This window comes from Aegilops tauschii, chromosome 2 (assembly GCF_002575655.3).
Source record: "Aegilops tauschii subsp. strangulata cultivar AL8/78 chromosome 2, Aet v6.0, whole genome shotgun sequence".
NCBI classification, from domain to species: Eukaryota; Viridiplantae; Streptophyta; class Magnoliopsida; order Poales; family Poaceae; genus Aegilops; species Aegilops tauschii.
The window spans coordinates 185,629,572-185,701,660 of record NC_053036.3 but is presented as its reverse complement, the minus strand read 5'-3'; positions in this window follow the sequence as shown (position 1 = coordinate 185,701,660).

The window sequence follows — 72,089 nt, the reverse complement described above, 5'->3', positions numbered from 1 at the left end:
GGAGTTACGGATCTCCCGGAATATAAGAAATGTTTTTCGACCAGATCTGGGGGACGCGAAACAAAAGAGAACAGAGAGGGAGATCCAATCTCGGAGGGGCTCCCGCCCCTCCGCTTCCATGGAGACCAAGGACCAGAGGGGGAACCCCCCTCCCATCTAGGGGGGAGGCCAAGGAAGAAGAAGAAGGAGGGAGGCTCTCTCGCACTCTCTTCTGGTCGCGCCAGAGTGCCGCCGGGGCAAGGATCGTGATGGCGATCTACATCAACAATCTTGCTACCATCAACACCAACTTTCTCCCCCTCTATGCAGCGGTGTAACACCTCTTCCCCCCGCTGTAATCTCTACTTTAATATGGTGCTCAGCTTCATATATTATTTCCCAATGATCTATGGTTATCCTATGATGTTTGAGTTGATCCGTTTTGTCCTGTGGGTTAATCGTGATCTTGGTTGGTATGATTGTATATTTTATTTATGGTGATGTCCTACGGTGCCCTCCGTCTCGCGCAAACATGAGGGGCCCTCGCTGTAGGGTGTTGCAATATGTTCATGGTTCTCTTACGGTGGGTTGCGAGAGTGACAGAAACTTAAACCCGAGTAACTGGGGTATGACGTATGGGAGTAAAGAGGACTTGATACTTAATGCTATGGTTGGGTTTCATGACCTTAATGATCTTTAGTAGTTGCGGATGCTTGCTAGGGGTCCAATCATAAGTGCATATGATCCAAGTAGAGAAAGTATGTTAGCTCATGCCTCTCCCTCATATAAAATTACAAGAATGATTACCGGTACTTGTTATCGATTGCCTAGGGACAAATAACTTTCTTGTTGACAAAAGCTCTCTACTAAAACTAACTTAGTTGTGTCTTTATCTAAACAGCCCCTAGATTTTATTTACGTGCTCTTTATTATCTTGCAAACCTATCCTATCACACCTACAAAGTACTCCTAGTTTCATACTTGTTCTAGGTAAGTGAACGTCAAGCGTGCGTAGAGTTGTATCGGTGGTCGATAGAACTTGAGGGAATATTTGTTCTACCTTTAGCTCCTCGTTGGGTTCGACACTCTTACTTATTGAAAGAGGCTACAATTGACCCCCTGTACTTGTGGGTTATCAAGGTCAGTAATGCAGTCATTGAACATCTGCATCCGCGGGAAGTTCACTAGATCGTTGTTCTTGTCCTCCGCAAACCGGAGGAGGTTGAAGTCGCCACCCACAACGACCGGGAGGCGGGCAGCCGACACCTTATTCTTGAGCTCCTTAAGAAAGGCCACTGAACGACGGTGGTCGGCAGGGCCATAGACTATGACGATCTCCCACTTGAAGTTCAGCGCCCTCTCGTAAATCTCCATGCTCACAAAGAACTCACCCCAGTCCATACCACCAACCTCAAAGGTGGCATTAGAGCAAAATTGCCTAGCTCAAAAGATATAAGTGAAGCACATAGAGTATTCTAATAAATCACAATTCATGCGTGTGCCTCTCAAAAGGTGTGTACAACAAGGATGATTGTGGCAAACTAAAAAGTAAACACTCAAATCATACAAGACGCTCCAAGCAAAACGCATATCATGTGGTGAATAAAAATATAGCCTCAAGTAAAGTTACCGATAGACGAAGACGAAAGAGGGGATGCCTTCCGGGGCATCCCCAAGCTTAGGCTCTTGGTTGTCCTTGAATATTACCTTGGGGTGCCTTGGGCATCCCCAAGCTTAGGCTCTTGCCACTCCTTATTCCATAGTCCATCAAATCCTTACCCAAAACTTGAAAACTTCACAACACAAAACTCAACAGAAAATCTCATAAGCTCCGTTAGTATAAGAAAATAAATCACCACTTTTGGTACTGTTGTGAACTCATTATTTATTTATATTGGTGTAATATCTACTGTATTCCAACTTTTCCATGGTTCATACCCCCCGATACTATCCATAGAATCATCGAAATAAGCAAACAACACATAGAAAACAGAATCTGTCAAAAACAGAACAGTCTGTAGTAATCTGTAACTCTCGAATACTTCTGTAACTCCAAAACTTCTGAAAATTAGGACGACCTAAGCAATTTTTTACTAATCTTCTGCAAAAAGAATCAAATCAAAAGCACGCTTCTGTTAAAAATTACAATTGTTTTCCTGAGCGCAAAAGTTTCTATTTTTTAGCAAGATCAAATCAGCTATCACCGTAAGCTATCCCAAAGGTCTTACTTAGAACGAACACTAATTAAAACACAAAACCACATCTAACCAGAGTCTAGATGAATTATTTATTGCAAAACAGAATCTAAAAAGCAAAAACAAAAATAAAATTGGGTCGCCTCCCAACAAGCGCTATTGTTTAACGCCCTTAGCTAGGCATAAAACACGAATAGATCTAGGTATTGTCATCTTTGGTATGCAATTCTTCAATTACACACTTATAATCCTTAGGAAATTCTTTGGTTTTATCAATGATCATACCCTTTGGCAAGAAATCAAGAAATTCATCTGTGGCAATTGGTTCCTTAATAATATCGAAAAAATTGGGGTGAACACTTATTGATTTGAGATCTTCATTTTCTTTAGTAGAAGATTCACCCTTATTCTTAGGAACGTAAGTAAACTTGGCAATCTTAGTAGGAGGAAGATTTTGAGTAGTTTTAACGGAGGAAAAAGCGGAACCCAAGTTGGTAATAATATCTTCTAGTTTGCTAATTCTAGTAGAATCTTGTTCTATCTTTTCATTAACTATAGGTTCCTTTTCCCTAAGATTCTTTAAAGTAACTCCTACTTTAGATCCACATTGAGTAATCTGATTATGAATCTTTTTATCCAAATTTTCAATCAACTCTACAGTAGCAATTTTATTCTCAATAATATCAAGTCTTTGCATCACATGTTCCAAGGTTAAAACAGTTCCATTGATCAAAAGAGGTGGGGGGCCTAGCAAATCTATCATGGCATTGTAAGAATCAGAAGTATGGCTCCCCAAGAAATTTCCCCCGGTAATGGTATCTAGAACATATCTATTCCAAGGAGTAATGCCCACATAAAAATTGCGAAGAAGAATGACAGTAGATTGCTTTCGAGTAGATCTATTTTGAGCATTGCAAATACTATATCAAGCATCTTTTAAATTTTCTCCTTTCCTTTGTTTAAAATTGAGGACTTCATTATCAGGAGTACTCACAATAATTGAAGGGCTAGCCATGAGAGCGAAACAAGCGATCAAACACGCGAGCACAAAGGGAGCAAAAGAAGAAGATGAACGGAAGAGGGGCGAAGAAAAGACAAATCTTTTCAAAAATCGTTTTAGAAGTGGGGGAGAGGAAAACGAGAGGCGAATGTCGAATAATGTAATGCAAGAGATGAGAGTTTATGATGGGTACTTGGTATGTCTTGACTTGGCGTAGATCTCTCCGGCAACGGCGCCAAAAATTCTTCCTGTCACTTCTTGAGCTTGCTTTGGTTTTTCCCTTGAAGAGGAAAGGGTGATGCAGCAAAGTAGAGATAAGTATTTCCCTCAATTTGAGAACCAAGGTATCAATCCAGTAGGAGACAACGCACAAATCACCGAATACCTGCACAAACAATCAAACAACTTGCACCCAACGCAATAAAGGGGTTGTCAATCCCTTCACGGTTACTTGCAAAAGTGAGATCTGATACAGATAGATAAACGATAAAGTAAATATTTTTGGTATTTTTGTTTATAGATCGGAAAGTAAAAGATTGCAAAAGAGTAGACCGAAAACTTATATGATGGAAAATAGAAACTTATATGATGGAAAATAGACCCGGGGGCCATAGGTTTCACTAGAGGCTTCTCTCAAGATAGCAAATAATGCAGTGGGTGAACAAATTACTGCCGAGCAATTGATAGAAAAACGCAAAGTTATGACGATATCTAAGGCAATGATCATGAACACATGCATCACGTCCGAGTCAAGTAGACCGAAACGATTATGCATCTACTACTATTACTCCACACATCGACCGCTATCCAGCATGCATCTAGAGTATTAAGTTCATAAAGAACGGAGTAACGCATTAAGTAAGATGACATGATGTAGAGGAATTAACTCAAGCAATATGATGAAGAGGTAATATCATCAGAAGTCATAGAACTTACGCTTGATGTTCAGTTTGGTGCTAGAACTTTAAAAATACAGATTTATGGTCATCTAACTGGACATCACGTGCAAATACGGTCACAAAATACGCATGCAGACATATCAGGGTGTATGGGCCTACCTGCCAGTGAGTGATGGTGTTCGGCCGACTGATTTTTGCACAAAACAACCTTACTATTTTTTATTTAAGGGAAAGGCCAACCACTGTGCAGCAGCATATTGGTACGAAAATTAACAGAAAAGGCCGACCGCTGTACAGCATATAGGTACGATAATTAACTAAAATATCAGTGAGGCGGGACTCGAACACATGACCCAAATTAAGGACACAAGCCACTCTAGCCAACCAACGAACCCTTCACGTTCATATTTCAAGTATGGATAACAAACTGAGATATATTGAACGTGGAGCTTAAATGACATTTATTTTTTCTACCTATGAGCAGTGGGTCCTGCCTGTCATTACACATTGAAAATTAACAGAAAAAGTGTGACCGCCAGCTCTCGAACAAACAATCAAAGGGTAGCACACAGGACGTTTCTAGCCACTGCAACCTACACGTATACACGTCTACGGTGAATAACTAGTCTTAATATACTGGAAATATGTAAATATTATGTAAACTATAATTACAATAATAAAAATAATGTCTAGATATGTGTTATAACTATTGTACATACAAATGATATAACCTACTTTTAAATTTGTTCATGTATTATTTTAAAAATATTCATATATTTAAATAAAATTTATGAATTATAATTTTGTGTATCATTTAAAATAAATATTTCCAAAATTAAATTACAAATATTATTTTAACTTTACAAACATTTAGATAATTGTTCTCGCATTTATAGAGTTCAACTTTTGTATAATTTAAAATGTAAACATTGATATGAATATTCAATCATGTCTAATATTTAAATTATATAATTTTTTGAATATAAGTCTTGAGTAAAAATTATACACAAGTGAATAATTTTGAATATTTTGTAAATGTTTGAACCCATCATTTTGCATAATTTAAATATAAGCCTCGAGTGTGTTATTTTTCTTGGATTCATTAAACATATTTATTTAGTAAACAGTATCAATGTCGGTTTAACTAAATATTTTTTATATAAATACTCATGTGTATATTTAAATGTTTTTTTACTAATAATGATCACTTGTATGTATAATATTCTTTGAACATAAATATGAGAATGACGTGTACAAATATCTTTAAAAAAGTAGCAAGTGCAAAATGGGCCGCAGTATCCGCAGAAATAAGCCGGCAATGGCAACCCCCTTCCGAGAGACACGCATGTACTGTCAAACAGCCAGCCAGAGTGACAGAGGGAGCAAAAACACAGCTTGATTGTTGAAATATCAGTCTGTTTTACAGCTCTGTCAAACCATCTTGATGTGCAATTAGCAAATTAGTATCACTCCCATTGTTTTACTGCTCCACTTGTAAGTACTATGTTAATGGCATTATATTTTATCTTAATGTCTCAACCTACCTAATATGACTTCTGGTCGTGCTTAACAGAATCAACTGTAGCAGTACGTGGCTCTACATATTTGAGGTAAAAAAAGGACCAGTAAAATAGTTTAAATGGGCTGCAGATGTACACCAATTCCTCATAGATGCAGAAAAAATGTCATTTAAGTTCCACGTACAATAAATCTAAGTTTGCTGTCCATACATGAGAAGAAATGTGAGGGTGTTTTGGCTGGAGTGGCTTGTGTCGTAAACATTGGCCACGGGTTAAGTCTCTGCTCACCCATTTTTTGTGTTAATTTTTGTACCTATATGCAGCATAACAGTCGGCTTTTTTCGTAAATAAAAAAACGTGAGGGTGTTTTGTGCAAAAGTTAGTCAGCCGAGCAACATCACTCATTGACAGATGGGGTCATACACCCTGATACGTCTGCATGCGTATTTTGTGACCATATTTGCACGCGTTGTCAAGTTAGGTGACAAAAAATAAGTATTTTTAAAGTTCTAGCACCAAACTGAACATCGAGTGCAAGTTCTATGACTTCCGGTGATATTACCTCTATGATGAAAACCCCATCTTTTTATCCTCGATGGCAACAATACAATACGTGCCTTGCTGCCCTACTGTCACTGGGAAAGGACACCGCAAGATTGAACCCAAAGCTAAGCATTTCTCCCATTGCAAGAAAAACCAATCTAGTTGTCCAAACCAAACCGATAGTTCGAAGAGAATTACAAAGATATCAAATTATGCATAAAAGAATTCAAAGAAGATTCAAATAATATTCATAGATAAGCTGATCATAAATTCACAATTCATCGGATCTCGACAAACACACCGCAAAAAGTATTACATCGAAAGATCTCCAAGAACATCGAGGAGAACATGGTATTGAGAATCAAAGAGAGAGAAGAAGCCATCTAGCTAGCTATGGACCCGTAGGTCTGTGGTAAACTACTCACGCTTCATCGGGAGGGCAATAGAGTTGATGTAGAAGCCCTCCGTGATCGAATTCCCCTTCGGCAGGGTGCCGGAAAAGGTCCCTAGATGGGATCTCACGGGTACAGAAGGTTGCGGCTGTGGAAAAGTGTTTTCGTCGATGCCTCTGGTGGTTTGGGGATGTTTGAGAATATATAGGGGGAAATAATTAGGTCAGTAGGTGCACGGGGGGCCACAAGGATGGGGGGCGCTCCCTCCGGTCTTGCAGCCGCCTCGTGGGTCCTCCGACTTCATCTCCAAATCTCCTGCTTGTCTTCTGGTCCAAGAAAAATCATCGCGAAGGTTTTATCCCGCTTGGACTTCATTTGGTATTCCTTTTCTGCGAAACTCAAAAACAGGGGGAAAAAAAGAACTGGCACTGGGCTCTAGGTTAATAGGATAGTCCCGAAAATAATATAAAATAATATATTAATGTATATAAAATATCTAAAACAGATAATATAATAGCATGGAACAATAAAAAATTATAGATACGTTGGAGACATATCAGTGCCCCACCACAGGTGGTGGTCGTCACTGTTGTTGTGCCCCTTACCAGTGGTGCGTTGTTGGTGGAGGCTAGCCGCTCCGCCTGCCGGCGTTCGAAGTACGTCGCCCACGCCTCGTGGTTGCCAGCGTCGTACTCCGGGAGGGCACACTCCTCCTCAGACAGAGACGCCCGCACACGGTTGATCTCGGCCTGGAAGTAGTGGGGTTGCTCGACGACGGGCAGCGGGGGGATGGGGACATCCCTGGCGCTGAGCCTCCACCGCCCCGGCGCGTGCATGTCGGGAGGCGCCGGGTAGTTTGCTTCGTAGAGGAGATGGGCTTCCCACTCGTGCAGAGAGCGGCGGCCGAAGCCATTGGTCGCCGCCCCGTCGCCGGGGAACCTCTCGCCCATCGTCTGTGCGTGCGCGGGGAGAGAGGGAAAGAGAGTTCGGCGGCGGCTATGCGTGCACGGGGAGAGAGGGGGGACTGCGGGCGGGGTGCGTTCACCAGTGAGGCAGGGGCGGCTTATATAGCGGCCGGGGGAGGGGGGCATCGTGTGTATGTGTGGCGGGAGGGGGCGCATCGCCTCACCGCGCCGCCCGTAAGGAATCAATGAAAGACTGACCAGCGGCAGCCTTGGCATTGATTCCCCGCGGAAACCGAGGCGATGAGGACGACGAGGCGCGAGGGTCGCTGACTCGGCGGGCCCGCCGTTCTTTCGCGCCAAAAAACAATTGCCCGGCGCTCCAAGCGCATCGGGTTCGGCCTGGGTCCGCCGGCACCAGTTTCTGTTCTAACCGGTGAAAATTGGGCTTCTGGGACACGACTGGACCGATTTTTGAGCGTCGGCACTAAAAAATGATCTTGGAGGGCCTATTAAAGACGCGGTTGCAGATGCCCTAAGTTTACTTACTTATCATGTGCAAGTTTACTCAGCTCGTTCTGCTCGCCTGCTCCCTCTGATGTTCTTGCGTTCCGTTTGCATGCGTGTGTGTAAGAAGAGAGAATACAAGCTTGACCGTAACACTAGTTCACTGTACAGTGAGACAGTGACTACGCAGTCCACGGATGTGTTCGCATGTTCGTCCACTCGTCGAAGATGGTTTTTCTGCAAGGGCATGGAAATCCGAAGATGGATGCGTCTCTGTTTTCTCACGCTGTGGCGACCCGACATGCCTTCGAGGCTGCTAGCGAGGCCTGCCAGTTTTTTTAATACAATACAGACACAGTTGCTCACATATATACATAAACTCACAGTTGCTCACATATATACATAAACTCACTCGTACGAGCACGCGCGCGCACATACTAATTTCTATGAGTACATTCGAGATACTCAGCCGGATTGACAACGTCATCATATACGCCTCGTAGTTAGAATGAATATAGCTGGAAAGTATGAAATTAATTCAGGAAAATGTGAGCATCAACCAACTCTAGGACGCGAACTCCGATAGACTGGTTACATCACAAGAAATCTAAACATCAAAGTTATGCTCAATTCGCGACCTGCCATCTTCTATGTTGACCAAATAAGACTTTGAGAGCCTCTTTTATTCGTACAGTTCTAAACACACAAGAATAGGAAACACATATGAATACAATGTTCCCTTCTGAATAGTACATGACTTTCATTTGCTTCATGGCTTTCGTAGGAGAATGTAGCGACCCGACCTCAGACGGTCAAGCCTCTGTGTATCTGTGCCATCTCTGGATCGATATGCTGGCACACACAGTACATCAATGTATATATCAAAGGGCAATCACATGTATAAATAACGTAAAACTGATATATACCTCATAAGTCTCAGCGGAAACAAACAATCGGGTGCTGAGTCCCATCAACGCCATCGGCAGGTTGAGTGTAGACCGTAACCCTGTACCGTACTCTTACTCGTCGGAAGAAACATATCTGCAATATGAGTCATTGCAGCCGTGTAGGTCAGTACATTGAATGTACCGGCAAGATCATTGTAAGAAAAACAGATGATAAACTATACTATATGCAATACGGCTTTGTGGCACTGTATCTGAGTTTTGTTTGCGGAAAAGCTGGTTTTATTTTCCCTACATCAAAGGAATTAACCGGAGTCTGTACTACGGAGTTTTCTATCTTGACATGGTTCCGCCAACCGATGTCTCATAGCCCAAATCATCATAAATTGCCCACAATTATGTTATCACCGGTGTTGAGAGTTCCGAGATAGATCCAAGTCCAGAGGCTCAAATTGTCCGTAACCGGGGACACGGCTAATCGATTAGGTTTTAACCCTCTGCAGAGGTTTGTACACTTTACCCACAAGATTCGATCCCTTTTTTTACGTTCTCGCACTTCAGGGTGTTTGAGAACAAGATGACCGAAACATGGTCTTCTGAAGAGTTCCTCTGACCACTGTCCGGTGCTCATCCAATCCTATCGTGGTTCTACATCTGCTAGCACCGTCCCAGCCAGAGTCACAACTAAGGTCAACCAAGCCAGAGCCCGTAGTGACTTGCGGTTGCACAGGTAAGCTTCCGGGCATGAAGTATTCTTCCGTCTCTTTGAGTCTGGGTGAAGCTTTCCGCAAGATGTCATGGCGCTTCTCCATGCATCCCGGCCATCCACTGGTTGCTCCAGGGTGCCCATCAACCGTCCTTCACCCAGTAGTGTGTATTGAATTCTTGTCTCGAGTCTCGAAATCTTGAAGTCTTGAAAGTCTTGAAGATGCAGTCCTTGCCGATGCCATCATGAATTTTTCATCATTGACGTAGAGTCCTCCATTCTCACACCACTCCCGAAAACTCATACCAACCCCGTCTACTATAGCGTAGCATTGAAACTAAACAACGTCCCGGGCGGTAACAGGGAGATGGGTTCCTACCTCATGCATTCTACTCAACTACAAGATTCAATAACACTACTGGAGGGATTGTTAAAAGGGTGCTACTACATGCAAATAAAACATAGGTATGAAAAACATGGTCAAAGTGAACTTGCCTGGTGTTACTTGGTGAAGATATCAGCGCTCTCGAAAATAACTTATACTATCCGTCACTTCGTTGTAAATCTATAATCAAACATAGCATTCATATAAGCAAACATACTAGCAAGCAATTCTAACACTTACAATAAAATCAACAAATAAAAATGCAAATCATCAAGGGACACCAAATAAAAACCAAAGAAAAACTACACCACAAAACTACTAAAGAAAACTCGAAGACATAACACAAAACAGTTTTGTCCTAAGTAAAAACTTAACAACAATTAAAACACTAAACTAATAAATTAACAGAAAAATAAAATTTAAATCAACTAAGTTAACAGAAAGTATTTTTCATAAAGTTTTACTAGCAAATGGAAACACATAAAAAGCTAAATTAAAACTCTAATTATGCTTAAAACAAAACTAGTAAGAAAAAGAAATAAAACATTTTATTATTCTGTAAATAAAAGTTCACCCTCTGTAACTACAGAAACAAATCTGAAATAAAATATAACAGAGGTGAAAATAAATATTAAAATAATTAAAACAACAGAAAACAGCAGCAAGTTAAAAATAACTAGCGCAGTGTTGTTTTTGTGAAAAGCTAATTTTAATAAAATCTATAAATACCCAAATTAATCCTACTGCTAGGCAAGGTCAAAACAAATCAGTGGCAAAAAGAATCGCCAAGAAAAATTAATTCTAGCTCATATTATAGCAGAAATACTAATCTGACTAAAACCCATATAAAACAATTTTTAAAAACTAAAACATGGCCGAAACCATTTTATACAGAAACCTTAGGTAATTTGGAAACTAGAGCAAAAAGAATCAATCAAAAACTCTAAATAGCCTAAGAGATATAGAATTTACGAAACTGAAACTTTTCTGTTTTAAAAATAGAAACGAAAATACAGAAAAAAAACGGGCGCTATTGGGCCTACGGGGGTGCGATCTGTAGCTACCAAACGCTCGGGCGTTAACTAACAAACCGCGTACACTATATAACTAACAGAAACCGGTGAACCGGTTTAGATCTAAACCGAAAAAACCATACACTAAAACCGATCTAACGAAAATAAACGATCTACTAAACTATTTATTTTAGTGAACGAACATGTGCCTGGGACTTACAGAGAGATCGTGCGTTGGGGTGGCGCTTGGGCTCCGGTGGGGCGGTGGCTCCAGCGGTCGTGGGTGGCGGCGGAGGTGTCGGGGAGATGCGGCGGGGTGTGGCTCGTCCGGTGGTGGAGCCGGAGGTGGTCGGTGACGAGGAATGGCGACAGAACGAAGGGGCGAAGCTTAGAGCTCCGAGTGCTCCGGTGAAGACAACAATGTTGGTACGGCCGCTGTAGATGGAGAAGGAAAGCAAGACTTTGTCAAAACGGTTGTATGGATCGAGAGAAGTCGATACACAAAAGGACAAGCCTTGGGGTGGCTCACCGGCGTCGAAATCCGGCGATGAACTACAGCTTCTGCGGTCAGATTGGAACGACGAGTACGTGTTGTAGAGGTGGACTTGGCGAGAGATTTCATGGGGAATCGGAAGAGGAGGGTCGGGGCTATTTATAGGACATGATGCTTGGACGAGGGGTTGACTCGGGATAAGATTTCCATAAAGATCGGACGCGGAGGTGGCGTCAAGAGCGTGTACGTACCGGACTCTGTTTATGTACGTGAAGAAGAAGGAAAAAGAGGTGGGGTCCAGTGATCAGAGAAAGAAAGAAGGAAAGAGAAAAAAAGAAAAAAAAAGAAAAAGGGGATAGGGCTACGTGGGCATAGGCGCGGCGGCTGTAGCGCTAGGGTTTGGCACGCGGGCGCTGGCCTCGCTGCTTGCTGGCTGCGGCGTTGGCTGCTGGGCCGGTTGGCCTGGCCGGCTCGCTACGTATTTTTTTTGAAATAAGACAGAAAAATAAATATAGAGAAAATATAATATAAATTTATATAGGACATATATATATATCGAAATTCTCAGAAAAATAAATCCTACACTGTGTACATTTTTCCAGAGGCAAAATCCAAACTAAAAAAAAGCATTTTTTTTATAAATTCCAAATAAACTCCAATTTGAATTCAAAAACTTTTGGCATTAATTTCTCCTGACTTTTTGGAGTGTCATGTTAGCTCCTCTCATACTTTTAAACAAGTATTTGTCACGGGTATTTGAAATAAATTTCGAATGCCAAGTTGAATCCAAATTCAAATAAAATTCAAATGCCTCTGAAATTTCCAAATGCCACGACACAATCAGTCACACAACAATCAAACAACCAATCATAAATATTTATTTAATATAACATTCCAAAATTTAGAATTTTGGGATGTTACAAACCTACCACACTTAAAATGAATCTCGTCCTCGAGATTCGATGAGGCTAGCAAGAAAAGGTTAGGGTTTGGAGGTCTTCCAGCAAATCCATCGACCAGAGAGGTCTGGGGTGCTACCAGACTTAAAAGCAAGGCTATGGTTCTGACAAAATTCATGTACTCCATCCTTTGGGTTGATGGTGTCGGTCTTCCCATATTCTTCGGGATAACTCTTTCAGTGGTGCTCTTCCGGTCGGGGCATGACTTTTCTCAAAATCTCGTGTCCTCTCAATCCTGATGAGGTTCTTCCGAAGAGTGGATCTTCATATCTGACATGTCTGTCGTCAATACTAAGAAACTATCGGAACCTACTGGCGGTCAACAATTTATGGCTTCTCCTGCAGGAAAATGGCCGGGGTTGAATCTCACCGTATATCCTACGATTGACAACGGTTGCCTGTAAAGGGTTCTATCGTCCTACCATTCTATGGTTTTATGGCTTATCGCGCCAACACTCTTCTAAGGTTTTCATGGCTCTTTGATTCTCCATCAACATATGATAGTTCATGATAGGAGTCTCCGGTATGGAGGCCAATCCATCCCTTACTTGAACCATTACTACATATGCAGACATTGAATCACGTATTCTATCACTTGGGCATACTCACAAGCATTGCAGAACTTCTCTCTCCACGATCTGCGTGCGGGTAAATCCGTATGTCTTGCAAGCCAAACAAAACCTCTATCGTTTCTTCACAACTCTCGAGTTTACGTAACCTCCTATGGAACGTCCGCTGATGAAATCACAACTTCTTCCATAATTTCTTCCTACAACAAGGTTGTGCTTGTTGCTTTTAAATCCTGGGTCCTGTGGGTTATGGCCCACTTCAATACTTGTATATCTTTAACTCATCTTTGGAGTTACTATTGTTCCATATTCCAAAATTACATCTCCTTTAAATCCAATAGTACTTCATTCCTTCATACTCTTGGTGTAACCATCATAACCAAAAAAACTCCAACTCATTTTGTCCAAACTCCACCCTGTGGAATACATTTTCCTTTCCATTGGCCAGGTGTCCTCACAGGGTATTACCACAAAAATAAATTGTACTGGTGCATCCATAATTCATACTCTCTTCATGTCAAATCCTGTATTACATCCTTAATCACTACTCAAAATTCAAATACCAAAAGTACTTTATTACAAATGTTGCCATCCACATAGTTTGGTATGGTCAAGCATTACTTCCATCTTTATTCATTTGCCCTACTTGAAGATGCTTCAATCCCACTGGAATTGTTCGAGGTGATCCTTGAAATCATCGATCTTCTGCTTCATCATGGTGGCCATCAGCTTCATCTCCATCATCTCTGCATGTACCTCTCTCAGGTATTCCTGAGTGTGACGGAGTCTTGCTTCAAGTATTTCTCCAATCTGATGTATGGCTTCCAAAGCAGCTTCACGAACAGAGTCGAAGAATGTTGCTCGTGGTACTCGAGAAATGAAAAGGTATTGACCCATAGTCTTTGGGCAAACTCCCTTCACACGATGGAGGTGTAACTCCACTTACCAAAGCTCAAGTCCATTCTCCATGAAAGGATAACCCTTGTAGACTGCATCTCCTTCAAGATGAATATGCTTCATCATGTCCTTCAGGATCTTTGGGTAATCCTGATCACTAGTCAGGGTCATGATCGTTTCTGGGCCCTTGAGAAAAGACTCGTAAAGGCTTGTCATCTGCAGGTATAAGATATAAGGGGTACTCAGGGTAATGTATGTATTTCCTTGGGTGAAATGTGCTTTTTTTGGGAAAGGTTTGGGATCAGCTTGTCCAGGGGTTCAAGGTTTAAGTCTGGGTGAGATAATGAGAGAGGCACTCACAATCAACAACAACTCATAACATTCCACATGAGATTCCAACCACATCAACTTTTATTGCTTCATGAGCTATTACAATTTCCATTTCATAACTCAACTCAACACCCCCAAAAATAAAAGTGTATTCCACATTCATTACATGCTTTATTCCAATATCTAGATCTCAACTACTCTGCTCAAGCTTTCCTCGGTCTGAACATTCTTTGGGAAAATGTCCTACTCCTTTGCAGCATAAACAAAAGACTTCAGACAAATCCAGGGGCTTCCTGGTGGTTATCTTGGCTCCTTGGGTTGTTGGCTTCCTTGCTGGGCATTTGCTACCATAATGACCTAAAAATCCTTGCATCTGTAACAAGTGATATGACTCAGGTCCTTCTCTACAAAAATTGGGTTGTTCTGAGGATGCCTTCGTTTTCTCTTCCTGGATTTCTCCGTAATGATAAGAGCTTCTATTTCTTGAGGGTCAAAGTTCATTTATGCTGTCGGGAAGTCTCCGAGATACTCTTGGCTTTCCTTCGTGCAATACTCTGAAAAATGTCCTTCTTCTCCACATGAGTAGCAGGCTTGGGCGAAAAATCTGTTTAGGCCTTCACCATCAGGATCTTCAATAACTTCCTCCATCACGGGTTCTTCTAAACTTTCCTTGAGGGCTTCTTTCATGGCTTCCTTACGCTGCTTGGTAATTTCTTGTACCTTGGGGTAAATCTGACATTGAGCAGGGTAGTGCGTAGTTCCTTCACACAGGAAACAAGTAACCTGCCCAGTTAGGCATTCTTCAGCTCGGTGATTTCCGTCACAATGAGGGCATCCATCCTTGTGTTCTTCATTGGTGTGTCCTATTTCTTCGCAAATCTTGCAGGCACAAGGTTTCTTCATCGGGTTAGCCCAGTGCTTCCGGATGAGACGGGATCTTAACAGAGTCTTCTTGAATTCCTCCCAAGTTCTTGCTCCGTTGCATCCTTGTATGGCTTGATGCATTTTCCACCAGGTTGCAGCACTTTTTGTAAAGTACCGAAGAGCGTATTGAAACTCATACTTGCTTCCAATCAAGTTGTTCCTGAAGTGATCCTCCATATTCTGAATCCATAGTTCTACCTCCCGTTGAGTCATCGGTCCAGAGAATACTAGTCCTTCTTCATTCACCATCTATTGGATCCAAAGGTTTTGGGATGAGATATGGGAGGTAGAGAGAGATACACACAATACAAACAATAATTTTGAAAATGGGTTTTATTTGTGGTTGTCGATAAACATCACACAAATGAAAGCTCACAAATTGTCGCATCTAACGTAAGTATATAATAGGGGTTTGGTCTTCTAAAGGTCAATTAATTCTTCAGATTCTCCAAATTCTTCAAGTCTTCACAGTCTTCAACTGGTGTAGCTTCTTTCTTCGAAATGTATCATGAAATCTTCTTTACTCTGAAGAGGTCATCGGTTGTCCGATATCTTGTCCTTCTTGGAGCGGCTTTAGTTGATCCTCCGTGTGGTCAAAAGGGAAAGGGTATATTCTAACTATTTGAGGTAAGAGAGGATATTTGATAAAATCAGAAAAGATGAGAAGTAATGGATTCTTTTGAAAATAAAGTTTTAGCGATTTCCTATCCTAGGGGCTTTCCGATTTTTAGGGTCACGTCCTACAGTCAACATGTGCTCTGATACCATATCTGAAGCGACCCAACCTCAGACAGTCAAGCCTCTGTGTATCTGTGCCATCCCTGGATCGGTATGCTGGCACACACAGTACATCAATGTATATATCAAAGTGCAATCACATGTATAAATAACGTGAAACTGATATATACCTCATAAGTCTCAGCGAAAACAAACAATCGGGTGCGGAGTCCCATCAACGCCATCGGCAGGTTGAGTGTAGACCGTAACCCTGTACCGTACTCTTACTCGTCGGAAGAAGCATATCTGCAACATGAGACATTGCAGCCGTGTAGGTCAGTACATTGAATGTACAGGCAAGATCACTGTAAGAAAAAAAGATGATAAACTATACTATATGCAATATGGCTTTGTGGCACTGTATCTGAGTTTTGTTTGCGTAAAAGCTGGTTTTATTTTCCCTACATCAAAGGAATTAACCGGAGTCTGTACTACGGAGTTTTCTATCATGACATGGTTCCGCCAACCGATGTCTCATAGCCCAAATCATCATAAGTTGCCCACAATTATGTTATCACTGGTGTTGAGAGTTCCGAGATAGATCCAAGTCCAGAGGCTCAAATTGTCCGTAACCGGGGACACGGCTAATCGATTAGGTTTTAACCCTCTGCAGAGGTTTGTACACTTTACCCACAAGATTCGATCCCTCTTTTTACGTTCTCGCACTTCAGGGTGTTTGAGAACAAGATGACCGAAATATGGTCTTCCGAAGAGTTCCTCTGACCACTGTCCGGTGCTCATCCAATCCTATCGTGGTTCTACATCTGCTAGCACCGTCCCAGCCAGAGTCACAACTAAGGTCAACCAAGCCAGAGCCCATAGTGACTTGCGGTTGCACAGGTAAGCTTCCGGGCATGAAGTATTCTTCCGTCTCTTTGAGTCTGGGTGAAGCTTTTCGCAAGATGTCATGGCGCTTCTCCATGCATCCCGGCCATCCACTGGTTGCTCCAGGGTGCCCGTCAACCGTCCTTCACCCAGTAGTGTGTATTGAATTCTTGTCTCGAGTCTCGAAATCTTGAAGTCTTGAAAGTCTTGAAGATGCAGTCCTTGCCGATGTCATCATGAATTTGTCATCATTGACGTAGAGTCCTCCATTCTCACACCACTCCCGAAAACTCATACCAACCCCGTCTACTATAGCGTAGCATTGAAACTAAACAACGTCCCGGGCGGTAACAGGGAGATGGGTTCCTACCTCATGCATTCTACTCAACTACAAGATTCAATAACACTACTGGAGGGATTGTTAAAAGGGTGCTACTACATGCAAATAAAACATAGGTATGAAAAACATGGTCAAAGTGAACTTGCCTGGTGTTACTTGGTGAAGATATCAGCGCTCTCGAAAATAACTTATACTATCCGTCACTTCGTTGTAAATCTATAATCAAACATAGCATTCATATAAGCAAACATACTAGCAAGCAATTCTAACACTTACAATAAAATCAACAAATAAAACTGCAAATCATCAAGGGACACCAAATAAAAACCAAGGAAAAACTACACCACAAAACTACTAAAGAAAACTCGAAGACATAACACAAAACAGTTTTGTCCTAAGTAAAAACTTAACAACAATTAAAACACTAAACTAATAAATTAACAGAAAAATAAAATTTAAATCAACGAAGTTAACAGAAAATATTTTTCATAAAGTTTTACTAGCAAAAGGAAACACATAAAAAGCTAAATTAAAACTCTAATTATGCTTAAAACAAAACTAGTAAGAAAAAAGAAATAAATCATTTTATTATTCTGTAAATAAAAGTTCACCCTCTGTAACTACAGAAACAAATCTGAAATAAAATATAACAGAGGTGAAAATGAATATTAAAATAATTAAGACAACAGAAAACATCAGCAAGTTAAAAATAAATAGCGCAGTGTTGTTTTCGTGAAAAGCTAATTTTAATAAAATCTATAAATACCCAAATTAATCCTACTGCTAGGCAAGGTCAAAACAAATCAGTGGCAAAAAGAATCGCCAAGGAAAATTAATTCTAGCTCATATTATAGCAGAAATACTAATCTGACTAAAACCCATATAAAACAATTTTTAAAAACTAAAACATGGCCGAAACCATTTGATACAGAAACTTTAGGTAATTTGGAAACTAGAGCAAAAAGAATCAATCAAAAACTCTAAATAGCCTAAGAGATATAGAATTTACGAAACTGAAACTTTTCTGTTTTAAAAATAGAAACGAAAATACAAAAAAACGGGCGCTATTGGGCCTACGGGGGTGCGATCTGTAGCTACCAAACACTCGGGCATTAACTAACAAACCGCGTACACTATATAACTAACAGAAACCGGTGTACCGGTTTAGATCTAAACCGAAAAAACCATACACTAAAACCGATCTAACGAAAATAAACGATCTACTAAACTATTTTTTTACTGAACGAACAGGTGCCTGGGACTTACAGAGAGATCGTGCGTTGGGGTGGCGCTTAGGCTCCGGTGGGGCGGTGGCTCCGGCGGTCGTGGGTGGCGGCGGAGGTGTCAGGGAGATGCGGCGGGGTGTGGCTCGTCCGGTGGTGGAGCCGGAGGTGGTCGGTGACGAGGAATGGCGACAGAACGAAGGGGCGAAGCTTAGAGCTCCGAGTGCTCCGGTGAAGACAACAATGTTGGTACGGCCGCTGTAGATGGAGAAGGAAAGCAAGACTTTGACAAAACGGTTGTATGGATCGAGAGAAGTCGATACACAAAAGGACAAGCCTTGGGGTGGCTCACCGGCGTCGAAATCCGGCGATGAACTACAGCTTCTGCGGTCAGATTGGAACGACGAGTACGTGTTGTAGAGGTGGACTTGGCGAGAGATTTCAAGGGGAATCGGAAGAGGAGGGTCGGGGCTATTTATAGGACATGATGCTTGGACGAGGGGTTGACTCGGGATAAGATTTCCATAAAGATCGGACGCGGAGGTGGCGTCAAGAGCGTGTACGTACCGGACTCTGTTTATGTACGTGAAGAAGAAGGAAAAAGAGGTGGGGTCCAGTGATCAGAGAAAGAAAGAAGGAAAGAGAAAAAAAAGGAAGAAAAAGAAAAAGGGGATAGGGCTACGTGGGCATAGGCGCGGCGGCTGTAGCGCTAGGGTTTGGCACGCGGGCGCTGGCCTCGCTGCTTGCTGGCTGCGGCGTTGGCTGCTGGGCCGGTTGGCCTGGCCGGCTCGCTACGTATTTTTTTTGAAATAAGACAGAAAAATAAATATAGAGAAAATATAATATAAATTTATATAGGATATATATATATCGAAATTCTCAGAAAAATAAATCCTACACTGTGTACATTTTTCCAGAGGCAAAATCCAAACTAAAAAAAAGCATTTTTTTTATAAATTCCAAATAAACTCCAATTTGAATTCAAAAACTTTTGGCATTAATTTATCCTGACTTTTTGGAGTGTCATGTTAGCTCCTCTCATACTTTTAAACAAGTATTTGTCACGGGTATTTGAAATAAATTTTGAATGCCAAGTTGAATCCAAATTCAAATAAAATTCAAATGCATCTGAAATTTCCAAATCCCATGACACAATCAGTCACACAACAATCAAACAATCAATCATAAATATTTAGTTAATATAACATTCCAAAATTTAGAATTTTGGGATGTTACAACAAAAAGTTCTTTTCAAAATGTTTGGGTGGATGCTAAAATTCCAATGAAATATATTAAAAAAAGATCCTAAGGGAAAATCTCTATAAGGTTCGATCCTACGAATCAAACTACCAACGTAGGAAAATTCCTAAGGATTCCAGTCCATCAAAATTCGTGTGAAATCCTTTGAATCAAAGAAGCCCTGAGCGGGGAGTTATTACATTTTTCTCTACTACTAATGTAGTAAAGGGGGAAATCCAAAAATATATCTTGATAAAATAGACCTTTTGTCCAACACATCCTTTCAAATATCTAAATGTTAAAAATATGAAGTTAGATTTTAGCGTTTCCCGGCGAACGCGTCATATTTGCCATGCGAATCTGATAAATTTGCCATGCCACTGTATAATAATTTGCCATGTTCTCAAGTTAAAATCGCCATGTAGTGTAAAAACTTATCAAAAAATTTGTCATGTTGCAACGAGTAATTCCCATGTGTTTGATCGAGATCCGACGTATCTCAGGGCGTCAGATTTTTAACGCTAAAAACCTTACGTCTGATGTATATTGGAATCCTTTAAATATCATGGTAGAAATAATTTGGAACATTAAAGGTCTGGACCAAAATGATAAACACTGTTTCTGTGTGATCTATTTTCTAAGTTTAAACCAGATTCTATCGGTTTTCAAGAAATTGAGAGGGAGAAGATCTATGATACTTTTCTATCTATCATTAGTAGTTGCATAAAATTTTCTTGGCATATTTTGCCAACTCAGAATACTACTGGTGGTATTTTAGTAGGTTTCGAAGTTGATTTGTTTGAGGTAAATGGGTGCATTAACACAACTTATCATGTTATAACTACTATTAGAAACAAACAAGATGGTTTTGTTTGGCAACTTATGACAGTGTATGGTACTCCGTATGCAGAACACATAATAGATTTTTTTTGCTAAATTACATGACATCTAAGTTTACTCAGGACGTGTTTGGTTGCCTGCATTAGGTCCAACCAGGCCCGTGGGATGCAACATCTTTTTGGTGTTGGTTTGTTTGGTTACACGCATACACTGTTGGCCCTTATGGCATGGTTCTTAAAGCACCTCTCGGCAGTTTCTAGCGAGTCAGGCCCGAGTGATGCTTTGATGTGTACATGGGTGGCTAATACGTCTCCAACGTATCTATAATTTTTTATTGTTCCATGCTATTGTAGTATCAATCTTGGGATGCAATTATATATCATTTTTTGGACTAACCTATTAACCTAGTGTCCAGTGCAAGTTACTTTTTTTTTTGCTTGTTTTTGGTTTTTCAAGAAATTAATATCAAACAGAGTTCAAACGAAGAAAAAACTTTGGATTGATTTTTTCTGGACCAGAAGAGACCCTAGAAGGTTCGGGAGAAGACCCAACGAGCCAAGAGGGAGCAACAATCTCGGGACTCGCGCCCCAGGGGGGCAGGCTTGTGGGCCCCTCGTGGCACCTCTTGACCTAACTCCGCCTCTATAAATTCTCAAATATTCCCCTAAAATCAGAGAGCCACCCGAAATACTTTTTACGCCGCCGCAAGTTTCTGTTCTCCTGAGATCCCATCTGGGGGCCTTCCCTGGCACTTTGCCCGAGGGGGAATCGATCACGGAAGGGCTCTACATGAACCTTGCTGACCTTTCGATGATGTGTGAGTAGTTTACCACAGACCTACGAGTCCATAGCTAGTAGCTAGATATCTTCTTTTATCTCTTTGATCTTCAATACAATATTCTCCTAGATGTTCTTGGAGATCTATTCGATGTAATCAGTTTTTGCGGTGCGTTTGTTGAGATCTGACTAATTGTGAGTTTATAATCAGATTATCCATGAATATTATTTGAGTCTTCCTGAAATCTTTTATGCATGATTAATACAGCTTTGTATTTCTCTCTGATCTATTGATTTGATTTGGCCAACTAGATTAATTTTTCTTGCAATGTGAGAGGTGCTTTGTGATGGGTTCAATCTTGCGGTGATCTATATCCCGGTGACAGAAGGGGACAAGACACATATTTTTATTGTTGCCATTAAGGATAAAACGATGGGGTTTATTCATGCGTGAGTTTACTTTGTCTACATCATGTCATCTTGCTTAAGGCGTTACTCTGTTCTTTATGAAATTAATACTCTGGATATATGCTGGATAGCGGTCGACGTGTGGAGTAATAGTAGTACATGCAGGCAGGAGTCAGTCTACTTGTCTCGGACGTGATGCCTATATACATGATCATTGCCTTGGATATCGTCATGATTATTCGCTTTTCTGTCAATTGCCCAACAGTAATTTGTTTACCCACCGTATGCTATTTTTATGAGAGAAGCCTCTAGCGAAAACTATGACTCCTAGGTTTATTTTTATCATATACAAAAAATTCAAAAATACCTTACTGCAATTTTGTTTAATTTACTTTATTTTGTGTATTTGTTCTATCTATCTATCACTACGATATTTGATCCTTGCAATTACCGATGAGGGATTGACAACCCCTTGTTCGCGTTGGGTGCAAGTATTTGTTATTTTGTGTGTAGGTACTGCTAACGAGGTGTTGCGTGGTTTTCCTACTAGATTGATAATCTTGGTTCTTAATCGAGGGAAATACTTATCTCTACTGTACTACATCATCCTCTCCTCTTTGAGGACATCCCAACGCAGCTCACAAGTAGCAGTGGCTCGCTGGGAATGTGCTTACACATAATCACCCATCCCTATTCGTAACACTGAAGATGGATCCGCCGTCTCCTGCCTCCACGAGCACCTCTCTGGCCTCGAGCCCTCTGTCGTAGCGACCGCCAACCCCGGCTTCGCGCTCGTCCTCCATGCCGCGGGTGTCCACCACGCCGTCTCCGACTCCACGGCCGCCGCCGTCCCCGATTTTCTTCCTCCATCAACGCCTCCTACTCCCCGTGTCCCTCTCCCCCTGATCCGGGTCGCCAGGAGACACGTTGAGCTACGGCGTTAGTAAGGGTGGCTGCGCCAGGGCATGGTTGTGCCAAGCCGCTGTGGGGGTTGTGCTACCCCCGAGCCGATGCGTCAGTCACTCATGCACTAGTCGCTGTGGTGACCGCACCGTGGGTGCGAAACCAAGGCTGACCAGGGCCACCTCGACCCAGGGGACGCCGTAGCACCGCGCCCCTAGTGGAGCCAAGCCGCGGGCAGGGACCAAGTTGGCGGGGAGCCGCGCCACGCTACCGCCGATGGGTTGCGCTCGACAGATAGCAGGGGACTGCGTGGAGGTGGACACGGTCGCAGAGCCGCTCCTCCGCCCGCCTTCGCCATGGCCAGCTCGCTCAACGACTGCATCAGGTCCTCATTGCGGCACACGATGGAGAGGCAGGCCGCGTAGAGCCTGCCCTTGTCCCTGCGGACCCCCACACTGCACTGCTCTTCGATGGAGTAGGAGCAGAGAGCAGTAGGCGTAGATGCGAGCTCGGGCCACGTGGCACTCCGGTTGGATCGAGCGCGCGGGTGAGCGCAATCGTGCCCGACTGCTACAGCTTCGACTAGCGTGCCAGTGAGTGCATGTGGGCTGCGTTGGTGCCGCTCGAGACCGCGATGCCATACCGCAGGCGTCGCTTGGCAAGGAAGCAGAGGCAGTTGCAGCACTATCACCATACTACACTAGCCGAGGTGCTCTGGTTTAAGTGTAGTCGTTAACTCCTAATCACCATGCATGTAGGCAACCAAACACCGGGTCAAAATTGCTTTTCATGATGCAGGGACTGTTGGGAAACGTAGCAATAATTCAAAAAAATTCCTATGTGTCACCAAGATCAATCTAGGAGATGCTAGCAACGAGAGAGAGGGAGTGCATCTTCATACCCTTGAAGATCGCTAAGCGGAAGCGTTACAAGGAACGCGGATGATGGAGTCGTACTCGCGGCGATTCAAATCGCGGAAGATCCGATCTAGTGCCGAACGGACGGCGCCTCCGCGTTCAACACACGTATAACCCGGGGACGTCTCCTCCTTCTTGATCCAGCAAGGGGAGAGGAGAAGTTGAGGGAGAGCTTCGGCAACATGACGACGTCGTGGTGGAGCTTGCAGTTCTCCGGCAGGACTTTGCCAAGCACTACAGAGGAGGAGGAGCTGTTGGAGAGGGGGAGGGCTGCGCCAGGGAAGGGGTGCTGCTGCCCTCCCACCCCCCTCTATTTATAGGGTGAAGGAGAGAGGGGCCGGCCCCCTTAGATCCCATCTAGAGGGGGGGGCGGGGGGGCCAAGGGGGGAACTTGCCCCCCAAGTTTGGTGGGAGGCGCCCCCACCCCCTAGGGTTTCTAACCCTAGGCGCCTAGGGCACCTTGGGGGCTGCACCAGCCCACTAGGGGCTGTTTCCCTCCCTTGCTCAGCCCACTTGGCCCACCGAGGCAGGTGGCCCCACCCGGTGGACCCCCGGACACCTTTCGGTGGTCCCGGTACAATACCGATAACCCCGAAATTATTCCGGCGACTGAAACAGGACTTCCCATATATAATTATTCACCTCCAGACCATTCCGGAACTCCTCGGGACATCCGGGATCTCATCCGGGACTCCGAACAACCTTCGGTAACCACATACAATTTCCATAATAACTCTAGCGTCACCGAACCTTAAGTGTGTAGACCCTACGGGTTCGAGAACCATGTAGACATGACCGAGACATCTCTCCGGCCAATAACCAACAACGGGATATGGATACCCATGTTGGCTCCCACATGTTCCACGACGATCTCATCGGATGAACCACGACGTTGGGGATTCAATCAATCCCGTATACAATTCCCTTTGTCCATCGGCATGTTACTTGCCCGAGATTCGATCGTCGGTATCCGCATACCTCGTTCAATCTCGTTACCGGCAAGTCTCTTTACTCGTTCCGTAATGCATGATCCCATGACTAACTTCTTAGTCATATTAAGCTCATTATGATGATGTATTACCGAGTGGCCCCAGAGATACCTCTCAGTCATATGGAGTGACAAATCCCAGTCTCGATTTGTGCCAACCCAACAGACACTTTCAGAGATACCTGTAGTGCACCTTTATAGCCACCCAGTTACATTGTGACGTTTGGTACACCCAAAGCATTCCTACAGTATCCGGGAGTTGCACTATCTCATGGTCTAAGGAAACGATACTTGACATTAGAAAATCTCTAGCAAAATGAACTACACGATCTTGTGCTATGCTTGGGTCTTGTCCATCACATCATTCTCCTCATGATGTGATCCCGTTATCAATGACATCCAATGTCCATGGTCAGGAAACCACAACCATCTATTGATCAACGAGCTAGTCAACTAGAGGCTTACTAGGGACATATCACGGTCTATGTATTCACACATGTATTACGGTTTCCGGTTAATACAATTATAGCACGAACAACAAACAATTATCATGAACAAGGAATTATAATAATAACCACTTTATTGTTGCCTCTAGGGCATATTTCCAATAGTCTCCCACTTGCACTAGAGTCAATAATCTAGTTACATTGTGATGAATCGAACACCCATAGATTTTTGGTGTTGATCATGTTTTGTTCGTGGAAGAGGTTTAGTAAACGGATCTGCGACATTCAGATCCGTATGCACTTTCCAAATATCTATGTCTCCATCTTGAATATATTCACGAATGGAGTTGAAGGGACGCTTGATATGCTTGGTCTTCTTGTGAAACCTGGGCTCCTTGGCAAGGGCAATAGCTCCAGTGTTGTCCCAGAAGAGAGTCATTGGGCCCGACGCATTGGGAATAACTCCTAGGTCGGTGATGAACTCCTTCATCCAGACTGCTTCTTGTGCTGCCTCCGAGGCTGCTATGTACTCCGTTCGCATGTAGATCCCGCCACGACACTTTGCTTGCAACTGCACCAGCTGACTGCCCCACCATTCAAAATGTACACGTATCCGGTTTGTGACTTGGAGTCATCCAGATCTGTGTCGAAGCTAGCATCGACGTAACCCTTTACGACGTGCTCTTCGTCACCTCCATAAACGAGAAACATATCCTTAGTCCTTTTTAGGTACTTCAGGATATTCTTGACCGATGTCCAGTGTTCCATACCGCGATTACTTTGGTACCTCCCTACCAAACTTACGGCAAGGTTCACATTAGGTCTGGTACACAGCATGGCATACATAATAGACCTTATGACCGAGGCATAGGGGATGACACTCATCTTTTCTCTATCTTCTGCCGAGGTAGGGCATTGAGCCGTGCTCAATCTCACACCTTGCAATACAGGCAAGAACCCCTTCTTGGACTGATCCATATTGAACTTCTTCAATATCTTGTCAAGGTATGTGCTTTATGAAAGACCAATGAGGCGTCTTGATCTATCTTATAGATCTTGATGCCTAATATGTAAGCAGCTTCTCCAAGGTCCTTCATTGAAAAACACTTATTCAAGTAGGCCTTTATGCTTTCCAAAAGTTCTATATCATTTCCCATCTATAGTATGTCATCCACATATAATATGAGAAATGCTACAGAGCTCCCACTCACTTTCTTGTAAACACAGGCTTCTCCATAAGTCTGCATGAACCCAAACGCTTTGATCATTTCATCAAAGCGAATGTTCTAACTCCGAGATGCTTGCACCAGCCCATAGATGGAGCGCTGGAGCTTGCATACCTTGTCAGCATTCTTAGGATCGACAAAACCTTCCGGCTGCATCATATACAATTCTTCCTTAAGGAAACCATTAAGGAAGCCGTTTTGACGTCCATTTGCCATATCTCGTAATCATAGAATGTGGCAATTTCTAACATGATTCAGACGGACTTCAGCTTTGCTACGGGTGAGAAGGTCTCATCGTAGTCAACCCCTTGAACTTGTCGATAACCCTTAGCGACAAGCCGAGCCTTATAGATGGTCACATTACCATCCGCGTCAGTCTTCTTCTTAAAGATCCATTTATTCTCTATGGCTTGCCGATCATCGGGCAAGTCTGTCAAAGTCCATACTTCATTTTCATACATGGATCCTATCTTGGATTTCATGGCCTCAAGCCATTTGTTGGAATCCGGACCCGCCATTGCTTCTTCATAGTTCGAAGGTTCACCGTTGTCTAACAACATGATTTCCAGGATAGGGTTGCCGTACCACTCTGGTGCGGAACATGTCCTCGTGGACCTACGAAGTTCAGTAACTTGATCCGAAGTTTCATGATCATTATCTAGTCAGTGCAGGCACCACATAAACATCTTCCTGAGTTGTGCTACTCTCCGGTTCAAGAGGGAGTACCTCATCAAGTTCTACTTTCCTCCCACTTACTTCCTTCGAGAGAAACTCTTTCTCCAGAAAGGATCCGTTCTTGGCAACAAAGATCTTGCCTTCGTATCTGAGGTAGAAGGTATACCCAATGGTTTCCTTAGGGTATCCTAGGAAGACGCATTTTTCCGACTTGGGTTCGAGCTTTTCAGGTTGAAGTTTCTTGACATAAGCATCGCATCCCCACTCAGAAACGACAGCTTAGGTTTCTTCAAACCATAATTCATACGATGTCGTCTCAATGGATTTCGACGGAGCCCTATTTAAAGTGAATGCGGCAGTCTCTAAAGCATAACCCCAAAATGATAGCGGTAGATCGGTAATAGACATCATAGATCGCACCATATCCAATAGAGTGCGATTACGATGTTTGGACACACCATTACGCTGAGGTGTTCTAGGCGACGTGAGTTGTGAAACAATTCCACATTTCCTTAAGTGCATACCAAACTCGTGACTCAAATATTCTCCTCCACGATCTGATTGTAAGAACTTTATTTTCCTGTCACGTTGATTCTCTACCTCACTCTGAAATCCCTTGAACTTTTCAAAGGTCTCAGACTTGTGTTTCATTAAGTAGACATACCCATATCTACTTAAGTCATCAGTGAGGGTGAGAGCATAACGATAGCCACCGGGAGCCTCAACACTCATTGGACCGCATACATCAGTATGTATTATTTCCAACAAGTTGGTTCCTCGCTCCATTGTTCCAGAGAACGGAGTCTTGGTCATTTTTCCCATGAGGCATGGTTCGCACGTGTCAAATGATTCATAATCCAGAGACTCCAAAAGTCCATCTGCATGGAGTTTCTTCATGCGTTTGACACCAATGTGACCAAGGCGGCAGTGCCACAAGTATGTGGGACTATCATTATCAACCTTACATCTTTTGGTATTCACACTATGAATATGTGTAACATCATGTTTGAGATTCAATAAAAATAAACTATTGACCAGCGGGGCATGACCATAAAACATATCTCTCATATAAATAGAACAACCATTATTCTCAGATTTAAATGAGTAGCCATCTCGCATTAAACGAGATCCAGATACAATGTTCATGCTCAAAGCTGGCACTAAATAACAATTATTGAGGTTTAAAACTAATCCCGTAGGTAAATGTAGAGGTAGCGTGCCGATGGCGATCACATCGACCTTGGAACCATTCCCGACGTGCATCGTCACCTCGTCCTTCGCCAGTCTCGGCTTATTCCGCAACTCCTGTTTTGAGTTACAAATATGAGCAACCGCACCGGTATCAAATACCCAGGAGCTACTACGAGTGCTGGTAAGGTAGACATCAATAACATGTATATCATATATACCTTTGGTGTTGCCGGCCTTCTTACCCGCTAAGTACTTGGGGCAGTTCCGCTTCTAGTGACCATTTCCCTTGCAATAAAAGCACTCAGTCTCAGGCTTGGGTCCATTCTTTGGCTTCTTCCCGGCAACTAACTTACCGGGCGCGGCAACTCCCTTGCCGTCCTTCTTGAAGTTCTTCTTACCCTTGCTTTTCTTGAAACTAGTGGTCCTATTCACCATCACCACTTGATGTTCCTTTTTGATCTCCACCTCTACTGATTTCAGCATTGAATATAACTCAGGAATGGTATTTTCCATCCCTTGCATATTGTAGTTCATCACAAAGCTCTTGTAGCTAGGTGGAAGCGACTGGAGGATTCTATCATGACCGAGTCATCTGGAAGATTAACTCCCAGCTGAGACAAGCGGTTGTGCAACTCAGACATCTTGAGTTTATGCTCGCTGACAGAACTGTTTTCCTCCATCTTACAACTATAGAACTTGTCGGAGACTTCATATCTATCGACCCGGGCATGAGCTTGGAAAACCATTTTCAGCTCCTGGAACATCTCATATGCTCCGTGCTGCTCAAAACGCTTTTGGAGCCCCGGTTCTAAGCTGTAAAGCATGCCGCACTGAACCAGGGAGTAATCATTACTACGAGGCTGCCAGGCGTTCATAACATCTTGAGTTGCTGGGAAAATGGGTGCTTCACCTAGCGGTGCTTCAAGGACATATGTTTTCTTGGCAGCTATGAGGATGATCCTCAAGTTATGGATCCAGTTCGTATAGTTGCTACCATCGTCTTTCAGCTTGGTTTTCTCTAGGAACGCATTGAAGTTGAGGGCAACATTAGCGTGGGCCATTTGATCTACAAGACACATTGTAAAGATATTTACACTATGTTCATGACAATTAAGTTCATCTAATCAAATTATTTAGTGAACTCCCACTCAGATAGACATCCCTCTAGTCATCTAAGTGATACATGATCCGAATCGACTAGGCCGTGTCTGATCATCACGTGAGACGGACTAGTCATCAATGGTGAACATCTCCATGTTGATCGTATCTACTATACGACTCATGTTCGACCTTTTGGTCTCTCGTGTTCCGAGGCCATGTCTGTACATGCTAGGCTCGTCAAGTCAACCTAAGTGTTTTGCATGTGTAAATCTGGCTTACACCTGTTGTATGCGAACATTAGAATCAATCACACCCGATCATGAGTGGTGCTTCGAAACAATGAACCTTCGCAATGGTGCATAGTTAGGGGGGACACATCTCTTGAAATTTTAGTGAGGGATCATCTTATTTATGCTACCGTCATTCTAAGCAAATAAGATGTAAACATGACAAACATCACATGCAAATCATAAAGTGACATGATATGGCCAATATCATCTTGCGCCTTTTGATCTCCATCTTCGAGGCGCGGCATGATCACCTTCGTCACCGGCAGGACACCATGATCTCCATCATCATGATCTCCATCATCATGATCTCCATCAGCGTGTCTTCATGAAGTTGTCTCGCCAACTATTACTTCTACTACTATGGCTAACGGTTAGCAATAAGGTAAAGTAATTACATGGCGTTTTCAATGACACACATGTCATACAATAAATTAAGACAACTCCTATGGCTCCTGCCGGTTGTCATTCTCATCGACATGCACATCGTGATTCCTATTACAAGAACATGATCAATCTCATGCATCACATATATCATTCATCACATCCTTTTGGCCATATCACATCACATAGCATACCCTGCAAAAACAAGTTAGACGTCCTCTAATTGTTGTTGCATGTTTTACGTGGCTGCTATGGGTTTCTAGCAAGAATGTTTCTTACCTACATAAAAGCCACAACGGTGATATGCCAATTGCTATTTACCCTTCATAAGGACCCTCTTCATCGAATCTGATCCGACTAAAGTGGGAGAGACAGACACCCGCTAGCCACCTTATGCATCAAGTGCATGTCAATCAGTGGAACCAGTCTCACATAAGCGTACGTGTAAGGTCGGTCCAGGCCGCTTCATCCCACAATGCCACCAAATCAAGATAAGACTAGTAATGGTAAGCAAATAGAACAAATCATCGCCCATAACTACTTTGTGTTCTACTCATGCATAGAATCTACGCATAGACCTAGCTCATGATGCCACTGTTGGGGAACGCAGCAATAATTCAAAAAAATTCCTACGTGTCACCAAGATCAACCTAGGAGATGCTAGCAACGAGAGAGATGGAGTGCATCTTCATACCCTTGAAGATCACTAAGCGGAAGCGTTACAAGGAACGCGAATGATGGAGTCGTACTCACGGCGATTCAAATCGCGGAAGATCCGTTCTAGCGTCGAACGGACGGCGCCTCCGCGTTCAACACACGTACAGCCCGGGGATGTCTCCTCCTTCTTGATCCAGCAAGGGGAGAGGAGAAGTTGATGGAGAGCTCCGGCAGCACGACAGCGTGGTGGTGGAGCTTGCAGTTCTCTGGCAGGGCTTCGCCAAGCACTGCGGAGGAGGAGGAGGTGTTGGAGAGGGGAAGGGCTGCGCCAGGGAAGGGGTGCTGCTGCCCTCCCACCCCCTCTATTTATAGGGTGAAGGAGAAAGGGGGCCGGCCCCCTTATATCCCATCTAGAGGGGGGGCGGCGGCCAAGGGGGGAACTTGCCCCCCAAGTTTGGTGGGAGGTGCCCCCACCCCTAGGGTTTCTAACCCTAGGTGCCTAGGGCCACTTGGGGGGGGGGGCACCAGCCCACTAGGGGCTGGTTCCCTCCCTTGCTCAGCCCACTTGGCCCACCGGGTCCCCGGTACAATACCGATAACCCCGAAATTATTCCAGCGATAGAAACATGACTTCCCATATATAATTCTTCACCTCCAGACCATTCTGGAACTCCTCGTGACGTCCGGGATCTCATCCGGGACTCCGAACAACCTTCGGCAACCACATACAATTTCCCATAACAACTCTAGCGTCACCGAACCTTTAAGTGTGTAGACCCTACGGGTTCGAGAACCATGTAGACATGATCGAGACATCTCTCCGACCAATAACCAACAGCGGGATCTGGATACCCATGTTGGCTCCCACATGTTCCACGATGATCTCATCGGATGAATCACGATGTCGGGGATTCAATCAATCCCGTATACAATTCCCTTTGTCCATCGGTATGTTACTTGCCCGAGATTCGATCGTCGGTATCCCCATACCTCGTTCAATCTCGTTGCCGGCAAGTCTCTTTACTCTTTCCATAACGCATGATCCCGTGACTAACTTCTTAGTCACATTGAGCTAATTATGATGATGCATTACTGAGTGGGCCCAGAGATACCTCTCTGTCATACGGAGTGACAAATCCCAGTCTCGATTCGTGCCAACCCAACAGACACTTTCGGAGATACCTGTAGTGCACCTTTATAGCCACCCAGTTACGTTGTGACGTTTGGTACACCCAAAGCAATGCTACAGTATCCGGGTGTTGTACAATCTCATGGTCTAAGGAAACGATACTTGACATTAGAAAAGCTCTAGCAAAACGAACTACACGATCTTGTGCTATGCTTACGACTGGGTCTTGTCCATCACATCATTCTCCTAATGATGTGATCCCGTTATCAATGACATCCAATGTACATGGTCAGGAAATCACAACCATCTATTGATCAAGGAGCTAGTCAACTAGAGGCTTACTAAGGACATATAACAGTCTATGTATTCACACATGTATTATGGTTTCCGGTTAGTTCAATTATAGCATGAACAACAAACAATTATCATGAACAAGGAAATATAATAATAACCACTTTATTATTCCCTCTAGGGCATATTTCCAACAGGGACCTCATATGCAGGCCATCAATCAACTTGACAACATTGTTTTTTGCCTCGTTTTCTTGAAACCAGACCCTCCTCAGCATGGCTCATTTTCATCCTCTCAGCCATGCCTGGCTGAGAATGTAACCAAACACTCTTTTCAGGGAGTTTTATCTTGCTAGAGAAGCTAAGGACAAGTCCTCTGGCTTGATTAATATTAGTTGGGCCTTCTTGTTTTTATACTAGATTTTTACAATAAGATTTTTTTGCTTTTTAAGCTAAACCCGAGGTACGTTTGGGTGATCATTTTTTCCTAAGTCTGATTTAGTTATTGACAATGAAAATGATAATTTACAAAAAAACTTTTCTAAGGAGGAGATTAAAGAAGTTGTTATGGGGTCCTATGCTAGCGGGGCCCTGGAACTAATGGCTTCTTTTTCCTTTTTCTACTATACTTATTGGGATCTTATCAAAGATGATTTCATGGCCTTTGGTTATGGATTTTGAACTTGGCAAGTTGGATATTCATAGGTGAAATTTTGCCATTGTTTCTCTTATCCTTAAAGTGCCCAATGTTAATGAAATGAAAGATTGTAGGCCTATTAGCTTGAGCAATTGCTATATGAATTATTTTAACAAAGCAATCACTAATAGGAGTTTTTCCTGGTAGACTAGTCTCTCCTAACCAGCCTGGTTAATTAGGGGGGGTGTATTTTAGAAAGTTTGATAGCGGTGTTGTTCTTAAGTCAGACTATGAGAAAGCACATGATCGAGTTAGCTACGAATTCCTTATGGGAATACAAATTTCTAGGGTTTTAGGAATAAATGAATCCACTAGATCTATAGTGCCCTCTCCCAGAACTCCTGTTGTGTCAGACTTAATGATGTAAATGGGCCTAATGTTGTCACCGGTAAGGGTTTGAAGCAAGGGGTCCATTTTATCCGATCTTGTTTAAATTTCGTAGATGTTGTTGTCGGTGTCAAAACTGGCCGATCTCGGGCAGGGGGTCCCGAACTGTGCGTCTGAGAATCGAGTGTAATAGGAGACAAAGGGGACACGATGTTTACCCAGGTTCGGGCCCTCTTAATGGAGGTAAAACCCTACTTCCTGCTTGATTGACTTTGATGAATATAGGGGTTACAAGAGTCGATCTACCTCGAGATCGTAATGGCTAAACCCTAGATGTCTAGCCTATATGAATTCTGATGATCTCCAAGGACCAAACCCTCCGGCTCATATATACACCGGAGGGGTACAAAGGCGGTTTACAAGTGAAGGAAACAATGCATCCGGACTCCAATCTTGCCCTCCACGCATCTAGGAGTCCTACCCGAACACGGGGACCAATCTTCCGTTCTATCTTCACGGCCCATCAACCCGGCCCATTCTTGAGCAGGCCTGACACCTGAGGACCCCCAAATCCAGGTCTCCCTCAGTAGCCCTTGAACTTGCCTTCAATGACGACGTAATATCCGGCTTATGTCTTCGGCTTTGCAAGGCAGGTTCTTCATTATACTTTGGACCAATGATAGTCCGGTTCTGACCTCTATGTTCTGTCTTTATGATTCCTTCCTGTTGCCGCTTCGATTTCCGCGCGCCGGGCGAATACGAACGGTCCATGCCTATTTCCAAATAAGCCCCTCGCCATGCTCGCGCGGCTCCTATATAAGGAGATCAGATCCCCAAATACCATCTCACATCGCGCAAAGAAAAGTCCTCACGATTAGCTACGCAAAAGCCTTCCATCATGGCCAGTGCTCCAGGATCCTCTTCGCGCTCCCATGGACCTCAAGAGGGCGATTGGAAGAGTTGCTCAGTGCCTCATCTTCAGCTGAATCGACTCCAGATGTAGGGCTACCTCCCCCTCGCAGATCTAGTCTCCGTTCGAGCAGGATTGGCCTCAATCGGCAACGACGTGATGGCTGAAAATTTCCCCAACCCCAATAAGGAGGAGAGGGTGTGCTTTGTCCCATTCCTATTGCGGGGCCTATGATTTCCAATCCATCCGTTTCTTCGGGGTCTATTACAATTTTATGGCATCCAACTGCACAACCTCACCCCAGGTTCGATTATGCACATCTCAGGTTTCATTGCCCTCTGCGAGCGGTTTTTAGGCATCGAGGCCCATTTTGAACTATGGAGGAAGTTCTTTTGCCTCGTTCCCCGCCATCGAGGAGGCTCCATATTTGAAGTGGGCAGCGCCGAAGTATGGCGTAAAGCCGGATTCGGATACCTCATAGGAACTCCCAAAGAGGTATACTCATAGTGGTCTTCGGAATGGTTTTATATGGATGATGTCCCACTGCCAGACCCAGTTCGGCGCGGCCTTCCTGAATTTTCCAGCGCTCCTTTAAAGAAGTGCTTCAACTGGCGTCCTTGAAGTCCCAAGGAGAAGGACAATGCGAAAATAAAAGGTTGGTTAGCAAGGTCAGATTACTAGCCCATACTGAGCTCTCGATAATTGAGGTTATGGCTATTGCAATAAAGAGGTGCGTCCAGCCTCTTCAATCCAGAGTAACTCCCTTATGGTGTTACAATGGAGAAGATGACGCGTCCAGTTACAGATGCAAGGGTCCGGATACCCCTGCCGAACTGGCCACAATCTTGGCCGATCTGTATAGGGTGAAAAGGAGGACTTCCTCCGCTTAAATTGCCGGGAAGGCTATTCCATGTATAATCCTATTGAATGGGTAAGATTTTGATTGCCTGTGCTGCCTTATAGCTGTCATAGAGGATGTTCACTGTCGTGCCCACATCCCGAGGATCATAGTCGCGATGAAGATCCTGGCTTTCGCGAGGATCCGAATATCTACATGGAGTTCGATGATGGGGTATTTTATCAAGCGAGCCTTGATGGCTCAGAAGTGGCTATCACCACCGACTAAACCCACCTCTATCCCTTCTGCATCGTAAGTACTCGTAGGATTCTTTAAAAGGAAGACCCTACTTGCACCTTTGTCCATCATACTAATCCGGACTTTAATAGGATCGGCGCTCGGCGGACCGTACCTCCTCAAGGGCGGCACCTACACAGGGTAGCCCTTCAAAACGAAAGGGGACCGGGGGCGCTGCAGAAACCTCATAGTCTTCCAAGAGGTATGTCTGCTTAATAGATGCTTGGGTATGAGTCCGGATTGTTTAAATTCTCCTTTTATCCTTAATGTCAGGAGAAACACGCGGCAAACGGTGGGAAAACGCCCTGTTAGCCGAATGTCCGCCAATCCGGTGCCGGACCCGCCAACGAGAGCCAATGCAATGCCAGTTCCGCCGCCTTATGAGGATTCAGACGACGTATCTGTCATGAATTCTGAAGTGGAGAGTGTGATGAATCATCGTCGACTGAAAGAGGCCATGCGCACTCCAGCCTTTTCCGAGCAACAATTTACCGCACTAAGCTCGGTGGGTGCATATATCCGAGCCGCTCGAGACGGACTTGCCAGAGTCACCCAGTTATTCTCAAAGGATATACAGGTAAAAGTTTAAGCAATTTTGATAGTCATATGCCAGTAGCCCCCGAGACTTGAAGCGGCGAGGTAAACCGATTTAAGGATTGATATGACCCACAGGTTCTCAAAGAGAAGAATACGACGCTATCCCAGGAGCTAGAGACAAACCAGACGCAGCTGAATGCCGTCACCGCCGAACTAGCGGAAATGAAAAAGGCCACAATGAGCAATTCCGGGAAGAAAAAACACGAGGAGGAAAAAGACAAACAAGCCGAAGAAATAGAGAGCTTAAAGGCTCAGTTATTGGCCGCGCAGAAAGAAAATGAGAAGCTGAAGGGCGGCATGTTCGGTATGTCTTCCTTGATTTTTTAAACCACCCTAAGGGCTCATGTTTAGCCCATAATTCGGAATGTCATGACGTTGTTGCTACAGGTCTGTTAACTGGTCGACCGGAGGAAGAAGTATCCGGATTTCAAGGCGACGTGCTGAAGGAATCGTTCGTGGTACGCGCTTAGGCCGGGAAAGCCATGAGGAGTATGGTCAAGGCATTATGGCTAGCCGATACCCCTCCGGAGAGTATGCAGGGCTTGACAGACCAGTTCAGAGGTGCCCGGCACCGGTTTGAGCTGTGGAAGACATCCGCCTACCGTGAAGGCTGTGGCACCCCGGCTCAGAGAAACCGGAACGCCCCGTATTCTAGCCCAGAGATCGAGATGAAGTCCTCTGGAATACGGCACTGCTTATCATAGAACAAATCAGCTCTTTATTACAATCTATTTGGGTACAAGGATTACATTGGCAACTATGCCTACCGCAGTTGCTCTATGCAAGCAGAAGAATAACTCGAAGCAGCGGAAAAACTTCTAGCAGCGGAACAACGACGACGGTGGTGAACTCCACCCCGCAGGGACTCTGGCTGGAACGCTTATTGTCATGGAATTGTCACTGCAGATGTCCTAGTGGAAGGACTTAGTTGTGGAGCCATTGCGACGAAGTTAGCTTAAAGGGGTTACAACGGGACAAAGGACACGAGGAGTTTATACTGGTTCGGCCCCTTGCGGTGAAGGTAAAAGCCTAATCTAGTTTGAGGTGGTATTGCTAGGGTTTCGATTACCAGGGAGCGAATACGCTTGGCCTAGCTTTCGATTTGTTGTTTCTTGCCCTAAGCCACTGCCGGGCCGTCCCCTTATATACACAGGTTGATGCCCCTCGGTTTATAGAGTCCCGGCCGGCTCATACAAACGTGTCCGGCCCGGTGACTTATCTTACAAGCCTTACAATACAAGTCATATATACATGGCGGTTTACACTTATGGGCCTTAAACCGCCTTTGGGTTTTGGGCCCTTTAGCAAGCCTACTTCATGAACCGCCATCTTCAACATATTCATGGGCTTTGTTTAGATGAACCGGCATTGGGATAACCCGGCCCCTCCTGGGCGGGTCATATCCAGTAGTAATATCCCCAACATTAGGCCCCAGGTTGATTTGAACTTGTTCATGTCAATCTTCAACACTTAGAAAAAATCCTTCTTCATCTTCCTGTGAGATATTGTAACCCGCCATGATGTCATCTCCTGAGATTGTGGCAACCCGCTGTGACATCACCTATTATTAATATTACATACGGCCCAAATCTTAATAAATCTTTTCTTTTAATGAACCTCCGAAAATCGAGGCGCTCGCGCCGTCACATATCCATTTTCTTGTCTCCTCGATTCCCGTGCATGCCGCTTATCCTTCTAGCCTTATAAATAGGACCACGGGTCCTCTTTTCACTCTCCCCCTTTTGCCTTCTCGTCTTCATCTTCTTCCTCGCAACGCTCCAGCAAGCCCGAGCTCCACCGCCATTGATCTTCGTACACTACTTCAACTTCGGCCGCTGCATCACCCTAAACGAACCAGAACATCGCGGCGCCCCTCCGCTGTTCATCAGCGTCGGTAAGCATTCGCTTTTCCTTTTAATAAATCTGCCTTAGGGTTTCCCCGTTCGTCAGTGTTCATTGCTACCTCTTGAGCATGCGTTAGTTTTCCCTTGAAGAGGAAAGGGTGATGCAGCAAAGTAGCGTAAGTATTTCCCTCATTATTTGAGAACCAAGGTATCAATCCAGTAGGAGGCCACACGCAAGTCCCTCGTACGTACACAAACAAATAAGAACCTTGCAACCAACGCGATAAAGGGGTTGTCAATCCCTTCATGGCCACTTGCAAAAGTGAGATCTGATAGAGATGGTAAGATAATATTTTTTGTATTTTTATGATAAAGAGTGAAAGTAAAGATTGCAAAATAAAGGGCTACAAAAATAGCTAGTTTGTGGGAGATTAATATGATGGAAAATAGACCCGGGGGCCATAGGTTTCACTAGTGGATTATATCAAGATAGCATAATTATTATGGTGGGTGAACAAATTACTGTCGAGCAATTGATAGAATTGAGCATAGTTATGAGAATATCTAAGCATGATCATGTATATAGGCACCACGTTCGCAACAAGTAGACCGACTCCTGCCTGCATCTACTACTATTACTCCACACATCGACCGCTATCCAGCACGCATCTAGAGTATTAAGTTCATAAGAACAGAGTAACGCATTAGGCAAGATGACATGATGTAGAGGGATAAACTCAAGCAATATGATATAAACCCCATCTTTTTATCCTCGATGGTAACAATACAATACGTGTCGTTTCCCCTACTGTCACTGGGATTGAGCACCGCATGATTGAACCCAAAGCTAAGCACTTCTCCCATTGCAAGAAAGATCAATCTAGTAGGCCAGACCAAACTGATAATTCGAAGAGACTTGCAAAGATAACCAATCATACATAAAAGAATTCAGAGAAGATTCAAATATTGTTCATAGATAATCTTGATCATAAACCCACAATTCATCGGATCTCGACAAACACACCGCAAAAAGAGTTACATCGAATAGATCTCCAAGAAGATGGAGGAGAACTTTGTATTGAGATCCAAAGAGAGAGAAGAAGCCATCTAGCTAATAACTATGGACCCGAAGGTCTGTGGTAAACTACTCACACATCATCAGAGAGGCTATGGTGTTGATGTAGAAGCCCTCCGTGATCGATGCCCCCTCCTGCGGAGCGCCGGAAAAGGACCCAAGATGGGATCTCACAGGTACAGAAGGTTGCGGCGGTGGAAATAGGGTTTTCTGGTGCTCCTGGATGGTTTCGGGGTACGTAGGTATATATAGGAGGAAGAAGTAGGTCGGTGGAGCCACGAGGGGCCCACGAGGGTGGGGGGCGCGCCCAGGGGGGCAAGCCTGCCTCCCTGCCTCGTGGCCTCCTCGTTGATTTCTTGACGTCCACTCCAAGTCCTCGGGATCACGTTTGTTCCAAAAATCACGCTCCCGCAGGTTTCATTCCGTTTGGACTCCGTTTGATATTCTTTTTCTGCGAAACACTGAAATAGGCAAAAAACAGCATTTTGCACTGGGCCTTGGGTTAATAGGTTAGTCCCAAAAATAATATAAAAGTGTATAATAAATCCCATTAAACATCCAAAACCGAATATATAATAGCATGGAGCAATAAAAAATTATAGATACGTTGGAGACGTATCAAGCATCCCCAAGCTTAATTCCTGCTCGTCCTCGAGTAGGTAAATGATAAAAACAGAATTTTTGATGTGGAATGCTACCTAGCATATTCTTCAATGTAATTTTCTTTATTATGGCATGAATGTTCAGGTCCGAAAGATTCAAGATAAAAGTTTAATATTGACATAAAAATAATAATACTTCAAGCATACTAACCAAGCAATTATGTCTTCTCAAAATAACATAGCCAAAGAAAGCTCATCCCTACAAAATCATATAGTTTGGCCATGCTTCATTTTCGTCACACAAGAATGCTCTCATCTTGCACAACCCGGATGACAAGCCAAGCAATTGTTTCATACTTTAGTAATCTCAAACTTTTTTCAACTTTCACGCAATACATGAGCGTGAGCCATGGATATAGCACTATGGGTGGAATAGAATATGATGATGGGGGTTGTGTGGAGAAGATAAAAAAGGAGAAAGTCTCACATTGACGCGGCTAATCAACGGGCTAGGGAGATGCCCATCAATTGATGTCAATGCAAGGAGTACGGATTGCCATGCAACGGATGCACTAGAGCTGTAAATGTATGAAAGCTCAACAAAAGAAACTAAGTGGGTGTGCATCCAACTTGCTTGCTCACGAAGACCTAGGGCATTTGAGGAAGCCCATTGTTGGAATATACAAGCCAAGTTCTATAATGAAAAATTCCCACTAGTATATGAAAGTGACAAAACAAGAGACTCTCTATTATAAAGATCATGGTGCTACATTGAAGCACAAGTGTGGAAAAAGGATAGTAGCATTGTCCCTTTTTATTTCTCTTCTTTATTTCTCTTTTTTGGGCCTTCTCTTCTTTTGGCCTTTCTCTTTTTTTTGGGACAATGCTCTATTAATAATGATCATCACACTTCTATTTATTTACAACTCAATGGTTACAACTCGATACTAGAACAAAATATGACTCTATATGAATGCCTCCGGCGGTGTACCGGGATGGGCAATGAATCAAGAGTGACATGTATGAAATAATATGCATGGTGGCTTTGCCACAAGTACGATGTCAACTACATGATCATGCAAGGCAATATGACAATGATGAAGCGTGTCATAATAAACGGAACGGTGGAAAGTTGCATGGCAATATATCTCGGAATGGCTATGGAAATGCCATAATAGGTAGGTATGGTGGCTGTTTTAAGGAAGATATAAGGAGGTTTATGTGTGATAGAGTGTATCGTATCACGGGGTTTGGATGCACCGACGAAGTTTGCACCAACTCTCAAGGTGAGAAAGGGCAATGCACGGTACCGAAGAGGCTAGCAATGATGGAAGGTTGAGAGTGCGTATAATCCATGGAATCAACATTAGTCATAAAGAACTCACATACTTATTGCAAAAATCAACAAGTCATCAAAAACCAAGTACTACGTGCATGCTCCTAGGGGGATAGATTGGTAGGAAAAGACCATCGCTCGTCCCTGACCGCCACTCATAAGGATGACAATCAAACAACACCTCATGTTTCAAATTTGTTACACAACGTTTACCATACGTGCATGCTACGGGACTTGCAAACTTCAACACAAGTATTTCTCAAATTCACAACTACTCAACTAGCAAAACTTTAATATCACTACCTCCATATCTCAAAACAATCATCAAGTATCAAACTTCTCTTAGTATTCAACGCACTTATATGAAAGTTTTTATTACACTAATCTTGGATGCCTATCATATTAGGACTAATTTTATAACTAAAGAAAATTACCATGCTGTTCTAAAGGACTCCCAAAATAATATAAGTGAAGCACGAGAGATCAATTATTTCTATAAAATAGAACCACCGCCGTGCTCTAAAAGATATAAGTGAAGCACTAGAGCAAAATTGTTTAGCTCAAAAGATATAAGTGAGGCATAAAGAGTATTCTAATAAATTCCGATTAATGTGTGTCTCTCCCAAAAGGTGTGTACAGCAAGGATGATTGTGGTAAACTAAAAAGCAAAGACTCAAATCATACAAGACGCTCCAAGCAAAACACATATCATGTGGTGAATAAAAATATAGCTCCAAGTAAAGTTACCGATGGACGAAGACGAAAGAGGGGATGCCTTCCGGGGCATACCCAAGCTTAGGCTTTTTGGTTGTCCTTGGATTTTACCTTGGGGTGCCTTGGGCATCCCCAAGCTTAGGCTCTTGCCACTCCTTGTTCCATAATCCATCAAATCTTTACCCAAAACTTGAAAACTTCACAACACAAAACTCAACAGAAAATCTCATGAGCTCCGTTAGTGAAAGAAAACAAAACAACACTTTAACGTACTGTAATGAACTCATTCTTTATTTGTATTGGTGTTAAACCTACTGTATTCCAACTTCTCTATGGTTCATAAACTCCATTACTAGCCATAGATTCATCAAAATAAGCAAACAACACACTAAAAAGAGAATCTGTCAAAAACAGAACAGTCTGTAGTAATCTGTATCTAACGCAAACTTCCGTAACTCATAAAAATCTACCAAAATAGGAAGACCTATATAATTTGTTTATTGATATACTTCAATTAGAATCAGTATTTTATCACGTTCTGGTGATTTTTAACAATTGTTTTCGTGAGCAGAAAGTTTCTGACTTTTTCAGCAAGATCAAATAACTATTATCCAAGAAGATCCTATAGGTTCCACTTGGCACAAACACTAATTAAAACACAAAAAATCTAACCAGAGGCTAGATCAAAGATTTATTACTAAACAGGAACAAAAATCAAGGAATTAAAATAAAATTGGGTTGCCTCCCAACAAGCGCTATCGTTTAACGCCCCTAGCTAGTCATTGATAATTTTGATGATGCTCACATGAAAGACAGGAATTGAAGCACAAAGAGAGCATCATATAGCATGTGAAAAACACATCTAAGTCTAACATACTTCCTATGCATAGGCATCTTATAGGCAAACAAATTATCAAGACACGCAAATACTAGCATATGCAAGGAAGAAGTGAGAAACAATAGCAATCTCAACATAACGAGAGGTAATTTAGTAACATGAAAATTTCTCCAACCATATTTTACTCTCTCATAATAATTACATGTGGGATCATATTCAAATTCAACAATATAGCTATCACATAAAATTTTCTCTACATGATCCACATGCATGCAAAGTTGACACTCTTACAAAATAGTGGGAATATCATTAACTAAAGTCATGACCTCTCCAAACCCACTTTTATCAAAAATACCATAAGATTGAATATTCTCCGAATATGTGGGATCTAAAGTTGAAACTCTTCCAAACCCACTTTCAATATTATTGCAAACACTATTATCAATCTCATATTCATCATGGGGCTTAAATAAATTTTCAAGATCATAAGAAGAATCACCCCAATCATGATCGCTGCAACAAGTAGTAGACATAGCAAAACTAGCATCCCCAAGCTTAGGGTTTTGCATATTATTAGCACAATTGACATCAAGAGAATTTATAATAACATCATTGCAATCATGCTTTTCATAGAAGGAACTACCAAGTATGGGTGCAATAGCAACGATCTCATGTTTAACATAAGGAACTATAGCAAATTCATCTTCATAAATATTGGCATCATGGCCACAAGAATAGCAAGCATCATGTTCATCAAGGGATATTTCAATCAAATCATCGGAGTCATAATTATCTATAGACTCATGCATATCATTATTTTTTCATAAGCAACGGTCATTCTTTCAATAAATTCTTTGACATAGACATTATGAGCATAGTTTTCATAGCAATATTTAAGTATGTCAAAATTTCCAGATTCGTAGAGAGTAGTATCATACTTTTCAATCAAAGAAGCAACTTCATAAGCACCCTTAAAAGCAACAAATTCTTCAATTTGTCCGATATCATAGTAACTATAAACACCTTTTGCATAAGAACATAGGATTTCATTTTCATAAAACTCACATAGGTAGGGAAGGTGTTTTTTAGGGTTCTTAGAGCAACAAGTAAAATCACAAATTTCACAAAGATTCCAAGCATAACACAACATTCTGTTTATTTGATCCCATAAGAGTCTCCCTTTTTCAGATAAACAATGACGCACAAAATGAGCATGCTCATCTAAAGGTTTCCCATCAACTAGGCTAGTTGGGGTTTCAGCACGAGCACATAAGGATCGAAGATGATCCAAGTAGAACACTTTAAGTGGATCCATATCAATAGATTTTCAGCAAGCGAGGATGCAAGCATATAGAAGGCACATGGCAACACGAGCAAACAAAAGGACGAACGGAAGAAGGGCGAATAAAACGGCAAAGGTGAAGTGGGGTAGAGGAAAATGAGAGGCAAATGGCAAATAATGTAATGCGAGGGATAAGAGTTTGTGATGGGTACTTGGTATGTCTTAACTTGTGCGTAGACTCCCCGTCAACGGCGCCAGAAATCCTTCTTGCTACCTCTTGAGCATGCGTTGGTTTTCCCTTGAAGAGGAAAGGGTGATGCAGCAAAGTAGCGTAAGTATTTCCCTCAGTTTTTGAGAACCAAGGTATCAATCCAGTAGGAGGCCACACACAAGTCCCTCGTACCTACACAAACAAATAAGAACCTTGCAACAAACGCGATAAAGGGGTTGTCAATCCCTTCACGACCACTTGCAAAAGTGAGATCTGATAGAGATGATAAGATAATATTTTTTGTATTTTTATGATAAAGAGTGAAAGTAAAGATTGTAAAATAAACGGCAACAAAAATAGCTAGTTTGCGGGAGATTAATATGATGGAAAATAGACCCGGGGGCCATAGGTTTCACTAGTGGCTTCTCTCAAGATAGCATAATTATTACGATGGGTGAACAAATTACTGTCGAGCAATTGATAGAATTGAGCATAGTTATGAGAATATCTAAGCATGATCATGTATATAGGCATCACGTTCGCAACAAGTAGACCGACTCCTGCCTGCATCTACTACTTACTCCACACATCGACCGCTATCCAGCATGCATCTAGAGTATTAAGTTCATAAGAACAGAGTAACACATTAGGCAAGATGACATGATGTAGAGGGATAAACTCAAGCAATATGATATAAACCCCATCTTTTTATCCTCGATGGCAACAATACAATACGTGTCGTTTCCCCTACTGTCACTGGGATCGAGCACCGCATGATTGAACCCAAAGCTAAGCACTTCTCCCATTGCAAGAAAGATCAATCTAGTAGGCCAAACCAAACTGATAATTCGAAGAGACTTGCAAAGATAACCAATCATACATAAAAGAATTCAGAGAAGATTCAAATATTGTTCATAGATAATCTTGATCATAAACCCACAATTCATCGGATCTCGACAAACACACCGCAAAAAGAGTTACATCGAATAGATCTCCAAGAAGATCGAGGAGAACTTTGTATTGAGATCCAAAGAGAGAGAAGAAGCCATCTAGGTAATAACTATGGACCCGAAGGTCTGTGGTAAACTACTCACACATCATCGGAGAGGCTATGGTGTGGATGTAGAAGCCCTCCGTGATCGATTGCCCCTCCGGCGGAGCGCCAGAAAAGGCCCCAAAATGGTATCTCACGGGTACAGAAGGTTGTGGCGGTGTAAATAGGGTTTCGTGGTGCTCCTGGATGGTTTCGGGGTATGTAGGTATATATAGGAGGAAGAAGTAGGTCGGTGGAGCCACGAGGGGCCCACGAGGGTGGGGGCGCGCCTCCCTGCCTCGTGGCCTCCTCGTTGATTTCTTGACGTCCACTCCAAGTCCTCTAGATCACATTTGTTCCAAAAATCACGCTCCCGAAGGTTTCATTCCGTTTGGACTCCGTTTGATATCCCTTTTCTGCGAAACACTGAAATAGGCAAAAAAACCAGCAATTTGCACTGGGCCTTGGGTTAATAGGTTAGTCCCAAAAATAATATAAAAGTGTATAATAAAGCCCATTAAACATCCAAAACAGAATATATAATAGCATGGAGCAATCAAAAATTATAGATACGTTGGAGACGTATCATTCATCATCGTTCCTCCTTCTCTTTCCTAGATTGCATAGTTTTGATCTGAAAATGACACAAATCTTGTGAGGTAGCAGTTTTAGCACTTGTTTTTAATATCAGAATATATCCTCATTGCAACAGATCTCATCTGGGCATCACCACTTTTCTGCTGCCGCCACCTTAGCTTTAGATTTTATTTCATTTCTCTGAACTGCTGCAGATCCAATCTTATAGCTTCAATCTGTGAAACTTGTTTGTCCCAACACTTAGTAAATTTTTCCCTTAATAGATGTTGAGTACCATTGCTGTGGCGGCTTACAGCACCGGTTTATAACTATCCATATATCATTAGGCCCCATTTAAGCCGCCATTCTGAATATATACTGTAGATTTTTACTTCTGGCTTAATGAATCAATTTGAACCGGCAAATTTTCTTTCCTTTAGGCTTCTCTCTTCACAATGCCGCCAAAGACAGTCATTTGATGTAACTGGGTTCCCTCCATTGTCACTGAGAACACACTCAAAGACTTTGTCAAAATTGGGTACTTGCCAGCAAAGAATGTCATGCATTATCGCGCCCCTGATCTAGGCGAAGAAAGACCTCAGCCAAAGGATGACAAAGTCATTGTTTTTACTGATCACATGAATCGGGGCTTCTCACCGCCCGGTTCTAAATTTTTCCGAGATGTTCTGCACTTCTTTCAACTCCATCCTCAAGACATCGGACCCAATTCCGTGTCAAACATCTACAACTTTCAAGTCTTCTGCGAAGTATACCTTCAAGAGGAGCCCAATGTCGAACTCTTTAGGGAATATTTTTATTTAAACCGCCAAAACGAGTTTACCAACGGACCCAGCTTGGAACTTGGCGGAATCTCAATTCAATGAAGAAGAGATGCCATCTTCCCCTATGCTTACTTGCCGAGTCACCCAAAAGATTGGAACCTGACATGGTTTTATTGCAAACATACCTCTCCGGCTGATGAGAATCCACTGTCGGGTTATCGTGTCCAGCGTCTTGACCCAAAGCATCATCTTCCTGAAAAGCTTCCCGCCGCTGAACGTAAAAAGCTTGCCCCCACTATTGCGAAGGTCAAGGCTCTGCTGGGAAATGGGTTAACTGGTATTGACTTGGTTCGGTGCTGGGTTTCTTGGCGAATTAGACCCTTGAGTCGCCGACCCGGCTTAATGTGTACTTACACCGGTGGTACAAAGGATCCATTACGCCACAGCTCCCTGTGTTTTACTGATGAGGCAATTACTGAAATGACAAAGACCCTTTTGAATGAAGATGCGGAAGACTGCAGCAAAGTGGGTTTGAACCCTTTCTGCAAACTTAACCCGCCACCGGATGTGAGTCTCCAAATTACTTACTTTTACCTCATCATTCATATATTTTTATTAACTCAACTTTGATGACTTCCACAGGCTGACTCTGATTTCTGGAAAAAGCAATATGACCATGAAGCTGCCAAAAAGGCCAGAGCTACCAAGAAGGCTGCCAAGAAAACCGTCAAGAAAACTAAGAAGAAATCAAGTGCTTCTGGGATGTTTGAACTGAATGACAACTCTGAGTCGGAGGTAGCCCTTGACTCCCTTGGCTCCTTTTTCAACTATCTTATTGACTATGGCACGGGGGCCAACCAAGCAGTTGAAGAAGAGGTAACTATTATTTCCTCCGGCTCAGCACATTTGCCAAGACAAAAATTCGACGAGTAACCCGGAAAGTAAGTTTTTCACACCCCTTAGCTCATTTGGATCCTAACTTTCTTTTGAAGAAACAACAGCACGAGAACCGGCGACAGACTCGGAACAGCAGAGGTGAAGAATTATCCTCCGGCTTACAAAATACTCCAGTTCGACGGAAACGTCAAAACGAGGTCCTTCCGAACTTAAACTCTTTTTAGCCACTGGCGGGTCTCATTCGCCAACCACTTAATTCTTCCGATTCAAACTACCAGGAGGCCTCTTGCTCTTCCTCTGGCGACTCATCACAAACCCAGCTGCCGACTTTCAAAACTGCCCCTAGGTAACAACAATTACTTTTTATTCTGTACCTCCTTATGCTCTTATAATTGTACTGACTTGTCATAACCCGTGTAGTGGACAAGCAAATCCTAGCAAGAAGGCAAAGGTGACCAAGCCAACTGAAGATCCTAAAGTCATTGAACCGGAGCAGCAAGTCCCAGCATCAGATGCTTCTGAAAAACAACCAGAAGAACCTGCCCGTGATGTTCCGCCTGAAATTCCTGATCTCTCCCTTGACACCACAAATATCAACTCTTTGAACACTAAATCATCAAGCCCACTTAAACCGTCAGAAGAGCATAGTGAAGATGTGATGATCACTGGTACCGGCTTTAAAGAACCGGGAAATCCAACTATCTTGGCTAAGCACTCCGCCAAACAAGAGGTCATTGAAAGACGAAAAGTGAGATTTGATGTCACCCACTATGCTCAATTCAGCATCAGCGAAATACTCTCCGGCTATTGATACGTCTCCAACATATCTACTTTTCCAAACACTTTTGCCCTTGTTTTGGACTCTAACTTGCATGATTTGAATGGAACTAACCCGGTCTGACGCTGTTTTCAGCAGAATTGCCATGGTGCTATTTTTGTGCAGAAATAAAAGTTCTCGGAATGACCTGAAACTTCATAGAGAATATTTTTGGAATATATAAAAAATACTGGCGAAAGAATCAAGACTAGGGGGCCCACACCCTGTCCACGAGGGTGGGGGGCGCGCCTACCCCCTGGGCGCGCCCCCTGTCTCGTGGGCCCCCTGAGGCTCCACCAACCTCAACTCCAACTCCATATATTCACGTTCAGGGAGAAAAAAAATGAGAGAGAAGGATTCATCGCGTTTTATGATACGGAGCCGCCGCCAAGCCCTAAACTCTCTCGGGAGGGCTGATCTGGAGTCCGTTCGGGGCTCCGAAGAGGGGAATCCGTCGCCGTCGTCATCATCAACCGGTGATGACCGTAGTTTGAGGAGTTCATGTATTCACTAAGTGTTAGTGCTTTGGTCCGGTACTCTATTAAAAGGAGGCCTTAATATCCCTTAGTTTCCAATAGGACCCTGCTGCCACGGGAGGGTAGGGCAAAAGATGTCAGGCAAGTTCTTTTCCATAAGCACGTATGACTATATTCGGAATACATGCCTACATTACATTGATGAACTGGAGCTAGTTCTGTGCCACTCTATGTTATAACTATTGCATGAGGAATCGCATCCGACATAATTATCCATCACTGATCCAATGCCTACGAGCTTTTCACATATTGATATTCGCTTAGTTACTTTTCCGTTGCCACTGTTACAATTACTACAAAACTACTACTGTTACCTTTGCCACCGTCACCGTTACTTCCATACTACTTTGCTACTAAATACTTTGTTGTAGATATTAAGTTATCTAGGTGTGGTTGAATTGACTACTCAGCTGCTAATACTTGAGAATATTCTTTGGCTCCCCTTGTGTCGAATCAATAAATTTGGGTTGAATACTCTACCCTCGAAAACTGTTGCGATCCCCTATACTTGTGGGTTATTAAGACTATTTTCTAGCGCTGTTACCGGGGAGCATAGCTCTATTCTTTGAGTCACTTGGGATTTATATCTGCTGATCACTATGAGGAACTTGAGAGACGAGAAAACCAAAATTTATCCCTCCACTACGAGGGGAGGTAAGGAACTGCCATCTAGCTCTGCACTTGATTCTCCTTCTGTTTTGAGTAAACTTGCGACATCTAAACCTGCTTCTGCTATTAATTCTGATATGTCGCATGTTATTGATGATGCCACTTCTGCTACGCATGATACTTATGATGAAACTACTTCTATGCTTGATAATACTGTGCCACAAGGTGAATTTCTTGATGAACAACTTGCTAGGGCTAGAGAGAATGAAACTATTGAAACTGATAATATTGATGAATGTGATGATGAGGATTCTCCCCCTAGATATGAATTGCCTGTTGTGCCTGAGGGTTATGTTATGGATGAAGAAACTGCTAGAGATTTTCTTGCTTGCAATGATAGATATGATCTTAAGAAATTATTAGCTAAGCTTAAAGAAAAATCTTTGAATGCTAGAATGAAATATGACCCTGCTTTTGCTACTTCACCTATCTGTATAACTGATAAGGATTATGATTTCTCTGTTGATCCTGAGTTAATTACTTTGGTTGGATCTGATCCTTTTCATGGCTATGAATCTGAAACTGTTGTGGCACATCTTATTAAATTAAATGATATAGCCACCCTATTCACTCATGAGGAAAAAATTCGTTACTACTATATCCTTAAGCTATTCCCGTTCTCATTAAAGGGTGATGCTAAAACATGGTTTAATTCTCTTGATCTCGGTTGTGTGCGTAGTCCCCAGGATATGATTTATTACTTCTCTGCAAAATATTTCCCTGCTCATAAGAAACAAGCTGCTTTAAGGGAAATATATAATTTTGTGCAAATTGAAGAAGAGAGTCTCCCACAAGCTTGGGGGAGGCTTCTCCAATTACTTAATGCTTTGCCTGATCCTCTCAAGAAAAATGAAATACTTGATATCTTTTATAATGGACTAACCGATGCTTCCAGAGACCACCTGGATAGTTGTGTTGGTTGTGTTTTCAGGGAAAGAACTGTTGATCAAGTTGAATTGCTATTGAATAATATGTTGACTAATGAAAATAATTGGACACTTCCTGAACCAACTCCTAATCCAACTCCGAAGAAAAGGGGTATTCTATTTCTCAGTCCTGAAGATATGCAAGAGGCAAAGAAATCTATGAAAGAAAAGGTATTAAAGCTGAAGATGTTAAGAATTTACCACCTATTGAAGAAATACATGGTCTTGATAACCCGGCACAGGTAATAAAGGTAAATTCTCTCTATAGATATGATAAAGCTGAAATCCCATCTACTAAGTTTGCTAGCCAATGCTTGGATGAGTTTGATGACTTTATGGTTAAACAAGAAAACTTCAGTTCTTATGTTGGTAGACAATTGAAACGCAATGCTTATATGATTGAACACTTGAGTGATTATATGTCTAGAGTTAAAGGTGAACTTAAACTTATTAGTAAACATGCTTCTATGGTTACCACTCAAGTAGAACAAGTGCTTAAAGCTCAAAATGGTTTGCTCAATGAATTAAATAATAAGAAAAATGATAATGTTGTTAGAGTTATGACTAGAGGGGGTAAAATGACTCAGGAACCTTTGTATCCTGAGGGCCACCCTAAGAGAATTGAGCAAGATTCTCAGAGAACTAATGTTGATGCACCTAGTCCTTCTAAGAGGAAGAAAAAGAAAAAAGATAGGACTTTGCATGCTTCTAGTGAACTTGTTGTTGACACACCTGAGAATCCCAATGATATCTCTATCTCTGATGCTGAAACACAATCTGGTGATGAACATGAACCTAGTGATAACGTTAATGATGATGTTCATGTTGATGCTCAACCTAGCAATGACAATGATGTAGAAATTGAACCTGATGTTGATCTCGATAACCCACAATTAAAGAATCAACGTTATGATAAGAGAGACTTCGTTGCTAGGAAGCACGGTAAAGAAAGAGAACCATGGGTTCAGAAACCCATGCCTTTTCCTCCTAAACCATCCAAGAAAAAGGATGATGAGGATTTTTAGCGCTTTGCTGAAATGATTAGACCTATCTTTTTGCGTATGCTTTTGACTGATATGCTTAAAATGAACCCTTATGCTAAATACATGAAGGATATTGTTACTGATAAAAGAAAGATACCGGAAGCTAAAATTTCCACCATGCTTGCTAATTATACTTTTAAAGGTGGAATACCTAAGAAACTAGGAGATCCAGGAGTACCAACTATACCATGCTCCATTAAAAGAAACTATGTTAAAACTGCTTTATGTGATCTTGGAGCCGGTGTTAGTGTTATGCCTCTCTCTTTATATCGTAGACTTGATTTGAATAAGTTGACACCTACTGAAATATCTTTGCAAACGGCTGATAAATCAACTGCTAGACCTGTCGGTATTTGTGAGGATGTGTCTGTTCTGGTTGCAAACGTTACTATTTTGACGGACTTTGTTATTCTTGATATTCCCGAGGACGATAGTATGTCGATTATCCTTGGTAGACCCTTTTTGAATACTGCAGGGGCTGTTATTGATTGCAACAAAGGCAATGGCACTTTTCGTGTTAATGGTAATGAGCATATGGTACCCTTTCCGAGGAAACAACCTCAAGTCCACAGTATCAATTCTATTGGAAAAAATCCAACGATTACTATTGGAGGTTTTGAATTTCCTCTTCCTACTGTCAAGAAGAAATATGATATTCTTATTATTGGGGACGTGCATATCCCCGTTGAGGTAACCTAGTGCTATTCGAAAATTCTCCGGTTTCATGCGATTCGGAATGAGTTTGTTAACAAGACTTGATCAACCTTGTTAGTGGATTCCTTTTGATGAGCATGAGATGGATGAAGTTAGAAAGCACAACTCCCTGTACCCTCCTTTTACTTTCTGTTATTTAGATTAAATAAAGCAAAAATAGTATTTTCTGTCTGTTTTCTGAATTATCCTTGCAATAAAAATATACCCCCAAAATAAAAGTTCTCCAAATGCCCTGAAATTGAAATATGATTTTTTCTGGAATATTTAAGAATTATTGGCACTGAGAACACACCAAAGGGGTCAACCACCTGGCCACGAGGGTCCAGGGCGCGCCCACCCCCTGGGCGCGCCCCCTACCTCGGGGGCCCTACGTGGCCCCCCTCCACTTATTCCTGCACCCACACACTTCGTCTTCCTCCAGAAAAAATCACCACACAGCTCAAACTCGTGTTCTAGCTCATTTTACTGTTTCGATCTCCTTGCTCAAAGCTCCACTCACAAAACTGCTTTGGGGGATTGTTCTTCGGTATGTGACTCCTCCAATGGTCCAATTAGTTTTTGTTCTAGTGCTTTATCATTACAAATTTTTGCTGCTTAGGTGACCCTGTTCTTGAGCTTGCATGTCATATTTATATTGTCCCAAGTAGTTATAATACATGATGTAGTCTCTAGGCACTTGTGGGAGTAGTTGCTATCAATCTTGTTGAGTTTGGTTCACTTTTATTTTGAAGTTACTACAAATTTCAGAAATTTTTCAAAGGAAGAAATATGTTTAGGAAAATGTACCAAGGTGGTTCTTCAAGGAAGCAAGCACCAAGGCTCGCGATATGTGAGCCGGACTATTAACTAGCAAGAGAAGCTCAAGTGTGGCCTTATGAATGGCCGTCAGAAGATTTTATGGTCCAAGCAGGCATTAAGGAGGAATTTGACGCGTATGTGCGTAATGCTGAACTCGAGGGCTTCGTGTCAGATAAGTGTCCCCCAACATTACTACCTAACTGACTCCTTTCTGAGAAGGTTTAAATTTACATCATCACGAAATTCTCACATGGTCCTGTTTGATCAATATGATAAATCTTATACCATGGATTTAGAAGATTTTAATACTGCTTGTAAACACCCGCAGTGGGGTAGTGCTAGTGAACCTCGCAAATCTGAATATAAAGACTGAAAGAACACGTGGTGCCCCCATGTTTGGTTTTGGTAATTGACGACAATCTCTATGGACTAATGGTTGCCTTGAGTTATATTTGAAGGTTTTGTCCATAGGCTTTTCTTGGAGTACATGTGTTGGTTTCAAGGAGAGTTTGTGTTGACCAAGGTGCTATTAAGGAATTATCCAAAGATTGGTCATGTGAGAGTTGAGCTTATTGCAAGCATGTCCTGAAGAAGAAGATTGTGTGATCATTCATGTTTACCTTCAAGACATCATCCAAATGAAGAGAGTTGGAAAGATTCTAGGTTGATCAAGACTAAGTCAAGAGTGAATCAAGTTGATCAACTCAAAAAGCGTAGAAGATGTACCCAGAGGGATCAAGTGATCCCATGGTATGGAATGCATTGTCCATTGTGCTTTGTGTACTAACCCATGGTCTATGTGAGAGTTCTATGCGGGGTTAGGTACGTGTTCATGGGCTTGCGTCAAGAGGAAGATATCACTCAACCCATGGAGAGGATGACATCAAGTGGTGATCGTCATCAAGATTGCCGTGTGCAAGTTCAAGTGGAGCATCACGAAGAGATCAAGTGCTTGAAGCTTGCTGTCCATTGTGGTGACGATGGACTTGTGAAGATGTGCCGAAGAGTGGCTCACCCATAGTGGACTATGGGGGAGTAATCATCTAGTCTTCATCGAGCCAACGCAATCAAGAAAGGTGGTCCAACTTGAGGGAGTCAAGATCGTCATCATCTAGCTCAAGTGGACCATGTGCAAGGCAAAGGTTTTCCCTTGATAGGTTTTCTATTTTACCGGTCTCATGGTGGTAGTTGGGAGACCGGGTTATAGGATCGATAGCCGTACTATCAAGGGGGGCTCTCAAGTGAGTAGCTTGATCGTATCGTTCGTCGAGAGCTCAAACCATTGCAACCTTACATCATGTTTCTTGGTTCTTGTTTGGTTCTCTTTGTGAGTCTTAGAGCTTATGATCATCTTGATGACAAGCTTGAGTTCATCGAAAACGGAGTTTGCATGCGTCTTCTATGATGTTTTCGATGTTGGAGGTTTTACCGGTCTTATCCGAGGAAGGGTTCTCACCATTTTCTTTTGGGACTTTTCTCATTTGCTTCTTATTGTTATTTCTATCAAAATTGTGTTAGCCCTTGTCGCTAGCTTTCCAACAAACTTGGTTTCATCGAACTCGGAGTCCGTTTGCAGAAGTTGTGTCAGTTTTGGTGTTCTGAAGAGGCTGCAGCGGTACTACCGAGGACAGGAGCGGATGTAATTTTTTACTACCGCTCTTGGGAGCGGTACTACCACTTGGAGCAGTACTACCGCGGCTACTTCCGTGGCTACTTCCGCTCGGGACCAAAAACTCGTCACTAGTCCAGCGGTGGTAGGCACGGATGTAATTTTTTAGTACCGCTCGCAAGCAGTAGTACCGCTACCCTTAGCAGTAGTACCGCTACCCCTAGCGGTAGTACCGTGAGGTCAAGCGGTACTACCGCTCCGATGGTTCTTCTGGCTTTTTTGCCTCCTCGTTGTTGTGTTTCAAAGGGCTACTACTGCCCTAACAGTAGTACCTCTCCTTGGAGCGGTAGTACCGCTCGGTGCGGGCTGTGACCATAACGGTTGGATTTTCCCCACCTATAAAAGGGGGTCTTCTTCCCCAATGAACCTTATCCTTTGATCTCGTGTTCTTCACCCATTGTTGACCTTCTTCGAGCTTGCTAACTCTCAATCCCTCCATGGATTCTTGCTAGTTTTTGAGGGAAAAGAGAGAGGAGATCTAGATCCACATTTCCACCAATCACTTTCTCCTCTATGTGAGGGGAACCCCTTGGATCTAGATCTTGGAGTTCTTGGTGTTCTCCTTCTTGTTCTTCCTCTCATTTTCCTCCCTAGCATTAGTTTTTCGGTGGGATTTGAGAGAGAAGGACTTGGGCACTCCGTGTGCCCTTGCCATTGCATTTGGTGCATCGGTTTGAGTTCTCCACGGTGATACGTGGAAGTTACAAGTTGAGAAGCTTATTACTCTTGGGTGCTTGGTACCCTTGAGCTAGTTCCTCTTGGGTGCTTGGGCGCCCTAGACGGTTGGTGGTGTTCGGAGCTCAGTCATTGTGGTGTAAAGCTCCGGGCAAGCGTCGGGGTCTCCAATTAGGTTGTGGAGATCGCCCCGAGCAATTTGACGGGTTCCGGTGACCGCCCCCAAGGGTTGCCAAAGTGTACGGGTTCAGTGACCGCCCCAAGGGTTGCCATTTGTACGGGTTCGGTGACCTCCCTCAAGGGTCCCTTAGTGGAATCACGGCATCTTGCATTGTGCGAGGGCGTGAGGAGATTATGGTGGCCCTAGTGGCTTCTTGGGGAGCATTGTGCCTCCACACCGCTCCAAACGGAGATTAGCATCCGCAAGGGTGTGAACTTCGGGATACATCGTCGTCTCCGCGTGCCTCGGTTATCTCTTACCCGAGCCCTTTACTTATGCACTTTACTTGGTGATAGCCATATTGTTTCTTGTCATATATCTTGCTATCACCTAAGTAGTTTTTCTTGCTTAGCATAAGTTGTTGGTGCACATAGGTGAGCCTAGTTGTTGTAGGTTTTGTGCTTGACAAATTAACCGCTAGGTTTATTCCACATTTGTTCAAGCCTCAACCGTAATTATTTTAAAGCGCCTATTCACCCCCCTCTAGGCGACATCCACGATCTTTCAAAGACTTTCTTGCTAGTATAACTGTGGGGGAATCTAGGGAAATCACGCAAGCTACCATAGGGAGCATTCATTTTCCTGCCATACATTATTTTGCTCTCTTTATAGGTAGATGCATTAACGGTAAGGACAAGGCATGTCACATGTCCATTCCCGATCTTAGTATTCTCAAGAGTGCTGTATTAGGAGATAAACAATATAACTTGGGAGCTATTGTTGCACGAAGGTTGCATCATAACAGTATTAGCGGGGATTTGTTTGGTGGAATTTATGCAACCCGTTTAGCTAATTTTCTTGAGGTACCCATTCGTGAAAATGATATGGAGTTGCCTCCTGCTTATCTAGATTTTAATGCTATGGTTCGTCATCAGTTTGTTGAGAGGAATGAACAGTCTCTCCAGTACCGACTAATCTTTGACAGACGTTGTGCTGTCCATATTACTCTCCCTGCTCCTACTTTCTTTGACTTTCAGGCAAAAAGGAGATATGTTATAACCAGGGAGGAGGAGAACGAGTACGAGAGGAGGACGGAAGCATCTCGCCTCCAAGATGCAGCTCTTGAGGCAGTAGATGCTGCATCTCAGTACGACCCCAGTTACAACTTCGGAGATCCGCCAGGCCATCCATGGGCATAGACCGACTTAGGCCAAAAGCCTAAGCTTGGGGGAGTACGTATTTCTCACCGACATTACATTCATGTTCACACACTCTTTCCAGTTGTCGGTGCTCATACTTTTTCATTGTACTATCCATGCTAGTTTATTTTCCTTTTTCTTGCTTTCTTCTTGTGTGCTTGAATAACCTTAAGAAAAACCAAAAAATTTTAGTTATAGCTTTTAGCTAGTTTACTTTCTGTGCTTGTATTAGTAGTAATTAAAAGAAAACTCAAAAAGATTTCTCGTTCTTCTTTTGCTTGTTGGGAGCTTTCCCGTGTAAATAGTTTTATTTCCTTTCTTTCCTTTGGGGGTCGAGAGGAGAAGACCATAATGAAAATGTTGAAGTGGGTCTTATATGCATTATTGTTGAATTAGCCAGGAGCCCATATTACCTTGTCTTCTCCCTTGAATTAAATGCTTGCAGATTCCAGCTTAGTCCAATGCACGTGCACTATTATTATTATCCACACCGTTCGGTCAGGCAAGTGAAAGGCAATAATGACGATATATGATGGACTGATTGAGATGAGAGAAGCTGGTATGAACTCGACCTCTCTTGTTTTTGTAAATATGATTAGTTCATCGTTCCTGATTCAGCCTATTATGAATGAAACATGTTTGCAATGACAATTAGAGATTATAGTTGCTCATGCCATGCTTAATTAGCCAGGAGTTTATAATGGTTTACCTTGAGTGCCAACATGCTATTAGAATGGTTGTGATGTGGTATGATAGGGTGGTATCCTCCTTTGAACGATTCGAGTGGCTTGACTTGGCACATGTTCACACATGTAGTTGAAACAAAATCAACATAGCCTCCACGATATTTATGTTCATGGTGAATTATATCCTCCTCATGCTTGCACTCATTGTTGATTAATTTTAATGCATGTTCATGACTGTTGTCGCTCTCTAGTCGGTCGCTTCCCAGACTCTTTCTAGCCTTCACTTGTACTAAGCAGGAATACTGCTTGTGCATCCACTTCCATAAACCCCAAAGTTATTCCATATGAGTCCACCATACCTTCCTATATGCGGTATCTACCTGCCGTTCCAAGTAAATTTGTATGTGCCAAACTCTAAACCTTCAAATGAAATTCTGTTTTGTATGCTCGAATAGCTCATGTATCAACTAGGGCTGTCTTTATCTTCCATGCTAGGTGGGTTATTCTCAAGAGGAGTGGACTCCGCTCCTCACTCACGAGAAAATAGCTAGTCACCGGGATGCTCAGTCCCATGCTCAAACCAAATCAAAATAATTGCAAAAAAATTCCCCCAGGACTGTTGTTAGTTGGAGGCACCCGTTGTCGGGCAAGCCATGGATTGATGCTTGTTGGTGGTGGGGGAGTACAAACTTTACCATTCTGCTTGGGAACCGCCTATAATGTGTGTAGCATGGAAGATATCGAGATCACTCGGTTGTTATGTTGACGATGAAAGTATGCCACTCAAAATATTATTTATATCTATTTCAAAAACCGAGCTCTGGCACCTCTACAAATCCCTGCTTCCCTCTGCGAAGGGCCTATCTATTTACTTTTATGTTGAGTCATCCTCCTCTTATTAAAAAGCACCAGTTGGAGAGCACCGCTGTCATTTGCATCCATTACTATTAATTTATATTGAGTATGACTATGACTGGATCTCTTTTACCATGAATTACAATGTTTAGTTAGTCCTTGATCTTCAGAGGTGCTCTGCATTTATGTTTTGCGGTCTCAGAAAGGGCTAGTGAGATACCATCTTGTTATATCATATTATGATTGTTTTAAGAAAGTGTTGTCATCCGAGATTTGCTATTATTGCTCGCTAGTTGATTATACCATTGATATGAGTAAACATGAGACCTAAATGTTATTGCGAATATGGTTAGTGTTGGAAATATGCCCTAGAGGCAATAATAAATGGTTATTATTATATTTCTTTGTTCATGATAATTGTCTATTGTTCATGCTATAATTGTGTTATCCGGAAATTGTAATACATGTGTGAATACATAGACCACAACGTGTCCCTAGTAAGCCTCTAGTTGACTAGCTCGTTGATCAACAGATAGTCATGGTTTCCTGACTATGGACATTGGATGTCATTGATAACGGGATCACATCATTAGGAGAATGATGTGATGGACAAGACCCAATCCTAAGCATAGCATAAAAGATCGTGTAGTTCGTTTCCTAGAGCTTTTCCAATGTCAAGTATCTTTTCCTTAGACCATGAGATCGTGTAACTCCCGGATGCCGTAGGAGTGCTTTGGGTGTACCCAACGTCACAACGTAACTGGGTGACTATAAAGGTACACTACGGGTATCTCTGAAAGTGTCTGTTGGGTTGACACGGATCGAGACTGGGATTTGTCACTCCGTATGACGGAGAGGTATCTCTGGGTCCACTCGGTAATGCATCATCATAATGAGCTCAATGTGACTAAGGAGTTAGCCACGGGATCATGCATTACGGTACGAGTAAAGTGACTTGCCGGTAACGAGATTGAACAAGGTATTGGGATACCGACGATCGAATCTCGGGCAAGTAACGTACCGATTGACAAAGGGAATTGTATACGGGATTGATTGAATCCTCGACATCGTGGTTCATCCGATGAGATCATCGTGGAACATGTGGGAGCCAACATGGGTATCCAGATCCCGCTGTTGGTTATTGACCGGAGAGGCGTCTCGGTCATGTCTGCATGTCTCCCGAACCCGTAGGGTCTACACACTTAAGGTTCGGTGACGCTAGGGTTGTAGAGATATTAGTATGCGGAAACCCGAAAGTTGTTCGGAGTCCCGGATGAGATCCCGGACGTCACGAGGAGTTTCGGAATGGTCCGGAGGTGAAGAATTATATATAGGAAGTCCAGTTTCGGCCACCGAGAAAGTTTCGGGGGTTATCGGTATTGTACCGGGACCACCGGAAGGGTCCCGGGGGTCCACCGGGTGGGGCCACCTATCCCGGAGGGCCCCATGGGCTGAAGTGGGAAGGGAACCAGCCCTTAGTCGGCTGGGGCGCCCCCCATGGGCCTCCCCCTGCGCCTAGGGTTGGAAACCCTGGGGGTGGGGGCGCCCCACTTGACTTGGGGGGGGGGAAGTTCCCCCTGGCCGCCGCCCCCCCTTGTGGATGGGTTCCAGGGCCGGCGCCCCCCTCCAGGGGGCCTATATATAGTGGGGGGGAGGGAGGGCAGCAGGAACACAGCCCTTGGCGCCTCCCTCTCCCCCTGCAACACCTCTCCCTCCCGCTTGCGCTTGGCGAAGCCCTGCCGGGATCCTGCTACTTCCACCACCACGCCGTCGTGCTGCTGGATCTCCATCAACCTCTCCTTCCCCCTTGCTGGATCAAGAAGGAGGAGACGTCGCTGCTCCGTACGTGTGTTGAACGCGGAGGTGCCGTTCGTTCGGCACTCGGTCATCGGTGATTTGGATCACGGCGAGTACGACTCCATCAACCCCGTTCATTGGAACGCTTCCGCTCGCGATCTACAAGGGTATGTAGATGCACTCCTTTCCCCTCGTTGCTAGTATACTCCATAGATGGATCTTGGTGATGCGTAGGAAATTTTAAAATTCTGCTATGATCCCCAACAGTGGCATCATGAGCCAGGCCTATGCGTAGTTACTATGCACGAGTAGAACACTAAGCAGTTGTGGGCGTAGATGTTGCCAATTCTTCTTGCCGCTACTAGTCTTATCTTGTTTCGGTGGTATTGTGGGATGAAGCAGCCCGGACCGACCTTACACGTACGCTTACGTGAGACAGGTTCCACCGACTGACATGCACTAGTTGCATAAGGTGGCTAGCGGGTGTCTGTCTCTCCCACTTTAGTCGGAACGGATTCGATGAAAAGGGTCCTTATGAAGGGTAAATAGAAATTGGCATATCACGTTGTGGTTTTACGTAGGTAAGAAACGTTCTTGCTAGAAACCTATACAAGCCACGTAAAAACTTGCAACAACAATTAGAGGACGTCTAACTTGTTTTTGCAGCATGTGCCTTGTGATGTGATATGGCCAGAAGATGTGATGAATGATATATGTGATGTATGAGATTGATCATATTCTTGTAATAGGAATCACGACTTGCATGTTGATGAGTATGACAACCGGCAGGAGCCATAGGAGTTGTCTTTATTTTTTGTATGACTTGCGTGTCATTGAATAACGCCATGTAAATTACTTTACTTTATTGCTAAACGCGTTAGCCATAGAAGTAGAAGTAATCATTGGCGTGACAACTTCATGAAGACACGATGATGGAGATCATGGTGTCATGCCGGTGACGAAGATGATCATGGCGCCCCGAAGATGGAGATCAAAGGAGCAAAATGATATTGGCCATATCATGTCACTATTTGATTGCATGTGATGTTTATCATGTTTTGCATCTTATTTGCTTAGGACGATGGTAGTAAGTAAGATGACCCCTTATAATAATTTCAAGAAAGTGTTCCCCCTAACTGTGCACTGTTGCGAAGGTTCGTTGTTTCGAAGCACCACGTGATGATCGGGTGTGATAGATTCTAACGTTCGCATACAACGGGTGTTGACGAGCCTAGCATGTACAGACATGGCCTTGGAACACACGCAATACACTTAGGTTGACTTGACGAGCCTAGCATGTACAAACATGGCCTCGGAACACGGAGGACCGAAAGGTCGAGCATGAGTCGTATAGAAGATACGATCAACATGGAGATGTTCACCGATCTTGACTAGTCCGTCTCACGTGATGATCGGACACGGCCTAGTTAACTCGGATCATGTTTCACTTAGATGACTAGAGGGATGTCTATCTGAGTGTGAGTTCATTGAATAATTTGATTATATGAACTTAATTATCATGAACTTAGTCTAAAATCTTTACAATATGTCTTGTAGATCAAATGGCCCATGTTGTCCTCAACTTCAACGCGTTCCTAGAGAAAACCAAGATGAAAGATGATGGCAGCAACTATACGGACTGGGTCCGGAACCTGAGGATCATCCTCATAGCTACAAAGAAAGATTATGTCCTCGAAGCACTGCTAGGTGAAGCACCAATCCCAGAGAACCAAGACGTTATGAACGCTTGGCAATCACGTGCTGATGATTACTCCCTCGTTCATTGCGGCATGCTTTACAGCTTAGAACCGGGTCTCCAAAAGCGTTTTGAGAAACATGGAGCATATGAGATGTTCGAAGAGCTGAAAATGGTTTTCCAAGCTCATGCCCGGGTCGAGAGATATGAAGTCTCCGACAAGTTCTTCAGCTGTAAAATGGAGGAAAATAGTTCTGTTAGTGAGCACATACTCAGAATGTCTGGGTTACATAACTGCTTGTCTCAGCTAGGAGTCAATCTCCCGGATGACGCGGTCATTGACAGAATCCTCCATTCGCTTCCACCAAGCTACAAGAGCTTTGTGATGAACTTCAATATGCAGGGGATGGAAAAGGCCATTCCTGAGGTATATTCAATGCTGAAATCAGCGGAGGTGGAGATCAGAAAGGAACATCAAGTGTTGATGGTGAATAAAACCACTAAGTTCAAGAAAGGCAAGGGTAAGAAGAACTTCAAGAAGGACGGCAAGGGAGTTGCCGCGCCCGGTAAGCCAGTTGTCGGGAAGAAGTCGAAGAATGGACCCAAGCCTGAGACTGAGTGATTTTATTGCAAAGGAAGTGGTCACTGGAAGCGGAACTGCCCCAAATACTTAGCGGCCAAGAAGGCCGGCAACACCAAAGGTATATGTGATATACATGTAATTGATGTGTACCTTACCAGTACTCGTAGTAGCTCCTGGGTATTTGATACCGGTGCGGTTGCTCATATTTGTAACTCAAAACAGGAACTGCGGAATAAGAGGAGACTGGCAAAGGACGAGGTGACGATGCGCGTCGGGAATGGTTCCAAGGTCGATGTGATCGCCGTCGGCACGCTGCCTCTACATTTACCTACGGGATTAGTTTTAAACCTCAATAATTGTTATTTAGTGCCAGCTTTGAGCATGAACATTGTATCTGGATCTCGTTTAATTCGAGATGGCTACTCATTTAAATCTGAGAATAATGGTTGTTCTATTTATATGAGAGATATGTTTTATGGTCATGCCCCGCTGGTCAATGGTTTATTCTTGATGAATCTCGAACGTGATGTTACACATATTCATAGTGTGAATACCAAAAGATGTAAAGTTGATAACGATAGTTCCACATACTTGTGGCACTGCCGCCTTGGTCACATTGGTGTCAAGCGCATGAAGAAGCTCCATGCAGATGGACTTTTGGAGTCTCTTAATTACGAATCATTTGACACGTGCGAACCATGCCTCATGGGTAAGATGACCAAGACTCCGTTCTCCGGAACAATGGAGTGAGCAACCAACTTATTGGAAATCATACATACCGATGTGTGCGGTCCAATGAGTGTTGAGGCTCGCGGAGGATATCGTTATGTTCTCACTCTCACTGATGACTTAAGTAGATATGGGTATGTCTACCTAATGAAACACAAGTCTGAAACCTTTGAAAAGTTCAAGGAATTTCAGAGTGAGGTTGAGAATCAACGTGACAGAAAAATAAAATTCTTACGATCAGATCGTGGTGGAGAATATTTAAGTCACGAATTTGGTACGCACTTAAGGAAATGTGGAATCATTTCACAACTCACGCCGCGTGGAACACCTCAGCGAAATGGTGTGTCCGAACGTCGTAATCGCACTCTATTGGATATGGTGCGATCTATGATATCTCTTACCGATCTACCTCTCTCATTTTGGGGCTATGCTTTAGAGACTGCCGCATTCACTTTAAATAGGGCTCCGTCGAAATCCGTTGAGACGACACCGTATGAATTATGGTTTGGGAAGAAACCTAAGCTGTCGTTTCTAAAAGTTTGGGGATGCGATGCTTATGTCAAGAAACTTCAACCTGAAAAGCTCAAACCCAAGTCGGAAAAATGTGTCTTCATAGGATACCCTAAGGAAACCATTGGGTATACCTTCTACCTCAGATCCGAAGGCAAGATCTTTGTTGCCAAGAATGGGTCCTTTCTGGAGAAAGAGTTTCTCTCGAAAGAATTGAGTGGGAGGAAAGTGGAACTTGATGAGGTGATAGTCACCCCTTCCGAACCGGAAAGTAGCGCAGCGCGGGAAGATGTTCCTGTGGTGCCTACACCAACTGGGGAGGAAGTTAATGATGATGATCATGAAGCTTCAGATCAAGTTACTGCTGAACTTCATAGGTCCACAAGGACACGTTCCGCACCAGAGTGGTACGGCAACCCTGTCCTGGAAATCATGTTGTTAGACAACGGTGAACCTTCGAACTATGAAGAAGCGATGGCGGGCCCGGATTCCAACAAATGGCTTGAAGCCATGCAATCCGAGATAGGATCCATGCATGAAAACGAAGTATGGACTTTGACTGACTTGCCCGATGATCGGCGAGCCATAGAAAATAAATGGATCTTTAAGAAGAAGACAGACGCGGATGGTAATGTGACCGTCTATAAGGCTCGACTTGTCGCTAAGGGTTATCGACAAGTTCAAGGGGTTGACTACGATGAGACTTTCTCACCCGTAGCGAAGCTGAAGTCCGTCCGAATCATGTTAGCAATTGCCGCATTCTATGATTATGAGATATGGCAAATGGACGTCAAAACGGCATTCCTTAACGGCTTCCTTAAGGAAGAATTGTATATGATGCAGCCGGAAGGTTTTGTCGATCCTAAGAATGCTGACAAAGTATGCAAGCTCCAGCGCTCAATCTATGGGCTGGTGCAAGCATCTCGGAGTTGGAACATTCGCTTTGATGAGATTATCAAAGCATTTGGGTTTACACAGACTTATGGAGAAGCCTGTGTTTACAAGAAAGTGAGTGGGAGCTCTGTAGCATTTCTCTTATTATATGTGGATGACATACTATTGTTGGGAAATGATATAGAATTCTTGGAAAGTATAAAGGCCTTTTTGAATAAGTGTTTTTCAATGAAGGACCTTGGAGAAGTTGCTTATATATTAGGCATCAAGATTTATAGAGATAGATCAAGACGCCTCATTGGTCTTTCACAGAGTACATACGTTGACAAGATATTGAAGAAGATCAATATGGATCAATCCAAGAAAGGGTTCTTGCCTGTATTGCAAGGTGTGCAATTGAGCACGGCTCAATGCCCGACCAAGGCAGAAGATAGAGAAAAGATGAGTGTCATCCCCTATGCCTCGGCCATAGGGTCTATTATGTATGCCATGTTGTGTACCAGACCTGATGTAAACCTTGCCGTAAGTTTGGTAGGAAGGTACCAAAGTAATCCCGGCATGGAACACTGGACAGCGGTCAAGAATATCCTGAAGTACCTGAAGAGGACTAAGGATATGTTTCTCATTTATGGAGGTGACGAAGAGCTCGACGTAAAGGGTTACGTCGACGCTAGCTTCGACACAGATCTGGATGACTCGAAGTCACAAACCGGATACGTGTATATTTTGAATGGAGGGGCAGTAAGCTGGTGCAGTTGCAAGCAAAGCATCGTGGCGGGATCTACATGTGAAGCGGAGTACATGGCAGCCTCAGAGGCAGCGCAAGAAGCAATCTGGATGAAGGAGTTCATTACCGACCTAGGGGTGATTCCCAATGCGTCGGGCCCGATGACTCTCTTCTGTGACAACACTGGAGCTATTGCCCTTGCCAAGGAGCCCAGGTTTCACAGGAAGACCAGGCATATCAAGCGTCGCTTCAACTCCATTCGTGAAAGTGTTCAAAATGGAGACATAGATATTTGTAAAGTACATACGGACCTGAATGTAGCAGATCCGTTGACTAAACCTCTCCCTAGAGCAAAACATGATCAACACCAGAACGCTATGGGTGTTCGATTCATCACAATGTAACTAGATTATTGACTCTAGTGCAAGTGGGAGACTGTTGGAAATATGCCCTAGAGGAAATAATAAATGGTTATTATTATATTTCTTTGTTCATGATAATTGTCTATTGTTCATGCTATAATTATGTTATCCGGAAATCGTAATACATGTGTGAATACATAGACCACAACGTGTCCCTAGTAAGCCTCTAGTTGACTAGCTCGTTGATCAACAGATAGTCATGGTTTCCTGACTATGGACATTGGATGTCATTGATAACGGGATCACATCATTAGGAGAATGATGTGATGGACAAGACCCAATCCTAAGCATAGCATAAAAGATCGTGTAGTTCGTTTGCTAGAGCTTTTCCAATGTCAAGTATCTTTTCCTTAGACCATGAGATCGTGTAACTCCCGGATGCCGTAGGAGTGCTTTGGGTGTACCCAACGTCACAACGTAACTGGGTGACTATAAAGGTACACTACGGGTATCTCTGAAAGTGTCTGTTGGGTTGACACGGATCGAGACTGGGATTTGTCACTCCGTATGACGGAGAGGTATCTCTGGGTCCACTCGGTAATGCATCATCATAATGAGCTCAATGTGACTAAGGAGTTAGCCACGGGATCATGCATTACGGTACGAGTAAAGTGACTTGCCGGTAACGAGATTGAACAAGGTATTGGGATACCGACGATCGAATCTCGGGCAAGTAACGTACCGATTGACAAAGGGAATTGTATACGGGATTGATTGAATCCTCGACATCGTGGTTCATCCGATGAGATCATCGTGGAACATGTGGGAGCCAACATGGGTATCCAGATCCCGCTGTTGGTTATTGACCGGAGAGGCGTCTCGGTCATGTCTGCATGTCTCCCGAACCCGTAGGGTCTACACACTTAAGGTTCGGTGACGCTAGGGTTGTAGAGATATTAGTATGCGGAAACCCGAAAGTTGTTCGGAGTCCCGGATGAGATCCCGGACGTCACGAGGAGTTCCAGAATGGTCTGGAGGTGAAGAATTATATATAGGAAGTCCAGTTTCGGCCACCGGGAAAGTTTCGGGGGTTATCGATATTGTACCGGGACCACCGGAAGGGTCCCGGGGGTCCACCAGGTGGGGCCACCTATCCCGGAGGGCCCCATGGGCTGAAGTGGGAAGGGAACCAGCCCTTAGTCGGCTGGGGCGCCCCCCATGGGCCTCCCCCTGCGCCTAGGGTTGGAAACCCTGGGGGTGGGGGGCACCCCACTTGACTTGGGGGGGAAGTTCCCCCCTGGCCGCCGCCCCCCCTTGTAGATGGGTTCCAGGGCCGGCGCCCCCCCCTCCAGGGGGCCTATATATAGTGGGGGGGAGGGAGGGCAGCAGGAACACAGCCCTTGGCGCCTCCCTCTCCCCCTGCAACACCTCTCCCTCCCGCTTGCGCTTGGCGAAGCCCTGCCGGGATCCCGCTACTTCCACCACGACGCCGTCGTGCTGCTGGATCTCCATCAACCTCTCCTTCCCCCTTGCTGGATCAAGAAGGAGGAGACGTCGCTGCTCCGTACGTGTGTTAAACACGGAGGTGCCGTCCGTTCGGCACTCGGTCATCGGTGATTTGGATCACGACGAGTACGACTCCATCAACCCCGTTCATTGGAACGCTTCCGCTCGCGATCTACAAGGGTATGTAGATGCACTCCTTTCCCCTCGTTGCTAGTATACTCCATAGATGGATCTTGGTGATGCGTAGGAAATTTTAAAATTCTGCTACGATCCCCAACAGTTAGTTCATAATCTTTGCTGAAAACTTGAATGCTGGCTTTACATATTTGCAACAACAAGAGCAAATAGAGTTTGTAAAAGTTTTTCTTTATCACTTCCAGTTTATCAACTGAATTGCTTGAGGACAAGCAAAGGTTTAAGCTTGGGGGAGTTGATACGTCTCCAACGTATCTACTTTTCCAAACACTTTTGCCCTTGTTTTGGACTCTAACTTGCATGATTTGAATGGAACTAACCCGGACTGACGCTGTTTTCAGCAGAATTGCCATGGTGTTATTTTTGTGCAGAAATAAAAGTTCTCGGAATTACCTGAAACTTCACGGAGAATATTTTTGGAATATATAAAAAATGCCGGCGAAAGAATCTAGACCAGGGGGCCCACACCCTGTCCACGAGGGTGGGGCGCGCCTACCCCCCTGGGCGCGCCCACCTGTCTCATGGGCCCCCTGAGGCTCCACCGACCTCAACTCCAACTCCATATATTCACGTTCAGGGAGAAAAAATCAAAGAGAAGGATTCATCGCGTTTTACGATACGGAGCCGCCGCCAAGCCCTAAACTCTCTCGGGCTGGCTGATCTGGAGTCCGTTCGGGGCTCCGAAGAGGGGAATCCGTCGCCGTCGTCATCATCAACCTTCCTCTATCACCAATTTCATGATGCTCACCATCATGTGTGAGTAATTCCATCGTAGGCTTGCTGGACGGTGATGGGTTGGATGAGATTTATCATGTAATCGAGTTAGTTTTGTTAGGGTTTGATCCCTAGTATCCACTATGTTCTGAGATTGATGTTGCTATGACTTTGCTATGCTTAATGCTTGTCACTAGGGCCCGAGTGCCATGATTTCAGATCTGAACCTATTATGTTTTCATGAATATATGTGAGTTCTTGATCCTATCTTGCAAGTCAATAGTCGCCTACTATGTGTTATGATCCGGTAACCCCGAAGTGACAATAATCGGGACCACTTCCAGTGATGACCGTAGTTTGAGGAGTTCATGTATTCACTAAGTGTTAATGCTTTGGTCCGGTACTCTATTAAAAGGAGGCCTTAATATCCCTTAGTTTCCAATAGGACCCCGCTGCCACGGGAGGGTAGGACAAAAGATGTCATGCAAGTTCTTTTCCATAAGCACGTATGACTATATTCGGAATACATGCCTACATTACATTGATGAACTGGAGCTAGTTCTGTGTCACCCTATGTTATAACTATTGCATGAGGAATCGCATCCGACATAATTATCCATCACTGATCCAATGCCTACGAGCTTTTCACATATTGATCTTCGCTTAGTTACTTTTCCATTGCCACTGTTGCAATTACTACAAAACTACTACTGTTACCTTTGCCACCGTTACCGTTACTTCGATACTACTTTGCTACTAAATACTTTGCTGTAGATATTAAGTTATCCAGGTGTGGTTGAATTGACAACTCAGCTGCTAATACTTGAGAATATTCTTTGGCTCCCCTTGTGTCGAATCAATAAATTTGGGTTGAATACTCTACCCTCGAAAACTATTGCGATCCCCTATACTTGTGGGTTATTAGCTACCTCAACCAAGTACACACCAGCCGCAATCTTGAGATTGATATGGTGAAGCAATTGCATCAAAAGTATGAGGTATGAATTCCTGCTTAAATAAGTTATGTACATCTTGCTAGCCCACAAGTCTACTGGTTATATAAAATTGAACATGTCGTAGACTTAGAATAACCATGCGTATCTTTAATAGAATCCCTCCAAGACCAGATTTCACCATTATAGTTAAACTGGATTTTAAACAATTACATTGCGTCCGTAGTCCCCAAGGGCCGGTTCAATCCGTATGAATGAGCCGGTCGTTTTCACCATTGATTAGAGAGCTTACCTGTATAGCCCCCATAAACCGCCCGTGATTGTTTACGGCACAACCGGGTTACCATAAAGTAGTAAGGCGACACAAGCGATATGCATTAGCCCCCAAGTGCCAAGTACTCTTGCTTGCAAAGTGCTTGGGACTTACTGACATGAGCCGTTGTACGAAGAATATTTTGGCAGGCATTAGCCCCCAAGTGCCAAGTGTTGTTGCTTGCAAAAGGCTTGGGACTTATATTTCTGTAACCCGGATATGAATATATTTGCAACTCTGTGCTTGTACAGGATGCCACTGCTGAACTTCAATCACAATTGGCTGATGCAAAGACCCGACTGGAGAATCAAGAATCTGAGACCCGGAAAGCTGAGTCAAAATTCCAATTTAGCGTGGCTGAAACGGAAAAGCTGAAGACCAGTTTTGAGGCGGAGAGAAACGCTTGGGCTGAAGAAAAGACTGCTTTAACGCAGCGAGCTGAAAAAGCGGAGGCGGCTCTTCAAGAGGTGACCACTGAGCTCACCGGTTTAAAACACCGTGTATCCCAGATGGTTTCTGCTATCTTTGGTGAGTCGCCTTGCTAATCATCAAAAGTGAATCTTTTCCTTGATAGTATAAACCGCCTCTAACCAATCTATGACTTACTCAGGTCCCAGGAGCAGCAATCTTAACCAAGATATGCTTGTGAAGCTCAAGGCTGTTTACACACTTGTTGAACAGCTATACGCTGGAGCTTAGCGTGCACTGGCCACAATTTCTCCGACTAATCAAGCACCTACTCTCTTGATAGATGTCTTGAAAAAAAATTCTGTGCTGCCTGCTAGGATGGATGAGATGAAGCGGTCGTCTGCAAGAGCCGGTGCCGTGACAACTTTGAGCCGGGCCAAGGCATGGTTACTAGAGCTAGACCCGTCTGAGGTAGCTACTGGATATCCAAGCTTGAAAGAAGACGACACTTCATTTTATCAAAAGGACTTTGCTGCCTGTGTGAAAGAAATACGTCCTCTGGCCAGTCTGATTGCCAATGAAATGGACCTGTCGAAATACCATCCGGCTTACAGGATGGAGAATCAGAAGATGCCGACGCCGGCTTATAAAGTGATGAATCTAATCCCCCCAATCCGTAAGCATACTTCTGCTCCTGAGGTTGAGCCGTCTGAACTTATAGATGATGGGGCTGAATTTCAAGCTTTATGTGGCATCGATTGGACATCATGAGATTTCCAGACCGCGGAAGAAGAAAAAGAACTGGAAAGGATGATCCAGAGGCCTCAAGTCAGCAAGGCCAAGAAGAGTGAACCGCCGGGCGGTTTATATATTCGATCCTTTGAAAACACTTGATCTTGTTTGGCTCACGGAGTCATGTAATAGGGTAGTGAAACTTTAATCTGTCGTGCCATCATGCATGTTTCTGTTTTGCGCAATGCTGCTGATCTGCCAGTTTAAGAAACTATCACTTTATGCTTATGATAGTGTTGATTTATGCGGATCAGATTGATCATTACCCTGCACACAAACAGATCACAAGTGCCCTGGTGGTTTACCGCCGGCGGGTCATGATACCCAATTGAAACCACTAGGGACGGATAGTCCATAACCAGGGCCGGTCTAACCACAATGTTGACACAATTGTTAAATAAAGAATCGTACCCGTGGTGTGTGCTTAGATTGCCAGCTTATCAGCTCCATGCAGTTAGAGTTTTTAGAGCTATAACTCTAAACATAAGATTATTATTCTTTGTTGACTTAGAGTATGCCATCCTAGCGGGTTGCAAAGACCCAAAGACGCTTCAAACATGAGACATAAATAGGGCAGCTTGGCCCGATTTGTAAAAACCATATGGCAAGAAAAAATAGATTATATGAAGAAAAAAATAAGAAATAAAAAAATTCGAGGCTTTTGCAGGCCGCCAAGCCAAAGTTTCTTCTTCAATGAAACTAGCCTGATGGCCACTGGAAGGTACGCGCTTTCCGTGAGCCGACTCTCACATGACCCAATCAACATTTGAACCCAGATAAGTTCAGGTCTTATTTAAAGATAGACTTATCAGGAGTACGCGGGGTCGGAATCGTGCATCACAGGCCGATTTATCCAAGTTTCAAGGAAGGCAGCTTATGAGCCTGGATCTATCCTGACTATCTATAAGTCGTGCTCCCACATGACAAACTGGCGTTTTAACCTTAACAAGCCAGGATCTTTGGTGAATACACCGTAAAAGATTGATTGTTAAGAGTTCGGTGGGTCAATCAGGATTACCTGATGAAGAAGCAGCTGGTATACAGGTAGGATGACCCGGAAAGGTTATGTCCTCTTTGGTGAATACACCTATGTTTGAACAAGATAACCTGGTCAAGAGGGTAGTAATGCTATGTTCTCTTTGGTAAATACACCTATGTTTGAACAGGAAGCCCCCAAGTGACATATTTATGAGTTGTGCTCGTCGGGAACCTATGTTTGAGCTGTGTTGTGCATCCAACTCTCTTTGATCCCTATAATTTGGGTGTCAAGGCTCTTAAGTGAACATGTAAGACTATGATAAAGACTCAGCTTCGAAGAAGTGAAACGACAGAGGCCCTGAATTATCAGGGATGCCGGCTTTATTATACTATTTATAATATATACATCATCAAACTATGTACATCATGAGAGTCGGTGGCTCAAGTATAGTAGGACCGAAGATGAGCAATATTCCACGGCCGACGGGTCTCCTCCTCCGATGTGCATGAGTCCTTGTGGTCTCGAACGTCGATAAGATAGTATGACCCATTATGTAGATTCTTGCTGACCACAAAAGGTCCTTCCCAAGGCGGTGATAGTTTATGCATATCAGTTTGATCCTGGATAAGCCGGAGCACCAAGTCGCCTTCTTGAAAGGTTCTGGTTTTGATCCGGCGACTGTGATAACGACGTAGGTCTTGTTGATAAATCGCTGAACGAGCCGCCGCGAGGTCACGCTCCTCATCCAACAGGTCAAGTGCATCCTGACATGCCCTTTCATTATCAGCTTCAACATAAGCTACCACATGGGGCGAATCGTGACAGATGTCACTAGGGAGAACCGCCTCTGCTCCATAAACCATGAAGAAAGGTGTGTAACCCGTAGATCTGTTGCGGGTTGTATTGATACTCCATAACACTGAGGGTAACTCCTCCACCCAACAACCCGGCATTCTTTGCAAACGAACCATAAGCCGGGGCTTGATTCCTCGCAGAATCTCTTGATTAGCTCGTTCCGCTTGACCATTGGACTGGGGGTGAGCCACGGAGGAAACATCAAGTCGAATATGCTCCCGTTGACAAAATTCTTTCATAGCACCTTTAGATAGATTAGTGCCATTATCCGTTATAATGCTGTGGGGAAAGCCAAAACGGAAGATCACCTTCTTGATGAATTGAACTGCCGTTGCTGCATCACACTTGCTAACCGGCTCTGCTTCAACCCACTTAGTAAACTTGTCAACTGCCACCAAAAGGTGGGTCTTCTTATCTTTGGACCTCTCAAAAAGCCCAACCATATCAAGCCCCCAGGTCGCAAATGGCCAAGTAATTGGAATCATCCTCAACTCTTGAGTCGGCACATGGGCTCGTCGTGAAAACTTCTGACAACCATCACATTTGCTGACCAAATCCTCAGCATCAGCATGAGCCGTCAACCAATAAAACCCATGACGAAAAGCCTTGGCTACAAGAGATTTAGAGCCAGCATGATGACCACAATCTCCTTCGTGAATCTCTCGCAGAATCTCACAGCCTTCTTCAGGAGAGACGCAATGTTGAAATGCCCCTGTGACACTGCGATGGTG